Source organism: Bos mutus, chromosome 13, assembly GCF_027580195.1.
Source record: "Bos mutus isolate GX-2022 chromosome 13, NWIPB_WYAK_1.1, whole genome shotgun sequence".
NCBI lineage: Eukaryota > Metazoa > Chordata > Mammalia > Artiodactyla > Bovidae > Bos > Bos mutus.
The window spans coordinates 78,698,483-78,770,571 of NC_091629.1; the positions used below are offsets into that span (position 1 = coordinate 78,698,483).

The following is a 72,089-nucleotide window of genomic DNA, read 5'->3' on the forward strand; positions in this document are numbered from 1 at the left end:
ACCATTCAAACATACATGTATTTAGCACTTTATACTGTGACAGAGAGTAAGTAGAGCAATTGCTTGAATATATTATCCCATTGAGTCCTCACCACAGACCTACCAATAAGTCCATTAGTCAGGGTAGTCAACAACCTGTAATCTCAATTGTTTATAACCCACCATGTCCACTGACAGCTGGCTGTGGGCCCTATTCCATCAGCTGATGACAGAGTAGTCAGCAGCAAAGAGGAAACCTTGAGAGTCTCAAACCTGCAGCCAGCAAATTTCACTTCTGCTCCCAACTCATTGCTTAGAACTAATAAACTGGCACCACCCAACCTCAAGGGGGCAGGGCAGGGAGTTCAATCCCATGGTGTATCCAGAAGTACCGGGAATAGCTGGAAATAGGAAGTATTTGAAAATGAAAGTGAAGGTCACTCAGTCGTGTCCGACCCTTTGTGACCCCATGGACTATACAGTCCATGAAATTCTCCAGGCCAGAATACTGGATTGGGTAGCCACTACCTTCTGCAGTGGATCTTCCCAACCCAGGGATCAAACTGGGGTCTGTTGCATTATTGGCCGATTCTTTATCAACTGAGCTATGATGAGGGAAGCCAGAGTGTTTGGTGGATAGAATAACAATAATCGGGCCGTCCTGATGGCTCAGTGGTAAAGAATCTGCCTGCAGTGCAGAAGACACAGGAGATGACAGGGTCCAGTCCCTGGGTGGGGAAGATGCCCTGGAGAAGGAAATGGCAACCCATTGCAGTATTCTTGCCTGAAAGCATCTGATAGGCAGAGGAGCCAGGCGCTCTACAGTTCAAAGGGCTGCAAAGAGTAGGACAGGTCAGAGAACAAGCACAAAGAAGATAACAATAATCACTAGGATAGTAAGTGCATGCCCCTATTTTACACAAGGAAGCAGAAGGAAGTCAAGCAGCTTGCCAAGTCACATAGCTAGTAAGTGAAAGAGCTAAGATGCTATTATTAAAGAATCAAGCATGATGTGAACAATATTTTTATGGCAAATTCTAAGTCTGTCAATTCTATGTCACCTAGATATTAGAGAGTGAACAGGGATTAGCAGATGCTCCTTGGTTTCACTTTTGTGAACCTGAAATCCTTTGCCTGTATTTCTAGCTGCCTACCTCAAAAGCCAGAGATTAAAAATATTGCCTTTTTGGTACCAGAGCTGAGTTCCTTATGAAATTGTTATAGCCCTTGGAGTTCTCAGGATAATTTATTGAAGATAAAAAAATGTGACTTTCAGTCATTTGGAAAATGTTAACAATGTGAAGCCAAATAACCTTCAAGAAGAGGAAGTACTTTCAATCCAACTTGCCTCAATGGTGTGCATTTTTCATGAAGATGAATTATAGACATGGCTGATGCATGCACAACTGCAGGGGGCTCTCCTAACATAGTATCCTACATTGACGGTGCCTCCTGGATCTGTAAATGCATCTGTCAAAGAAAATCTTTCCTTCTAGGAGACGAGTATCATACTTTGCCTCCATTTTAGCTCCTGTCCTCAATAGTATTTCACTTCTTATGAGTAGGGTTTGGAAGAGAAATTATCATTCAAGCCTTGAGGAATTTACAAAATTTGTACTTCCGTTGAGGGTTCAGACACTGGAAGCTCTTCCTGTCATTCCCCTTTTAGCATTTGATATCTTGTGGTCTACAGCCCTTACTCATGGGTACTGAAGAATCTCTACTTCCCTATACATTCTAACACCAAGTGAATAGCAAATTTACATTGCGTCTACGCAACACCCAGAAATGGTCCTCACCTTGCTGTACTTTATTACTCTGGGGTGCTTTCAAACAGTCCACTTGTCCATTTCTCTCCTTAGGATCTGATTTAATTAACCTGGGATAGGGACAGTCTGAGAATATTTTGTAAAGCTCCTCAGATGGTTCTAACAGTAGCCTAGGCCAAGAACCTAGGCTTCCCTGGTGGCTCAAATGGTAAGGAATCTGCCTGCAATGCCGGAGACCTGGGTTCAATCCCCGGGTTGGGAAGATCACCTGGAGAAGGGAATGGCTAACCATTCCAGTATTCTTGCTCGGAGAATTCCATGGACAGAGAAGCCTGGTGGGTTACAGTCCATGGGGTTGTAAAGAATCAGACATGACTGAGCAACGAACATAACGTAACAGGTTGAAAACCACAGACCTCGGAAATAGTTAAAATGTGTCCTAAGACAAGGCCTGTCTAGTCAAGGCTATGGTTTTTGCAGTGGCTATGTATGGATGTGAAAGTTGGACTGTGAAGAAAGCTGAGCACTGAAGAATTGATGCTTTTGAACTGTGGTGTTGGAGAAGACTCTTGAGAGTTGCTTGGACTGCAAGGAGATCCAGCCAGTCCATTCTAAAGGAGATCAGTCCTGGGTGTTCACTGAAAGGAATGATGCTAAAGCTGAAACTCCAATACTTTGCCACCTCATGCAAAGAGTTGACTTATTGGAAAAGACCCTGATGCTGGGAGGGATTAGGGGCAGGAGGAGAAGGGGATGACAGAGGATGAGATGGCTGGATGGCATCACTGACTCAATGGACATGAGTTTGAGTGAACTCCAGGAGTTGGTGATGGACAGGGAGGCCTGGCGTGCTGTGATTCATGGGATTGCAAAGAGTCAGACACAACTGAGTAACTGAACTGAACTGAACCAAACTGAATACAAGGTTATTAGCAAAAAGTTCAATTGATTAGATTAGAAACATGGGAAAACTATAACACTGCTCTATAAAAAGAACCAAAAAAGATAAATTGTAATAGCTGATACGATTCCTCAACCTATGAAATTTGTCTTCTAGCCCAAAGTTCTGCCAAGATCTACAAGTATGCCATATCACCAAATCCATCTGATCACTGGTTCTCCATCTTGGACATAAGAATGCCTTGGAAAACTTCTAAAATCCAGAGAGTCCATATGCAAGCCCGGTTAAGACACAAAACTTTTGGGTGGATACCAAAAAATTCAAAAACCAAAAAAGAATTCATGTTTTAGAAAACTTTCTCCAGTTAATTCCAAAATGCAGCCAAAGTTAATAATGACTCTACCTGTTTCTTTTCAGTCAATATTGTACTGAACTTCTCAGTAACTTTTGACATCAGCTTCTTCCTCCTTCTTGGGAAACTATTATCTTGGTTTCTCTGACTCCATGCTTTCCCATTTTCCTCTTTTATTCCAACTTCTCTGACCATTTTGCCCCCTCATTCATGTGTATCACCTTCTCTTCTAGATTTCTATATTCTGCAGCTCTTCAGACTTCAGCTCTTGAGGCAGAATCATCATCCTGGTTTAGTGGCTATAATTCTACTCTGATGATTCTAAATACCAGCATTTAGCCCCAAATCCCCAAATTTATATCTCTAGCCTAGATTTTTTTCTCAGCTTGTTTATCCTCTTGGATGCTTTACAGGCATCTTTTCTGTGCTGTGCTTAGTCATTCAGTCATGTCCGACCCCATGGACTGTAGCTAACCTCTGTCCTTGGGGATTCTCCAGGCAAGAATACTGAAGTGGGTTGCCACACCCTCCTTCAGGGGATCTTCCCAACCCAGGGATCAAACCCAGGTCTCCCACACTGCAGGTGGATTCTTTACAATCTGAGCCACCAGGGAAGCCCACGAATACTGGAGTGGGTAGCCTATCCCTTCTCCAGCAGATCTTCCAGACCCAGGAATCGAACTGGGGTCTCCTGCATTGCAGGTAGATTCTTTACCAGCTGAGCTACATACACAGGAGGCCCCTACAGTCTTCTTTACACACTTTCAAAATGGGACTCTTGATCTCAGATGTGCATCCTTCTTAGATGCCTTCCTCACTCTGACTATACAATGCAGTCTCTCCAATTTGTACAAGCCAGAAATCTGGGAAGTGTTCTCCATGCTCAAACCCCATCCACAAGTCCAAGCCTTACTCACATCTCTTTTAGTCTGCCTCCAAATACACTTCAAATCCACCCTCTTCCTTATGTATCCACAACAATGAATAAATTAGTCACTTCTTGTTGCATGATGCATGGCCCTAAAACTTAACACCTTAAAACAATGATGAAGATTTTATAGCTCATATAAATTTTATGAATCTAGATTATGGGAGTGGTGTAGCTACACGATTCTGAGTAGGGGTCTCTCTTGAGTGTTCATGAACTATGGGCCAGGGCTATAGCAATCTGAAAGCTTAACCAGGGCTACAAGATCTGCTTCCCATGTGGCTCACTCACGCGTTTGGAGAGTTTGCCCTGGTTGTTGGCAGGACACTTAAGTTCCTCCCTGCAAGGAATTCTCCAGAGGGCTGCTTGAGCATCCTCACACCATGGCAGCTGCTACCCCATGAGAGTAGTCCATGAGAGAGAAAATAGGAGGCTGCACTGTCCCTTTGGCTTACCTTTGGAAGACACACAGCATCATTTTTGCATGACCTTATCGATTACACAGATCAGCCCTATTTAATGTTGGAGGGAACTACACCAGGATGTGAAAACCAGGTGGAGAGGCTCAGTGGGGCAAATATGGAGACTGGTGGACACAACAACCAACACTAAATATGCCACAATGATTTCTCACCTAGAATATTCCAACATGCTGGTTAATAACTTCACTTCTAACTCTGTTCTTATCTCAGCATTTTCCACAAAGCTGACAGAATGATCTTTTAATAAAGAGAATTGTATCATGTCATTTTTCAGCTTCAATCTTTAATGTCATGATATTGGACTTGGATAGAAATTCCAGGCAAGGTCTTCAAAAGCTAGTCCTAGCCTCCCATTCAGCTCTCTCCTCCTGGCTGCGTTCTTTGTTCAAGCCACTTCAGTCTCACCAAGCCAGGTTCTTTCCCACTAAAGGGTTTTTGCAGGTCCTACTTCTCTGTGTGTAAATTGCGTCCCTCCACTCCATCCTTCAGTCTGGAAGTTTCTGCTCATTCTTTAGGTCTCTGACTAGCTACTCACTCAGAGAGGCCCTCCCAGCCTCCCAAACTAAAACTTCACCCTGTATTTTTCCATGATAATTCATCACAATTTATAGTGAAATTTTGCATTTATTACTGTCTCACCACTATGGTGGAGAAGGAAATGGCAACCCACTCCAGTACTCTTGCCTGGAAAATTCCATGGATGGAGGAGACTGGTAGGCTACAGTCAATGGGGTCAGAAAGAGTCCGACACGACTGAGCTACTTTACTTTCTTTCTTTCTATAATTCCTTTTGGAAAAGGACATGGCAACCCACTCCAATGTTCTTGCCTGGAGAATCCCATAGACAGAGGGTCCTGGTGGGCTATGGTCTATGGGGTTGCAAAGAGTTGGACGTGACTAAGCAACTAACATACACACACACATGTGCGCATGTACACACAAACACACCACTATGGTGGAAAGATCCCAGGAAACAGCAGCTCTGCTTTGTTTAGCATTCTCCACCAAGCACCTAGGATGCTGATGGGAAGATAGAAGATCCTCAATATTTATTGAATAAAATGAATGAATGGTTGGGTAGATGGGTGGATGACTAGCAATCTTTAAGAGGATTTCACTTGAGCTCCCCAAATTTTAATGTATGTTTCTCTTAAGCTTTGCCAACACTCTCAATGCTAGAGATGAGAAAGCCAGAAACAACCAGAAAAGTTTAGTTTAAAATAGAACTATTTCTCATTGTATGACATCCCTTATATGTGGAATCTAAAAAGAAATGACACAAATGAATTTACTTACAAAAGACAGACAGACAGAGAGGGAACTTACAGTTTCCTGGGGGTGGGAGCAAAAGACTGGTGGAAAGGATAGTTAGGGGGTCTGGGATCCACATGTACACACTGCCATATTTAAAATGGCTAACCAACAAGGACCAGGTCTATAGCACAGGGAGCTCTGCTCAATGCTATGTGACAACGTGGATGGGAGGTGAGTTTGCAGGAGAATTGATACATGTGTATGTATGGCTGAGTCTCTTCACTGTTCACCTCAAACTATTGCAACATTGTTAATTGGTTATACCACAATACAAAATAAAAGTTTTTGAAAAGTGGAACTATTTCTCCTCTCTATTCTGATCATTTTTTCCCAAAAAATTTGAAAAGGGTTAAACTTTTTGGACTATTGATTTTTAGAATGAGATTTAAAGTTGTTGTTGTTGTTGTTGTTGTTGTTATTGGTATTGTTGTTTGGCTGGAGTATTTTATTTTATTTTTTTATTTTTTTTCATTTTTTAAAAATTTTATTTTATTTTTAAATTTTACATAATTGTATTAGTTTTGCCAAATATCAAAATGAATCTGCCACAGGTATACATGTGCTCCCCACCCTGAACCCTCTTCCCTCCTCCCTCCCCTACCATCCCTCTGGGTCGTCCCAGTGCACCAGCCCCAAGCATCCAGTATCGTGCATCGAACCTGGACTGGCATCTCGTTTCATACATGATATTTTACATGTTTCAATGCCATTCTCCCAAATCTTCCCACCCTCTCCCTCTCCCACAGAGTCCACAAGACTGTTCTATACATCAGTGTCTCTTTTGCTGTCTCGTACACAGGGTTATTGTTACCATCTTTCTAAATTCAATTTTAAGAACATTGTGCTCTACTCCTATAAGCAGAAAAGATGATATAGAAAACCACCAAATTAATGATTGCTTTGAATCAATAAAAATATTTTATATTTTTTGTCAGACATTTCTTACTGATTTATTTGACTGAATAGCTTAGATAATATCACCTGCTCTTGTTTTTTGTGTGTGTGCATTTCTACTCACACACATCAAATGAAAATCCAAAGGCCTCACGAAACAAAGAATTTTGTTGTCAACCAGTTTGTGTTGCTGCAATCCTGTGGGTCCATGAGCCAGAGTAAGATGTAAGGCAATGTGCTCTCATTTGCATCACAAAACACATGGTACATTTAGAGATTAGCACAGCAAGGGTAATTTTAATGCTCCAGAACACATTTATTCGCTGTTGTGTGGTCTATGCGTACAGTATTTTCATCCTGTCTGCTCTACATCCCATCTTACCTTCTAAAAAGAAAAACTCTTGCAGGGTCATTTGCGAAGAGTTTTTGAGACCATTTGCTTCTTGCTTATTTGACAATAATTCTGAAGAAGTAATGGGATTGCAATTTTTATGAATCTTGGGCCCTGAAATGAAGTTGAGACTCAACTAGGAAGCAACGGGGTAAGGGAGCCCTGCTACCAGTGAGAACTGACTAGAAGCTTCACACGAATAGCTATGTTTTGAGTGGCAAAATAGAAAGCTAATATAGCCTAGTAGGAAGAAACATTCTAAAGAACAGATGCAACAACTCAGAAGTATAACTGTCAGGGACGAATTAGCACAAGAACAAACTTCTCTCTACATGTGACTAGGCACTAAGATAGCACATGCACACTTTTTAGTCTGTACAATGACTAATTTTAAAATAATTTAAGTTTAGATGATGTTATATTTCAACACAGCAGGAAAATCCCTGAAGGGGTTGTTAAGATAATCATATGGATTTGGGGAACTGATGGTTTTCTACTTGATTCTGCTGATTTCCTCCACCATGCTAGGAATCTCCTTGACTTTAGTAATGCTACAGTTCCTGGTAATTCTCAATATCCTTTGTATTTCTTTTTTTATTAGGACTTTTAATGTAATAAGAAGAATAGATTTGACTCCAGATTAGATCTGTTTTGGACAAGGGAATGGCAAATCACTTCAGTATTCTTGCCTTGAGAACCCCATGAACAGTATGAATAGGCAAAAAGATAGGACACTGAAAGATGAACTCCCCAGGTCGGTAGGTGCCCAATATGCTACTGGAGGTCAGTGGAGAAATAACTCCAGAAAGAATGAAGAGACTGAGCCAAAGTAAGTTTTGCCAAGAGAACACACTGGTCTTGGCAAATACCCTCTTCTAACAACACAAGACTCTACATATGGACATCACCAGATGGTCAATACTGAAATCAGATTGATTATATTCTTTGCAGCCAAAGATGGAGAAGCTCTATACAGTCAGCATAAATAAGACTGAGAGCTGACTATGGCTCAGATCATGAACTTCTTATTGCCAAATTCAAACTTTAATTGTAGAAAGTAGGGAAAGTCACTAGACCAGTTCAGTTCAGTCACTCAGTCATGTCTGAATCTTTGCGACCTCATGGACTGCAGCACACCAGGCCTCACTGTCCATCACCAACTTCTGGAGTTTACTCAAACTCATGTCCATTGAGTCAGTGATGCCATCCAACCATCTCATCCCCTGTCATCCCCTTTTCCTCCTGCCATCAACCTTTCCCAGCATCAGCGTCTTTTCAAATGAATCAGCTCTTTGCATCAGGTATGACCTAAATCAGGCACAGACCATTCAGGTATGACCTAAATCAAATCCCTTAAGATTATACAGTGGAAGTGACAAATAGATTCAAGAGACTAGATCTGATAGAGTGCCTGATGAACTATGGATGGAGGATCGTGACATTGTACAGGAGACAGGAATCAAGACCGTCCCCAAGAAAAACAAATGCAAAAAAGCAAAATGGCTGTCTGAGGAGGCCTTACAAATAGCTGTGAAAAGAAGGGAAGCAAAAAGCAAAGGTGAAAAGGAAAGATATACCTATTTGAATGCAGATTTCCAAAGAATAGCAAAGAGAGATCAGAAAGCCTTCCTCAGTAATCAGTGTAAGGAAATAGAGGAAAACAATAGAATGGGAAAGACTAGAGATCTCTTCAAGAAAATTAGAGACACCAAGGGAACATTTCATGCAAAGACGCGCTCAATAAAGGACAGAAATGGTATGGACCTAATAGAAGCAGAAGATATTAAGAAGAGGTGGCAAGACTACACAGAAGAACTGTACAAATTTCATGACCAAGATAATCACGATGGTGTGATCACTCACCTAGAGCCAGACATCCTGGAATCTGAAGGCAAGTGGACCTTAGGAAGCATCAGTATGAACAAAGCTAGTGGAGGTGATGGAATTCCAGTTGAGCTATTTCAGATCCTGAAAGATGATGCTGTGAAAATGCTGCACTCAAGATGCCAGCAAATTTGGAAAACTCAGCAGTGGCCAAAGGACTGGAAAAGGTCAGTTTTCATTCCAATCCCAAAGAAAGGCAATGATAAAGAATGCTCAAACTACCGCACAATGCACTCATCTCACACGCTAGTGAAGTAATGCTCAAAATTCTCCAAGCCAGGCTTCAGCAATACGTGAATCGTGAACTTTCAGATGTTCAAGCTGGTTTTAGAAAAGGCAGAGGAACCAGAGATCAAATTGCCCACATCTGCTGGATCATGGAAAAAGCAAGAGAGTTCCAGAAAAACATCTATTTCTGCCTTATTGACTATGCCAAAGCCTTTGATTGTGTGGATCACAATAAACTGTGGAAAATTCTGAAAGAGATGGGAATACCAGACCACCTGACCTGCCTCTTGAGAAATCTGTATGCAGGTCAGGAAGCAACAGTTAGAACTGGACGTGGAAAAACAGATTGATTCCAAATCAGGAAAGGAGTACATAGAGGCTGAATATTGTCACCCTGCTTATTTAACTTCTATGCAGAGTACATCATGAGAAATGCTGCGCTGGATGAAGCGCAAGCTGAAATCAAGATTGCAGAGAGAAATATTAATAACCTCAGATATGCAGATGATACCACCCTTATGGCAGAAAGTGAAGAGGAACTGAAAAGCCTCTTGATGAAAGTGAAAGAGGAGAGTGAAAAAGTTGGCTTAAAGCTCAACATTCAGAAAACGAAGATCATGGCATCCAGTCCCATCACTTCATGGGAAATAGATGGGGAAACAGTGGAAACAGTGGTAGACTTTATTTTTTTGGACTCCAAAATCACTGCAGGTGGTAATTGTAGGCATGAAATTAAAAGACGCTTACTCCTTGGAAGAAAAGTTATGACCAACCTAGATAGCGTATTAAAAAGCAGAGACATTACTTTGCCAACAAAGGTTCATCTAGTCAAGGGTTTGGTTTTTCCAGTAGTCATGTATGGATGTGAGAGTTGGACTATAAGGAAAGCCGAGCGTAGAAGAATTGATGCTTTTGAACTGTGGAGAAGACTCTTGAGAGTCCCTTGGACTGCAAGGAGATCCAACCAGTCCATTCTAAAGCAAATCAGGCCTGAATGTTCATTGGATGAATTGATGTTAAAGCTGAAACTCCAACCTTTGGCCACCTGATGGGAAAATCTGACTGATTTGAAAAGACTCTAATGCTGGGAAAGATTGAAAGCAGGAACAGAAGGGGATATCAGTGGATGAGATGGTTGGATGGCATCACCGACTCAATGCACATGAGTTTGTGTAAACTCCCGGAGTTGGTGATGGACAGGGAGGTCTGGCGTGCTGCAGTCCATGGGGTCGCAAAGAGACATGACTGAGCAGCTGAACTGAATGGACTAGATTTGTTTGCCATTCCCTTCTCCAGGGGATTTCCCTGACCCGGGATCGAACCCAGGTCTCCCTCATTGCAAGTAGATTCTTTACCATCTGAGCCACCAGGGAAGCCCTCTGTTGCTTTAATGTTTGTATTCTGCTGCTTTTGCTACAAGAATATTTCCTATAGCCTGAAATAAACAGTATTGAACATTCTTGAGGCTCTGACCTTTAAGGGTATAGCATTTTCCCTTCCAAATAGAGATTTAAAGTTGCAGAAGAGAATAACATTTGTCTTGCTGGAGGTTTACAGGAACACTGTAACCTGACCTAGGTGAATAGCTACAAGAACAAAGGATTCCTACACCAAGAAGTTTGCAATAATCAACCACCACTCACGTTGACTTTAAAAAGGGCTTGCTGAAACCCTTTGGGAAATTGGGGCTTTTGGAGGGCATGAGCCACCTGCTCTCCTTGCATGGCCCTACAATAAAGCTTCCTCTGCTCCAAACTCCAATATTCTTGTATTGTTTGGCCTTGCTGTGCATCAGGCACAGAAATCTGCATTCATTCACAGTAACAAAAACCAATTTAATAAAAAGAGAATGTGATGACTCCTAAAGCTTAGAATTTCAGGAGGCGGACTGAGCAAGTTTGGACTGAGACAGAAGTGTCCTCTCTGCTGCGCTTGTGGCATTCTCCTCCAGCTCCTTGCTCTATCAGCTCTGCTGTCATTTGTGTGAGCTCCAACCTCAGCTGGAGTGTCCCCAAAGGTAGCAAAACTGTCCACCAGCAGCTCCAGTCTTACATCCTACTGAAATCCCAAACAAAGAGTGAATCTCTTCTCCAACTGGTCCAGTAAGAACTCTACTAGAAGTCTCAGTGGACCTAGCTTTGACCTCTTCCCCTGCCAAAACTTCTATTTAATGTTTTAATCACACTGCCTTTTTTCCATTTGTTGGATTGGGTCTTTCCTGCAAAATGCTGTTCTTTCCACTAGACTCTTCCCTTCCATCAGGGCCAATTTAATTTTTTCCTCATCCTTCAGATTTCTGCTAAAATGCTATTGCATTTCCCTGATTCTGGAGCACACACTGTAAGTTTACACGTTATGTAAGGAAAGGGTTAATCTTGCAGCTATACAGGGTAACTCTGTACTTATCTCCTGGGATAAGTCTGGTCAAGGGAAGAATGAAATATACTAGCTACAACTTTATAGTGTGTGTTTAAAGTCTGAAATTCCCCTAGAGGCAACCTGTATTGGTTTGTCTGCATGTTTTAGGGATGCACAGATTGGCAGTTTGTATCTGGTTTGGCAGGTGATCCAGCCTGGGTTTTTACGGAGCCAGTGCTATAAAATAGCCCTCAACAAATGTGCACCTGGGCTCAGAGTTATCTTGCTGGTGTATAATCTGAAGATGAAGTGTGCCCTGTTCTGAGAAACTAAGAAATGACATCAGGGAGTTATACCTATAAGTCTTAGACCCAAATATACCCTCTGTTCTACTATATCATTTACTTGTATTAGAGACTTCCTTAAGTATATCCTGTGGAATCTTTTGAATCTTGTGATAATCTTCAATTATCTAAATGTGTGATAGTCACATATGTATTTTGTGATTATTCTATTAATCATTATTTATAAAGGATGAGATGATTGGATGGCATCACCAATGCAATGGACATGAACTTGGGCAAATTGTGGGAGATGGTGAGGGACAGGGAAGCCTGGCATGCTGCAGTCTATGGGGTCATGAAGAGTTGGACATGGCTTGGCAACTGAACAACAAAAAAATCAGGGTCCAACCAGGGAAGCAAAAACCACTCTGAATTCTTCAGAAAGGAAGTTAATGCAAGGATTTGGTGTACAGATGATAAAAAAGTTTGAGGAGTCAACCAGGGCACGGTGAGGTAGCCCAGACATTAACAAAAACAAAGGAAGTTGGTATCAGGCTAAAGTGACAGAGGGAGGAGGTGTTGCCACCAGAGCAGAGGGGCCAGGGTCAGACAGTGGGAGCTGGAACCAGGGCAGGATAGTCAGTTGGCAACTGGATCCACGGGGGAGACAGACACAGCAATCACCTGGGATGCTGTCAAGGCAAAGAGTGAAAAGGAGAACTAGCCTGGCTTCTCCTCTTCTTACTACAACCAAAGCTGGTGGAGGTGATGGAATTCCAGGTGAGCTATTTAAAATCCTAAAGGATGATGCTGTTAAAGTGCTGCACTCAACATGCAAGCAAATATGGAAAACTCAGCAGTGGCCACAAGACTGGAAAAAGTCAGTTTTCATTCCAGTCCCAAAGAAAGGTAGTGCCAAAGGATGTTCAAACTACCACACAATAGTACTCATTTCGCATGCTAGCAAGGTAATGCTCAAAATCCTTCAAGTTAGGCTTCAACAGTATGTGAACCAGGAACTGATGTTCAAATTGGATTTAGAAAAGGCAGAGGATCCTGAGATCAAATTGCCAACATTTATTGGATCACAGAAAAAATGGGAATTCCAAGGAAACATCTACTTCTGCTCCACTGACTACACTAAAGCCTTTGACTGTGTGGATCACAACAAACTGTGGAAAATTATTAAAGATGTGGGAATACCAGACTACCTTACTTGCCTCCTGAGAAACCTGTATGCAGGTCAAGAAGCAACAATTAGAACTGGACATGGAATAACGGACTGGTTCAAAATTGGGAAAGGAGTATGTCAAGGCTGTATATTGTCACCCTGCTTATTTAACTTTTATGTAGAGTACATCATGCGAAATGCTGGGCTGGATGAAGTTCAAACTGGAATCAAGATTGCCGGGAGGAATTTCAACAACCTCAGATATGCAGATTACAACATCCTATGGCAGAAAGTGAAGAGGAACTAAAGAACCTGTTGATGAAAGTGAAAGAAGAGAGTAAAAAAAACCTGGCTTAAAACTCAACACACACAAAAATAAGATCATGGCATCTGGTCCCATCACTTCATGGCAAATAGATGGGGAAAAATGGAAACAGTGAGAGACTTTATCTTCTTGCACTCCAAAATCACTGCAGATGGTGACTGCACACATGAAATTAAAAGATGCTTGCTCCTTGGAAGAAAAGCTATGACAAACCTAGACAGCATATTAAAAAGCAGACACATTATTTTGCTGACAAAAGTCTACCTAGTCAAAGCTATGGTTTTTCCAGTAGTCATGTATGGATGTGAGAATTGGACCATAAAGAAGGCTAAGTGCTGAAGATCTTATGCTTTCAAACTGTGGTGCTGGAGTATATTCTTGAGAGTCCCTTGGACTGCAAGGAGATCAAGCCAGTCAATCTTAAAGGAAATCAACCTTGAATATTCATTGAAAGGACTGATGAAGCTGAAGCCCCAATACTTTGGCCACCTGATGTGAAGAACTGACTCATTGGAAAAGACCAATGCTGGGAGAGATTGAGGGCAGGAAAGAAGGGGACGACAAAGGATGAGATGGTTGGATGGCATCACCGACTCAACGGACATGAGTTTGAGCAAGCTCTGAGAGATAGTGAAGGGCAAGGAATCCTGGTGTGCTTCAGTCCATGGGGTCACAAAGAGTCAGTTACGACTCTTGTTTCAGCTGAACAACTCCTCTCCTTCCTTTCCATTCCTATCTCTTACCAGCATCTGCCATTGTCCTAATCTACCTGGAAGCCAGATTATGCTGAAAACATGGACAATCTGAATGGGTCACAGTCCAGGGAGACACCACAGAAGAGGAGCAAGGAACAACCCCAGGAGTGTCATTATCAGTGCTCAGCAGATACACTGAATGAATTAAAGCAAACTGTGTATAGAACAAGTATCACTGGTTGATTCAAAACTGGTGATGCCAGCCTGGAAAGGCCTAGATCTATAACAAAACACGTGTGTTACACAGACCAGAGGTCCCTGCCCAGAGGAGAACCTGGAGAGACACAGTCAGGTGGCCTGGCTGCTGTCATTTAGGGATGATTCTGTTGCTGATCAATCCTCCTCCTGGCTAAGCCTTTCCTTAGCTTTGCAACACACTGCTTTAGCTAGGGATGAATTACTGGTAAATCTTTATCAGTGATCTTCTGTCTATTGGCCATTTCATTTGTTCTGTGTTGACTTCAGAATTTACTTTTTATGAGGTGAGGAAATACTTATCTTACTTCCAACTCTCTTAGGAGGGAAATACACTGGAGCCTGTGTGTCCCAATAACAAAGAATATAATAATCTCCCAAATGTAAAGAACACATGGATATTTCACCTCATCTTGTAAAAAACTAAATCTATGGAAATTAAATTGTCTTTAGTGTATTAGCTCCTCTTCAAAGTCTTTTTTGCTGAAGATACAGAGGAAAGACAATTATTCTAAATTCTAAATAAAACACATACACCACATAATACTCAACTATTTATCTAGGATTAAAAAAATCTTCAGTGACTTCTAGAATGTTAACAGAATATTACGTTCTTCCTTATTGCCCAGATAAAATTCATGATATGGTAACAATTACTTAATGATCTAAGTATATTAGCATGAGCTTATTTGATTTTCACAAATGCCCCATCTACTTTCATTTGTAAATTTCCTCCAGGATCCATTGTTACATAAACACAATTTCAGAAAAAATATATACCTTAGGCAAATATATGGAAAATAATAATGCAGTACAGATGACTCTTTACTTCAAATTTATGCCTTTTTGTAGAAGCCTGAATTCTCTTTTCATACTGCTTACTTAAAAACACAGTATTGGCTCAGTGGTTCTCTTGGGGACCTTCATGCTCATAGTGAATCTGCCTAGTTGTCAATTCAATAAAAATTGCTAAGCTGACAGCACTGGGGTGGGTTCATTTGTACCAATTAGACATGACCATATCCTGAGCATGAGGTTGAATACATATTTCTGTCTTTCCTGTTTATAATTTTCAGTGACTGATAATACCAACTCAAGTGTGAAGAATGAGACACTGCCAGTGGGATATGTGAGCTTTCTCTTTTTAAGTTGCTGCTGAATTGGCTCTCACTGCTATTCTTTCTTGTTCTTCGTAATTAAGAATGATTTAGACAAGTTTTCTCCTTTATTTTTAAGGAGAAAGCACGTAGTACAAAATGAACCTCAAGGCATCACCATCTAAAACTTTGCGGACAAAAGCATGCCATTTACAGCAGATGCTACAGAGCTACCCAGATTTCCTCTAACTCCTGGAGTAACCATTGCTCAGCTACTACGGTTGGTGGTTGCTTTTAGCTCAGAGTAACCCTCTCCTCGGTAAAGAACAGAAATGGTATGAACCTAACAGAAGCAGAAGATATTAAGAAGAGATGGCAAGAATACACAGAAGAACTGTACAAAAAAGATCTTCATGACCCAGAAAATCACAATGGTGTGATCACTGACCTAGAGCCAGACATCCTGGAATGTGAAGTCAAGTGGGCCTTAGAAAGCATCACTACAAACAAAGCTAGTGGATGTAACAGAATTCCAGTTAAGCTATTCCAAATTCTGAAAGATGATGCTGTGAAAGTGCTGCACTCAATATGCCGGCAAATTTGGAAAAGTCAGCAGTGGCCACAGGACCGCAAAAGGTCAGTTTTCATTCCAATCCGAAAGAAAGGCAATGCCAAAGAATGCTCAAACTACCGCACAATTGCACTCATCTCATACACTAGTAAAGTAATGCTCAAAATTCTCCAAGCCAGGCTTTAGCAATATGTGAACGGTGAACTTCCTGATGTTCAAGCTGGTTTTAGAAAAGGCAGAGGAACCAGAGATCAAATTGCCCACATCCGCTGGATCATGGAAAAAGCAAGAGAGTTCCAGAAAAACATCTATTTCTGCTTTATTGACTATGCCAAAGCCTTTGACTGTATGGATCACAATCAACTGTGGAAAATTCTGAAAGAGATGGGAATACCAGACCTGATCTGCCTCTTGAGAAATCTGTATGCAGGTCAGGAAGCAACAGTTAGAACTGGACATGGAACAACAGACTGGTTCCAAATAGGAAAAGGAGTACGTCAAGGCTGTATATTGTCACCCTGCTTATTTAATTTCTATGCAGAGTACATCATGAGAAATGCTGAACTCGAAGAAACACAAGCTGGAATCAAGATTGTCGGGAGAAATATCAATCACCTCAGATATGCAGATGACACCACCCTTATGGCAGAAAGTGAAGAGGAACTCAAAAGCCTGTTGATGAAAGTGAAAGTGGAGAGTGAAAAGTTGGCTTGAAGCTCAACATTCAGAAAACAAAGATCATGGCATCTGGTCCCATCACTTCATGGGAAATAGATGGGGAAACAGTGGAAACAGTGTCAGACTTTATTTTGGGGGGCTCCAAAATCACTGCAGATGGTGACTGCAGCCATGAAATTAAAAGACGCTTACTCCTTGGAAGGAAAGTTATGACCAAGCTAGATAGCATATTGAAAAGCAGAGACATTACTTTGCCAACAAAGGTTCGTCTAGTCAAGGCTATGGTTTTTCCTGTGGTCATGTATGGATGTGAGAGTTGGACTGTGAAGAAGGCTGAGAGCCGAAGAATTAATGCTTTTGAACTGTGGTGTTGGAGAAGACTCTTGCGAGTCCCTTGGACTGCAAGGAGATCCAACCAGTCCATTGTGAAGGAGATGAGCCCTGGGATTTCTTTGGAAGGAATGATGCTAAAGCTGAAACTCCAGTACTTTGGCCACCTCATGCGAAGAGTTGACTCATTGGAAAAGATTCTGATGCTGGGAGGGATTGGGGGCAGAAGGGGACGACAGAGGATGAGATGGCTGGATGGCATCACTGACTCGATGGACGTCTCAGTGAACTCCGGGAGTTGGTGATAGACAGGGAGGCCTGGCATGCTGCGATTCATGGGGTCGCAAAGAGTCAGCCATGACTGAGCAACTGATCTGATCTGACCCTTTCCTCGGGAGGATTGCCCTTGGTTGATTGGAGGCAACTTGTCAGTGAGCAAGGTGAAAAATCTGAGGTTTCTAATTGCTAGCCTCCTTCCTTCTGGGCAGGGCAAACTCTGTGCTACAATTCATCCTCCAGAGCTCTCCATGGAATCAGGCTAGGGCTAGCTTTCTGTTTTTTAGGTCCTCCTTCTGTTTTATCCTGCTCCCATCATCTCTTACAAGTTTCTCGGGAACACTCCCTCAATAAGACACATGCAAGAGTCTTCAGCTCCCTGTTTCTAGGGAGCTCAGCCTAAGACACTACTTTCATTAACTAATTGTTCAGCTATATAAAAATTCGATTAGGCTCTCTAGACCGAAAAAATGAACACTGGTTCACTATCCACTAGAATGACTATGACTAAGAATTAGTAACTATTTCTATAGCAAATGTGCACTGTTCATCTTTGTCTGATTATCAAAAAATAGACAAAATGTACAGGTTTAAGTCACTTTAGTCAACAGTCTGAAAGTGAATCTTTTACTCTTCTGATTGCCTAGGTTGGAATCCACATCCCTGTGCCTCCTTTTGTTTACTTTGCAGCCAAGATTGAAAGAAGTTTAAAAACAAATCATTTATGGAGCATGAACCACGCAGAGGCACAAAACTGGAAACCTTATAGATGTTATTCCATTTGATTCTCACAACAGTTTATTAAAGGGCATATTATTATCCTTTCTTTGTAGATGATGAAATTGAGGCTCAGAGACAATTTGTAACTTGATCCAAACACATGAAACTAGTAAATGGCAGAGTGAGGATTCAAACATACTAACTACAAAACCACACTCTTAACCAGTTCAGCCAAGTGTACATTTCAAGGTCAGTAGAGAGGAGGGTGGGCTTCCCAGGTGGAGTTAGTTGTAAAGAATCCACCTGCCAATGCAGGAGACACAGGAGACACAGGTTCAAACCTTGGGTTGGGAATATCCCCTGGAGTAGAAAGTGGCAACCCATTCTAGTATTCTTGCCTGGAAGATCTCACAGACAGAGGAGCCTGACAGGCTACAGTCCACGGGCTGGCAAAGACTTGGACATGACCGAGTGACTGAGCACATAGAAGAGGGATAGAGAACAGTATTTCCCCCTCAATTTCAGCTCCTGTGTATACATTCCTGTAGCACATTCTGTTGGTGACCATCTGGAATCCTGGGTTTCTTTTCCTATGTTGTACACCCAACCCAGCTACTTCCCACTTTCCAGCCAGTCGTTCACACCGTGACCCACCAATTCAATTCGTGGGGCTGCCCTTGAGCACTGGAATCGCCTCACAAGCACTCCCTCTAGTCTGTAACTGATTGGCCTGGGAATCCAGAAGCCCGGCACCTTTCCCTGGCACTCCACAGCTCCCCAAGGGCTCCATGGAAGCTGGGGTTTCATCAGAAAGCTCCCCTGTGCTTGGCTTATTTTCCCTTCCTGGCCTGCTTCCCTCATCTGGCCCCCCAGGAACCAAACCACCTATATCTGAATTTTCTTAACAAACCACTTGTATCTGAATTCTTGGCTCAGTGTTTCTTTTTAAAAAAATTTTATTTTGTTTTTTTAGGGTATAGTTGCTTTACAATGTTGCATTAGTTTCTGCTGTACAGCAAAGTGTACAGGAGAAATGGGTGAAGTGTCAACAGTGTCTACTGGAGGCATCAGTGTTTATTTGACCCCAAGTATCTAATGCATATCATTTATGATGATGTGTGAGAAGAAAACTGCCCCCTTAGTGTATTAAAAAGGGCTTCTCTTCCCTAATATTAAATAGCTTTCATTCAGTTCCAGTAAAAGGATATCTTTAACATAATGATGTGCATCTTTAAATTCTTTGATGATGACACTATGTTTATAACCAAAAATGCCATTGTTGTAAAATATTCTTGAGGAAGATTGAGGAATTTATCCAGAATGGCATGCAATTCCATTGCAAAATAACACATGACTTCTCTAGACAGCTCAGAATATTTATAGTTGTTAAAGCAAAGACAAATATTTTGTTACAATGCTTAACTTGTGAGTTGCTTTGACTTTGATGGGAATCTACTTTCTCCAACATTTGGTCCCTGGGCCTCAAAATGTTGTTTATTCTGAGATGCAACCGCTGTGATTTACATCTTGAAGCTAGCTTCCACTGCTTGTGCTCTCTCTGTGATGTGCTTCTGAAAGGGCATCATGAAGTCATCAAAATCTACCTCATATGTCAACCTCTCCCGGCGCAGTTCCCTCATTCTGATCAGCTCTGCTGTCGTGGCTTCAGGACTCCAGATCTTAAACAAACAACCACATCCAGAGTGAATGTTAGCATGGCAGCCAGTAAACATGCCAATATCCAGACAACCTTCAATCTGGTCAATTTAAAACTATCCAATTTACTTCTGGCAAGAGGAGAAGGGATGACAGAGGATGAGATGGTTGGATGGCATCACTGACTCAATGGACATGAGTTTGAGCAAGCTCTGGGAGATGGTGAAAAACAGGGAAGGCTGGCGTGCTGCAGTCCATGGGGTCACAAAGAGACACAACTGAGTGACTGAACAACAACAACAACAAATTTACTTCTAAGTCTATTTTAACTTTTATCTCTTACATGACATTAGTGGTTACATGGCCATCACTGTTTCTGATGGTGACTATTTGAACAACTGAAATACCCTTCAGTTACCTCTCTGATGGCCCTGAGGCCAGCTGCTGTTCATTCTCAGGAGGTCAAAACCAGGAAGCAATGGAATTAATAGACAGCCTTTACATCGTGCGGGGAAGTCAAAATTATTTTCACAGTAGGGGGCAAAAGGAGCTGGTGGTCTATTATTCAGCATGGTTTGATGAGCATTAGCAAGACCACTCTTGTTCTCCAAATATGTCTTCACCTCTTTACTTGTAGATGTTTAAGGAAGCTATTTAATAGATCCAGTCTTGATCAGTATAAAACTCCCAAGTGAGATGGCGATAGTGTGTACAAAGAGGAAGGGTTGGACTTTAAGAAGTACCCAGAGAAAATATCTATAAAATTCAGTGACTACATGGCTACAAGGAATGGCACTGACCAAAGACAACTTCAACTATTCAAGGAAAATTAAGAAGTCAATACAGAAAATAAAAAGACAAGATATCAGAAGCTATACAAATTGGACTTACTTAGTTGTAAGCAGGATCTAGAAAAAGGAGAACGTCAAATAACAACTTATCAAAAACACAGCTTATCAAAAGATAAGCTTTGGACAATTGTTTGGGTGCTCTGCATAAAAAGTATTTGAAAAAAGGCATTAGGAGTTTATACCATGTTATAATCTTTCTAAAGTACTTACCCTCTGTGGGATAAATGTGATATCCACTTTCTTGGTATAACCACTGGTAATCAATGAATTGAGATAAACTACATTATCTTTACGCATCTTCTTGTCCTCCACTATGGCTGGCACAGTGTATATTGCTGAAAGTGTTTCCTGGAAATGAGCAAAAACTCAAAAAATAACTATCAATTTCAAAAACCTGTGTATACTTTCTAATACTCTGAAGTTTAAAAAATGCTACTATATAAATTATGATTTGAAATGAAATAGAATGTTATTATAACTTTGGGTGGGGAGAGATAACTCTTTTGCCTTGTTTAACTTAATTAGTATTAGTGACAGATCACAAAAGTCTTCAAGATCCATCCTTGATCTGTGGCCGTTATTAATCAGAAGGATGTATTCCTACTAAAATGATAATGGTGCATGTGTTAGGAGCTGTAACTGATCAATCTTCCTTCACCTCTAGCTATCCTTCCTCTCTTCCTCCATGCTTGGTACTCTCTACTGTCTGCCGATCATCCCTTCAACTGTCTGCTTCCTATCACCTCTCAGTTCAGTTCAGTTCAGTCGCTCAGTCGTGTCCGACTCTTTGCGACCCCATGAATCGCAGCACACCAGGCCTCCCTGTCCATCACCAACTCTTGGAGTTCACTCAGACTCACGTCCATCAAGTCAGTGATGCCATTCAGCCATCTCATCCTCTGTCGTCCCCTTCTCCTCCTGCCCCCAATCCCTCCTAGCATCAGAGTCTTTTCCAATGAATCAACTCTTCTCATGAAGGGGCCAAAGTACTGGAGTTTCAGCTTTAGCATCATTCCTTCCAAAGAACACCCAGGGCTGATCTCCTTCAGAATGGACTGGTTGGATCTCCTTGCAGTCGAAGGGACTCACAAGAGGCTTCTCCAACACCACTGTTCAAAAGCATTCAAAGGCGCTCAGCTTTCTTCACAGTCCAACTCTCACATCCATACATGACCACTGGAAAAACCATAGCCTTGACTAGATAAACCTTTGTTGGCAAAGTAATGTCTCTGCTTTTGAATATGTTATCTAGCTTGGTCATAACTTTCCTTCCAAGGAGTAAGCATCTTTTAATTTCATGGTTGCAGTCACCACCTGCAGTGATTTTGGAGCCCAAAAAAATAAAGTCTGACACTGTTTCCACTGTGTCCCCATCTATTTCCCATGAAGTGATGGGACTGGATGCCATGATCTTCGTTTTCTGAATGTTGAGCTTTAAGCCAACTTTTTCACTCTCCTCTTTCACTTTCATCAAGAGGCTTTTGAGTTCCTCTTCACTTTCTGCCATAAGGGTGGTGTCATCTGCACATCTGAGGTTATTGATATTTCTCCCGGCAATCTTGATTCCAGCTTGTGCTTCTTCCAGTCCAGCATTTCTCATGATATACTCTGCATAGAAGTTAAATAAGCAGAGTGACAATATACAGCCTTGACGTACTCCTTTTCCTATTTGGAACCAGTCTGTTGTTCCATGTCCAGTTCTAACTGTTGCTTCCTGACCTGCATACAGATTTCTCAAGAGGCAGATCAGGTCTGGTATTCCCATCTCTTTCAGAATTTTCCACAGTTGATTGTGATCCACACAGTCAAAGGCTTTGGCATAGTCAATAAAGCAGAAATAGATGTTTTTCTGGAACTCTCTTGCTTTTTCCATGATCCAGCGGATGTGGAGAATTTGATCTCTGGTTCCTCTGCCTTTTGATAATGTTAAAACTTTTCCTTCCTGAACTTCATACCCTATCCTGTGTCAGCCAAAGATCTTGAGGGATCCATCTGTTTCCCTAAAAGAAGCTTCCAGCCTAGAAATGTATTTAGAGCTTCCTGCTAAGGACAAATTCTTGATGTCTGGGAAACCCCCATAAACAACAATCTTCTGCTGATAATTTAGAGGGACCCAAACCACTCCAGATTACCTGGAACAATTTGGCATCTTTAAAGCCTTCTAGAGTCATTTTTCAGGATTATCCAAGTTACATATCCTAGGGTTCATAATTTAAAAAAAAATTCCTTGGGAGTTGGGTGGTAAGGTAGGTAGTGAAAGATTATAAAATCAAAATGAATGAAAATCATGCTTTACTTCTTTTCTCATAAATGTTACCCTACACTTCCCTTTTGGGACATCTCATCAAATCTGTATAATTCAGGTCTAAGTGTATACACTTCTAATATAAGTTCTTTTTTCAACATTCTAACAGTATTTGGTTCAACCAACTTGTTTTTTGTGTGGATTCTGTTTGCCATGACAACTTTTTAGACTTTTCAGTAATAGTAAATTTCTTGCTAGGTATTTCTTTAGAACTATTGGTACTGAAAACATGTACTACATATTATTTGCCCATGAACTGTAACAATAAGTAAATGATGCTGCAGCCGCACCAGGTACTCATGAGGGGTCAGTTGCTTTTCATACCTCTTCCTTCTTAATCTCGGGGCCTTCAGTCTTTGCTTTGGGTTGTGGCTTGCCTTTTGGTTTTTGATTTTCTGCTGGTTTGGGCAAGTTATCCAGCTTTTCTTTAATCAAACCAATTATTCTACTGTCAGCATAAGCTTTTGCAACATCCATGGCACTATGCCCTGTTTAAAACATAAATTTAGAGTTTCATTAAACAGATTAATAATAAACAATGTAGCAAAATATCAGCTCGAAGTATGTGGTACTAAGGGTGATTACTGAAGCCAGTGATACGTATAAAAGTCACAGATCGGTTCAGATATTCTCTAAAGTGGTCCCAGCTCAAAAATTTTATCATTTAAAGTGTCATTTACCAGCAAGACCATTTCTTCTTGTTAATTATTTTGAGCATGTTTGATAGGAAAGAATGGTAGATTACATTTTGAATATCTGAGTGCTAGTTCTCTTCCTACAGTGTGCACATTCCTTCATGTGTGACAATTTTATGCTTTCCTCCTTCCTGTTGCGGAAGGAGGTATATTCAAAAAGTCTGGGGAAGCTGGAAGTCACAAGTACTCTATGCAGATGGCTGGATATTATGACCCCTGTTACATCCGCAGGCAGGCCTAACAATACTACCTGTGACTCAGAGGCAGCCTGAAGCAGCCAAAGTTATTAAAGCTCCTTCAGATCAAAAAGAATCAATGAGTCCCACTCTCAAAACACCTCCACTTTTTCATGAAGAAAATTTATGACATAAAGTAGGCTTCCCATTTACTTCCTAGAAGGAGTCTTATTTCAGGAATTACTGTTTAGCTGTAGAAGGAATCTAAAGTCTACAGGGGCTTCAAACTATGCCAATTATTAGAAATTGACAGCTAAAACACTGTGATGACTCAAAATGTGATTTGCATACTGGTGTCAGTCTACATATTAATGGTATGGGCTCATAGTGAAGTAAGTATAGGAATTAAAGAGTAAATGTTTAGAAATTTTTATAGCAATTTTATAGAATTTTTGTCATTTGAATCCAAAGATTTTAAAAAGTTTGGGTTTGTATTTCATAGGGTTCTTTTTCCTCTTCATTTTTCTAGTAAATCATTTTTCACTGTGTTTTACAAAAGTCTCAGTCTACAATGAATTACCAACATAGAGAACTGATTCTTTAACACTAGTGATTTGAGAAGCACTAAGTATAAGATAAAGTTCCATAACATTTAACTCAGGTTAGTTTTTGCAACAGTAACTTAAGGGAAAACATGGTCCTGCAAGAAAAGATTTAGAAGGCTTGGGAATCTAACATAAATCCTCCTTTTCTAGCCCTAATCACCTATAATGAAACTCATACCTTTCCTATTCTCCAACTGGAATTTAGCACCGATGTCAAGTAGGTATTTTACAGTATCCAGTCTGCAGCTCTCAATGGCTCTACTTAAGGGAGTTGAGTTGTTGATTGAGAGGGCATCTACCACGGCTCCAGATTTAACAAGAAGCTCAACAATATCCTGTTGGCCAGCATGGCATGCAAAATGAAGTGGAGTCCACAGAAAATTATCTGTTGCATTAACGTTAGCCCTGTAAAATGATATAGATACAGAAGCTAAAAATACGGGTTGATTCAAGCACTGGAGGCTAAAAATTCTAAGATTTCATAGCTTTATTAAGTTGTTCAACTGTAAACCAAGAAAGATTTGGGTCAAGCTAAACTCTGTGCCATAATTTTTCTTGAACTGTGTTCTGCATCTGATAGTCAACTTTCTTTGTGTATATATACATTTTGTTTAGTTTAGAAGCTGCTTGGATCCTAGGGGCTACAATTTTTGTTAGATGTTAATATTGGGGAAAATTATAAAACTGGATCCAGTGAAGATCAAAGTTGACAGGAAATAGAAAAGCTACATTATTTCATTTTGTATCTACTTCCTCTGTATGTTATGAATTTATAAATACACCATCATTGTTAAAATTCTAAGCAATAAAATCTATCAAAAATTTTGTATCAAAAATGGTACAAATGAACTTATTTACAAAACATAAACAGACTCATCAGTTCATTTCAGTCGCTCAGTTGTGTCTAACTCTTTGTGACCCCATGAACTGCAGCACTCCAGGCCTCCCTGTCAATCACCAACTCCCAGAGTCCACCCAAATCCATGTCCATCGAGTCGGTGATGCCATCCAACCATCTCATCCTCTGTCATCCCCTTCTCCTCCTGCCCTCAGTCTTTCCCAGCATCAGGGTCTTTTCCAATGAGTCAGCTCTTCGCATCATGTGGCCAAAGTATTGGAGTTTCAGCTTCAACATCAGTCCTTCCAAAGAACACCCAGGAGTGATCTCCTTTAGGATGGACTGGTTGGGTCTTCTTGCAGTCCAATGAACTCTCAAGAGTCTTCTCCAATACCATAGTTCAAAAGCATCAATTCTTCGGTGCTCAGCTTTCTTTATAGTCCAACTCTCATATCCATACATGACTGCTGGAAAAACCATAGCCTTGACTAGACAGACTTTTATTGGCAAAGTAATGTCTCTGCTTTTTAATATGCTGTCTGGGTTGGTCATAACTTTCCTTCCAAGTAGTAAGCATCTTTTAATTTCATGGCTGCAATCACCATCTGCAGTGATTTTGAAGCCTAGAAAAATAAAGTCAGCCACTGTTTCCACTGTTACCCTATCTATTTCCCATGAAGTGATGGGACCAGATGCCATGATCTTTGTTTTCTGAATGTTGAGCTTTAAGCCAACTTTTTCATTCTCCTCTTTCACTTTCATCAAGAGGCGCTTTAGTTCTTCTTCACTTTCTGCCATAAGGGTGGTGTCATCTGCATATCTGAGGTGATTGATATTTCTCCCGGCAATCTTGATTCCAGCTTGTGCTTCTCCCAGTCCAGCATTTCTCATGATGTACTCTGCATATAAGTTAAATAAGTAGGGTGACAATATACAGCCTTGATGTACTCCTCATAGACTTCAAAAACAAACTTTGGTTACCAAAGGAGAATGGATAAATTGGAAGTTTGGGATTAATATATATATATTACTATATATAAAATAGATAATCAGTAAGGACCTACTGTTTAGCATAGGGAACACCACTCAATATTCTGTAATAATCTATATGGAAAAAGAATATGAAAAAGAATGATACATGTGTGTATATAACTGAATTTCTTTTCTGTACATCTGAAACTAGCACAACACTGTAAATCAACTATGTTCCAATACAAAATAAAGATTAAATGAAAAAATAAAAAGCAAAAAAAAGAAAATTAATTCTTTCAATTTCATTAAAAGCAATTTATCATTCAGAAACTATAAAAAGAAAATAAAATTTTAGTCCCATTTAAAATTCACTGCCCAAAACTTCAAATTATCATTAGTTGCTTTATGTTACCACTTGATAATAAACACATTTAAATCTTTCTTTGACATTAAACATTATAGTAATAATAACAATATCTTTTTGTCAAGTCTGCAACTACTGGGCTACTAAGTGCTTTACATATTTAACTCATTTAATCTTCAAGAAATTGTGTGAGCTGAGTTCCATTATAGCCCCATTATTAAAGTGAGAAAACTGAGGCACAAAAAGGTTTAGAAAGTTACACCAGGTTATTCAGGAATGGTAAAAAAGGACTTAAACCAGAGAAATTGCTTCTGATTAAAAAGTTAAATAAAATGTCATGCTTTGTTATCTTAAAGATATTTACAAATGAACCAAGGAAAAGGGAATGAAACATGCCTAGTCGTTATGTACATGCTAAGTCGCTGCAGTCATGTCTGACTCTTTGCAACCCTATGGACATTGCCTGCCAGGCTCCTCTGTCCATGGGATTCTCCAGGCAAGAGTACTGGAGTGAGTTGCCATGCCCTCCTCCAGGGGATCTTCCCAACCCAGGGATTCAACTGAGTCTCTTATGTCTCCTGTACTGACAGGCGGGTCTTTTCCACTAGCGCCACCTGGGAAGCCCACTTAGTCTTATGGCCACCATCAAATTATTTGATTTGTTGGGATGCCCTCAAAAACAAAACAAAACAAAAAAGCAGATTTAAAAATGACTCCATGTAAAATGAATACATTCTAAAGATCTGCTCTACAATACTGTGATCATAGTTGACAATATTGCACCGTACACTAAAAATTTGTTAAGAGGGTAGATCACATGCTATTTTTGACCACAGTAAATATTTTTAATTTAAAAAAATAAAAGGCACTCCACATCATCTAGGTAAAGCTCTGAGACCAAAATTGATTTGGGAGGCCGGGGATACCCGATCATAAGGCTTTTTCCACCCCTAGAGTGAAAACTTCTCAGCTTTCACTTTGGCATTGTGGTACATGCTCTTAATGTTCCCATTAGCCTGGTTCGCAGTATAAAGTCTATTTGTGGTCTAGATTTCAGGAATGAAGCCCTTTCTTGCCACTATTTAAATTCTAGAGTTAAATGTTTCTTAGTCTTCCTTTCACTTTCTTGAAATGTGAAGGCTCCCAAAAATCTAAATCGCACTCAAGCAAAAGACATACCCTTTTTCAAGAAGAAACTTGACTGCATCAATGTTTCCAGTGGCACATGCAGTCATTAGCGGTGTCTTGTAGTAATTATCCTTCATATCCACAGGTATTCCTGATTCAAAAGCCTTTTTCAGAGAAGCCAGGTCTCCCGCCTTGGTGATAAAATTAATGTTTGAAAAGACCTTCCCTGGATCATCAATATACCAAGCAGAGTCATCCTGAATGGGATGTTCTGGGGGGTGATCTCTGTTAAAGCGGTTGCAATCAGTTACATTCTTGTAGGTTTCGATCATGTAATAGGGCGGCCCACCATCACTGCGGCGTGGAAACACGTGGTCGGGGATGATACAGATGGGGAGGGGTAAAACAAACTTGCCCACTCTGGCTCTTTTGGCCATCCCTTTTTTCTTTTTCTTAGGCCCATAGGATCCCAAGACATAAGACTTACTTAAATATCTGGTCCCTTTAAAGAACTCGTTAATATTGACCCCTCCACCCCGGACTTTTTCGTGAAGTTGCGCTATAGCAGCCAGCTGCTCTGAGTTCACAAAATCTTGCCTCTCCTCCAGGGTCAGCACAAAGTCCTCCTTGGTGACTGTCCCATCGCCCCTGTCCACAAACGAGAAGGCTTCCCGAAGGAAAGTCTCATGTTCTATTGACCAATCGTGAAGTCTCAGGAACAAGTGCGGATTCGGATTTTTGACCCCTGGCCTGGCCAGTTTATTAGCGATTTGCTCCGCCCGCCGTATTTCTTTGCTGGCTGCTTTGAAGCCGCCTTCCTTAGCCAAGTTCCTGGGCGTTTTATGCTCCAGATTCTTCCATTTTAGGTCACATCCTAAAACAGGAAACATCATGATTATGAATGGTGCTGCGGCATCTGCCTGAGTTCACAAATGACATGCATCTGTTGTTGTTGTTGTTTAAATTTCCAGCAAACAGTCAAAAGTCGGTCCCCAAATTATTTGTATATAGAGGTGAGCAGTTATTATAATTACAGAATTAATATATGATTACTCTGCTCAAGGTTATGCGGCAACCTGGCTGGAGGGGAGTTTGGGGGAAAATAGATAATACATTTATATGTATGGCTGAGTCCCTTTGCAGTACATCTGAAACTATGATAACATTGTTAATAGGCTGTACTCTAATATAAAAGTGATTCCCTGTGGCTCAGTGGTAAAGAATCTGCCTGCCAGTGCAGGAGATGCAAGGGACTTGGGCTGGATCCTTGGGTCGGGAAGATCTCCTGGAGAAGGAAATGGCAACCCATTCCAGTATCCTTGCCGGGAAAATTCCATGGACAGAGGAGCCTGGTGGGCTGTAGTCTGTGGGGTCACAAGAGTTGGACAGGACTGAGCATACACACACTCAACTCATATATAAATTTAAAACTTTTAAAAAATTTAATAAATAAAAATTATTAACTTATATGCAGAGTACATCATGCAAAATGTCAGGTTAGATGAAGCACAAGCTGGAATTAAGATTACAGGGAGAAATATCAATAACCTCAGATATGCAGATGATACCACCCTTATGGCAGAAAGCAAAGAGGATCTAAAGAGCCTCTTGATGAAGGTGAAAGAGGAGAGTGAAAAAGCTGGCTTAAAACTCAATATTCAAAAAACTAAGATCATGGCATCCAGTCCCATAACTTCATGGCAAATAGATTGGGAAACAATGGAAACAGTGACAGACTTTATTTTCTTGGGCTCCAAAATCACTGCAGAAGGTGATTGCAGCCATGAAATTAAAAGATGCTTGCTCCTTGGAAGAAAAGTATGACAAATCTAGACAGCATATTAAAAAGCAGAAACATTACTTTGCTGGAAAAGTCTGTCTAGTCAAAGCTATGGTTTTTCCAGTAGTCATGTATGGATGTGAGAGTTGGACCATAAAGAATGCTGAGCACTGAAGAATTGCTGCTTTTGAACTGTGGTGTTGGAGAAGACTCTTGAGAGTCCCCTGGACCACAAGGAGATCAAACCAGTCAATCCTAAAGAAAACCAACCTTGAATATTCATTAGAAGGACTGATGAAGCCGAAGCCCCAATACTTTGACCACCTGATGCAAAGAGCCGACTCATTGGAAAAGACCCTGATGCTGGGGAAGATTGAAGGCAGGAGGAGAAGGGGATGACAGAGGATGAGATGGTTGGATGGCATCACCAAATCAAGGAACATGAGTTTGAGCAAGCTCTGGGAGATAGTGAAGGACAGGGAAGCCTGGCGTGCTGCACTCTGTGGGTCATATAGAGTCAGACACGACTGAGTGACTGACTGAACAACATTGTGAACACAAAAACTTAAGCTATAATTTTTTTCTTTCTGTGAGCTTCAGTTTGGTGAATTTTGAGGAAGATATTTTTCCAGTGAATAGTATCCATCCCCAATGGATTAAGAAATCAATCCCTGTAGATATTTGAAACAAATATCATATTAGAATACTTGCTAAAGAGGCTTCATGCCAAGTGGAAAAGAGTACAGATGGTATTTAAATTTGGAAAGAACCTGGATTCAAACAGCTTAAGCAGGACTTCAGGCATCTAAGATGCTAACTGACTCTTGTTTCTTTTGAATGATTATGACTGTCAATCTGTGTAAAATCTTAAACTATGTTTTATCTGTATTTTCCATGAAATTCATGTAATTTATATTGACCTGCTGTTTTGCAGTAAGGTCATATGAACAGCCTGTAAAAGTAATCTGCTCATCAAATCTGAAAGAATTTCAGTGTAAGAGTTGTGCAATTAGGCATTAAAATTCATTTTCCTTTTTTAGTTTCTGACTTCAAATGATGAGACCAACATTATATGTAAGCATTCTCCAAATAAATAAGCTTTTCTGAATGCATCAGGAAGTCTACTTAGTGGTATCAAGAAGGCTGTGTTGTCTGTAATAAGTGTCTTGAGACACTAAAAACCCATTATAAGTCAGACTATGAAGATATTCGTTCTAGTGTTTTGAATCTATGAGGCTCTTTTGTTGCCTTGCCAATATCACATAATCAAAAAAGATTCTCTAGCAATCAGTATCTTTAGCATCCAAAATGTAAAGGCAGCTGCATGTGAAAATATAACATCCCTCTCTAACACTTTATAATTTTATTCCTTATCAAAAAGAAAAATGATTTCAGCATTAATACTTCTGGCATTGTCAAAAATTAAAATTTCACATGAAGGCTGGTATATTTACTAGTGATAGGAAAACTCAAAAAGAGTACTTGGGACAAAAAAAATTATATAATTTTTATATTGGACAGTTTGAAGAATAGTGTGACTTATTGGGAAAAGGACCTGAGCCTTGTCTCCACAGTATAACAACTCAATAGTGTAATTCCATAGTCATCTTGAGTATGCTACTTTTACTTAGCTTTTTCACTTGCTCAGGATGTCTGGGGGTTTATCTGCCATCTCCCAGTTCACTCGTGTACTCACCCCAGCACCAAGGATCAAAGGGTTTTAAAGCTGCTTTATCTTGCCACCTTCTGCTCCTAGTTTCCTCCCAGTCAGCAATTTTGTGTGGAATAAAGACTCCCACATCCCAGCTTAAAGATATGAAGGCATTTTCCCGTCCTTTTGATTTTGTCTTCTCTTTTATCGTTAGTAAATACAGATCCATTCATGCCCTCTGTGATTTACACTCCTCTGTTGCTGAGATACGTGACTTTCGGCTGACTGCTGTCAAAAGCCCCATGAGGAGATCCCTCCATGGGGGCTTCAAGAGAGATAATCTAAACTCCCCACCACTCCCCTGGACATGGCCTCACACTGCCTACAGGGAGGTGTAAATTACTCCAGGGACAAGATCAGGAACAAAAGTGGAGAGTATTGAGGAAGTAGTAGTAGGAAGTAGTGGGAGAAGAATCCAGCCTTCATATTTAAGGATAGAAGAGGCTACACCCAGGGAGTTTACTCAGAAATGAGCATTTCGTGGCTAACGGTTTCCAGGTGCTCTGACTGCCTTAGATCAAGATTCTTAAGGTGGAAGTATAACTGATAGCACTCCCCTGTGGAACTAGGCCACCCATATAGCCCTGGTGAAGCAGTTGTACTTCCAAAGATGCTAGGGAACTCAAAACATTTTCAGACATTCGTTTCAGAAACAGTCTAGTCTTATGAGTCTGCCAGGAGGATCAATCTTTTCTGCATCACCAGGCAAGGCCTTTGGCAAGCTTTGGCCCTGTACATCTCAATTTGCTTTCTCTGACTTTATCCCAGAAGGACATAAATGGTAGAGTATATATTGAGGGATGGAGAAGGCAATGGCACTCCACTCCAGTACTCTTGCCTGGAGAATCCCATGGACAGAGGAGCCTGGTAGGCTGCAGTCCATGGGTCGCTAAGAGTCGGATACGACTGAGCGACTTCACTTTCACTTTTCACTTTCACGCATTGGAGAAGGAAATGGCAACCCACTCCAGTGTTCTTGCCTGGAGAATTCCAGGGACGGGAGAGCCTGGTGGGCTGCCGTCTATGGGGTCGTACAGAGTCAGACACGACTGAAGTGACTTAGCAGCAGCAGCATATATTGAGGGATGTTTGTCCCAATAAGAAAAGAGTCAGCATGTTAAAGTTGAAGAAGCTTGTCTCAATCTGGGTAGATCTCTAGTTTTCAGAAATACACAATGTGAAAAATGAAGTGTCAGAATAATCTGCTGGTGGTGAGAGATTTGGAAACAAGATTTGAAAACTGTCTCTTCAGAGACAGTTGATGAGGGCAAAAATTGCATGTGGTACATTTTCCATTATCTCTTTATTTTAGGGGGATGGGGAAAGAATGTGAGCTTTGTTATAAGGTAAAAAAAAAATATCAAAGTGAATCAGTTACTACACCATTAGTTATGCAGGCATGTTAGTCTTATTTATAATGTTAGTGACTTCAAAATTTCTATGCCTGCTTAGAAGACAGGAAAATGAAAGTACTTTTTCTGCTCTATTATAGAGCTGCTGAACTTTAAGTTTCTATTTCTCATAAACTGGAAAAAAATAACTCACTACCATAACATTCAGCAGCATGCAGTTCCCTCTCTAACAAAGAGTTAATAACTTTGAATGTCCGTTTAATTCAATTCAGTTCAGTTCAGTCCAGCTCAGTGGTGTCCAACTCTTTGTGACCCCATGGACTGCAGCGTGCCAGGCCTCCCTGTCCATCAACAACTCCCGGAGGTTACTCAAACTCATGTCCATTGAGTCAGTGATGCCTTCCAACCATCTCATTCTCTGTCAACACCCTTCTCCTCCCGCCTTCAATCTTTTCCAGCAGCAGGGTCTTTTCAAATGAGTCAGTTCTTCTAATCAGGTGGCCAAAGTATTGGAGTTTCAGCTTCAACATCAGTCCTTCCAATGAATATTCAAGACTGATTTCCTTAAGGCATGTAATTAACACAAAATTAGTAAAAATATTTAAACTTAATTGGCTAATATTGCTATTTAAAATTTTAAAAAATATTACTGTTTTAAGGAATTGTTGCTGTTTAGTTGCGTCATGTCTGACTCTTTTGTTACCCCATGGACTGTGGCCCGCCATCAAGGTATTTTCCCAGCAAGAATGCTGGAGTGGATTGCCATTTCTTTCTCCAGGGGATCTGCCCAGTGTAGGTATTGAACCTGTGTCTCCTGCTTGACAGGTGGGTTCTTTACCACTGAGCCACATGAGAAGCCCTTTTTAAGGAATACATTAAGCTATGCATAATATAAAGGAACGGAGAAGGCAATGGCACCCCACTCCAGTACTCTTGCCTGGAAAATCCCATGGATGGAGGAGCCTGGTAGGTTGCAGTCCATGGGGTCACTAAGAGTCGGACACGACTGAGCGACTTCACTTTCACTTTTCACTTTCATGCATTGGAGAAGGAAATGGCAACCCACTCCAATGTTCTTGCCTGGAGAATCCCAGGGACAGTGGAGCCTGGTGGCTGCCGTCACACAGAGTCGGACACGACTGAAGTGACTTAGCAGCAGCAATATAAAGGAAGCCCCAGTGGCTCAGTGGTAAAGAATCTGCCTGCAATGCAGGAGGCACAGGAGACCCGAGTTCAATCCCTGAGTTGGGGAGATCCCCTGAAAGAGGAAATGGCAATCTATTCCAGTATCACATGGACAGAGGAGCCTGGCAGGCTACAGTCCATAGCGTCTCAGAGTCAGACATGACTGAGCGACTGAGCACACACAACATACATAACATAGTTTATATTCTCAAATTAACAGTTATTTAAAATATACAGAAAAATCTAAAGTAATAAATATTACTTTATTTATTCAAATATTTATTCAAAATATTAGTTTGAAATATTATATTTCAAATGTTCCATTAAAGTTTTAATTTTATTTAATGCTTTTTTAATTTTACTTAATGCTTCTCCCACAAATATTTCCCCCATAATTTAAAATTACCCAAAATGTTATCTTTGCACTTGACGTGATAGTATATTTTCAAAAATAAAATAATTAAGAATTCGGACTAAAGACATGGTTTCTAGTGTTTGTCCTTTTTTAGATTGATGCTGCTGCTGCTGCTAAGTTGCTTCAGTTGTGTCCGACTCTGTCTGACCCCACAGACAGCAGCCCACCAGGCTCCTCTGTCCCTGGGATTCTCCAGGCAAGAATACTGGGGTGGGTTGCCATTTCCTTCTCCAATGCATGCATGCATGCTAAGTCGCTTTAGTCATGTCCAACTCTGTGCGACCCCATGACAGTAGCCCACCAGGCAACTCTGTCCACGGGATTCTCCAGGCAAGAATACTGGAGTGGGCTGCCATTTGCTTCTCCATTTTAGATTGATATTTACATTTTAAAAAATAAGCATCTTAGTAATTGGTTGACTCATAAATAATTCTCTTTAGATTTTTAATAATAATCTAAAAATACTTGAGAAATGGATTTGTATTACTTTCTAGGTCAGATTTATGTTTTAACAGAGGGTAAACAAGAAAAAAATTTAATTTTCTTTCTACATATATATGTGAGATAAGCAACTGATGTTGACATGCTGAAATTCTCTGCTTGTCTACAATGTGGGAAAATCATAAGTTCTTTAGACATGAAATTGGTAGACCATTTACCTCTCTGAGCTATATATTTACAGCAATCTGCGAAACCACCCATGGCAGCATAATGAAGTGGTGTGTTGCCATTCATTGCAATCAATCCCATGTCTCCGTTGTATGCAAAAAGAAGCTTCAATATCTGCAAAATAAATAGTGGATACTGTAGAGGAATAAGAATGTACGTTTACCGGCTGAAAATTCAGGCCTAGACCTGCTATCCAGAGTGTCAGTTTGAATTAAATTGAAAGGAATTAAATAGAAAACAAATTTTAAAAATTCAGTTCCTTACTTCACTAGCCATAGTTTAAGGACTCAAAAACCGCATATGGTACTGTAATTGTACCATATCGTACAGCCAGATGCAGAACATTTCCATCACTGTCAGAAGTTCTGGAGCAGGGATCCTCAGCCTGCAGGATCTAATGCCTGATGATCTGAGGTGGAGTTGATGTAACAATAATAGAAATAAAGTGCACAATAAATGTAAAATGCTTGAATTACCTTGAAACCACAGCCACCCCCTGCTCCTCCCACAAGTCCGTGGAAAATCTGTCTTCCATGAAAGCGGTCCCTGGTGCCCAAAAGGTTGGGGACCATCTATCTGGAGTATAGAAAACTCTATACTCAGCTGGGCACTACCATTTTGGTAAATTTAGGCAACTTTAGAATGCATCTGCTGCTGCTGCTGCTGCTGCTAAGTCTCTTCAGTCGTGTCCGACTCTGTGCGACCCCATAGACGGCAGCCCACCAGGCTCCCCCGTCCCTGAGATTCTCCAGGCAAGAACACGCAGACTGTGGCAAATCAGGGGAGCAAATTCTTTACCAGACAGATGTAATTTCTACTGTCATTTATACTTTTATTGCAGGTAAGAGACCCAGTGACAAAAGTAAAGATAATGTTAGAACTCAGAAAAGAAATTTTAGATATAATTCAGAATTTTTAAAAATAGGATAGCATTGACTTCTAGTTTGTTTCTGCATTATCACTATATGTATGAGATATCTTTTGTTGATATATCCAGATAATCAGAATACTTAACAGTTAAAAACTTAGGTGAGTCATTAGATGTACTTGAACATCAAAGAGATGAGATTAGGCCTTGTTCTCCCCCAAATTAGATCATACTGTATTGTAAAAATTCTCATATGTAATGGAGTCATAAAACAGAGTAGTAGTATGTGGCAAAACTTTTCAGTTGTTATAACTGAAAGAAAAAAGTGAAAGTGTTAGTCCCTCAGTTGTGTCTGACTCTTTGCAACCCCATGGGCTGTAGCCTGCCAGGCTCCTCTGTCCATGGAATTCTCTAGGCAAGAATATTAGAATAGGTTGCCATTTCCTTCTACAGGGGATCTTCCTGACCCAGGGCTCAAACCCAGGTCTCCCACATTGCAGGCAGATTCTTTAGGGTCTGAGCCACTAGGGAAGCCCAGTTAAGAATATAGAAAAACATTATTAGTAATATTAAGAGTAAATTAGCAAACAGATCAAACTGAATAAAGAGCTAAAATAAGCCTTGAAGGATAATATCTGGTATGAAATACAATTCTGGAATTATTTTGGAAAATCAAAATGCAGAAAAAAATCTTATCAGTGTAACTTACACTATATTTTAAGATGCTGAGGAAAAGGAGAATATTTTTAGCAACAAATTTTAAAGAATATAGTAGATTATTACATCAAAAAAGCCTCCTTTGGCGGCAAAGTGTGCAGCATGATGTCTGTCATTGTCAAATGCATTCACGTCCCCTCCTCTTTCCAATATCCCTCGAACTAGTTCTGTCACTCCCTCTCTTGATGCTTCCATTAAAGCCGTGCGACCTGTGGACTGGACACGAAACAGACCAGATGCTGTTTATCCCTGTTATACTACATGACACATTCAGTATAGACATGGTCTAAATCCATTTGGCCTTAGAGTCACACTGACATTTTCAGTTTTGTACAGTTTTATTGGTTTCATGTAACAAACAGGAAACATGAAGTCAGTAAAATGGGTCAATGTATAAAATGTGGAATTCTATAATCAGAGTCAAGGTCACACTAGATTTTCCTATGAGAACATCATGCTAAAAAGTGCAGTTTCTTGCCAAGAAAGTAGAGCAAAAAGGGAGAAAAGAGGGTAAAACATATGCTAAAATTAGGCTACAGGTGTTTTCTAATGAGAAGACAATCTATTTTTATTGTTGGGAAATGACAATTAAAAGAAAACTCAATAAAATTAGCCAAGTGAGGAGAGGGAGCAAAATAATTAAGGGAAACAGCAGAGCTACCTATTTTCTTCAGATGATAAATTTTTATTAGGCATCAGGAATATCTTTTCTATTTCTTGTAATGATCTTTTAATATTGTACATAATAAATACCAATTTTTCAAACATAATTAGGAAAACAGGCCATAGAATCATGGCCATGCCATATAAAGATAAAGAAAGTCTATGATTTTAAAGCATTTTGAACAGAAATGGAAAGTCTGTAAGCTAACACGATAATTTTACCACATTCAAGTGAAAAAATACAATAACAGGATTCTGTAATTGAAAAAAAGGAATATTTATAATCAGAGAAATAGTCTTACTGTGTTGATAGCATTTGGATTGGCTCCTTTTTCCAAAAACGTCAGGCACACATCCTTAACATCATGTGCTTCTTCACAAGCTCTAAGGAATATTGGCTTTCCTTCACAGGTACAATTGTTGACATCCGCACCATGTTCCAAGGCAATCAGTGCACACCGATAATGCCGCTTAGTAGGTAAAATGCAGTAAAACAAAATACCTGCAGAAAAATAGAATCCCCAAAGAACAGTTAACTAGTAGTCTCTCTACATTTGAAGCAGATAGGAAGGAACAAATAATAATTTTAAAATTCATAATTAGCTAGTTGAAGGTGAGATAGAGCAAAGGCATTTATGCCTTGGTTTTCTGTCTGAAATCAATGGAAACACCAAGACAGAGAAACCAAAAAGGAACCCCAACCTCTGATAAGAGCTAGAAAACAGTCATAACCAAAATGTGACAGGATCTTGTTTGAGAAGAATCTGAGTGCTGGAATGTGAGCCCCTGTTGACCTTGGATATTTGGCATCCTACAATCTATACACCAGCATCCTCCTTAGAATATGCAGGAGTGTGTGTGCCCGAGGGTTACTGGTGGATCCCTGGACCCCCTTTGAAACTGCAGAGTGGTAAGGGAGGTAGTACTGAATGATGAATTGTGTACACTAGCCACGTTTACAGGGAGCAGGCTGCCTGTGCAGTTGCAGTGAGAAGAAAATGTAGATGGCAATTTGTTCACTGCAAAGAGAAAAATGCTAACTCCTCGTATCTGGTATCCGTGACATACAGACCCTCAACATAATCCATGTCAAAAATGTACTACAGACCAGGAGTACTGTTTATAAACCCCGGTCAGAGTTTTCTTAAGAAACCCAAGTAAACAGCAGACAAACTCCAAACTGACTTTGTAATGACTTCAACTCTAAAAACAGACTTCATTCCAATAGGAACAGTAACCAACAAAAAACCAGCATACAACCTATGAAAAAAGTTACTGAAAGAAAAGGAAAGGAAGCTGACAAACACTAGGCAAAAATTATATTATCAAACAACTATACCACATGAAAATCATTGACTGATCCATTACTGATAACAAAAATTTAAATATAACTTTTTCTGAAACAAAAATGTAAAGGTAGACCAAACCAAAAAGATAAATAGAAGGAAAAGGTGAATTTGAGCAAGTATATATTATAAAAGAAATGGTAGAGAAAAATAAAACCACTAAAGAAATGAAAGTCACATGGAAGCAGGAGAAAGGAGAGCAGACACTGCCAAAACCATAGTCAGGGACACGGAGGAAAACGTTGAAAGAACTTGAAAAAGATCCAAGAGTTTAAATGGTCTAGAAAGGCAAATAATACTTAACATGTATGTAATTGGTGTTCAATAAAAGACTAAATGGGACAGAAAAATGGAAAGATATAATAAAAGAAAACCCTCTTGAAGCAAAAACCTAGATCTAGCAGCAATATACTGGATCTCAGGAAAAACTGATTAGGAACAATACATAATACGTGCCTAGACAAAACTAGATAAACAAAGTGTCCTGTAAGCAGCCAGTTAAAAATTCAAGCCCTCTCTAGAGAGAAAATGTCAAGTTTGGCTGCAAGACTTTGGCACAGCAACATTCAGTGCTAGAAAATAAGCAAAGGAGTTTTACAATGTCACTCGGGAAAGAAAACAGGGAATTTTTAACACTCAGTTAAGCAATTGTTTATATAGAAAAGAGATGAACATATAAACTTAAAGATTCAAGAAATCAAAGTATATAAGCCCAAAGGAGTGAGCTAAACTACTCAATGACAAAAATGAGTCTAACAGGAGATCAACAAGGAATATGTGACTAAAAGACCCATGATAGATGCTGAATCCCTTCAATCATTGAATCAAAGCTCAATCACTTTGGGAATTCTAGATACAGAAAATAAAATTGTAGTTCACAATGAGGGAGGTGGGAGGGGGGTTCAGGATGGGAACACGTGTACAGCTGTGGCGGATGCATGTTGATGTATGGCAAAACCAATACAATATTGTAAAGTAAAAATAATAATAATAATAAAATTAAAAAAAAGAAATAATAGGGAAATTTAACAAAACTTGTAGGGAAGAGAGGAAAGAAGAGAGTTTAAGCATTCAATTTTCTTTATCTTTTATTGCAGGAGTTTTGAGATATTATTAAAAACAGACAAAAGGTATGAAAAGAATCATTGAAAGAACTAAAATGATTATAATTTACTAAAATTAGATACTGGAAAGGAGGTGACGGGAAGAATTCTTGTACCAATCTCATCTTTCATAGGAAAATATCAATGAACACTGTTTAGCATGCTGATTTGATAAACAGAGGTTTATGTACATGTAAAGCTGTCAAGTTAGCCATTAAAAGAACTAGAAACAGACCATTAATTTTAGAAAATATGAGAAGGAAGATATACACACATATAACAAAACAAAGATCATATGGACCATAGAGAAAATTATTTTTGCATGTATTTATCTGTATTTATATAAATTAAATATATTATGCTTTTATAGAATAAAATAAATGACAGTTCTATAGAGCATTTGGAAGGAATGATGCTAAAGCTGAAACTCCAGTACTTTGGCCACCTCATGCGAAGAGTTGACTCATTGGAAAAGACTCTGATGCTGGGAGGGATTGGGGGCAGGAGGAGAAGGGGACGACAGAGGATGAGATGGCTGGATGGCATCACCGACTCGATGGACGTGAGTTTGGGTGAACTCCGGGAGTTGGTGATGGACAGGGAGGCCTGGCGTGCTGCGATTCATGGGCTTGCAAAGAGTCGTACATGACTGAGCGACTGAACTGAACTGAACTACCATTAAAATAAAAATACAATTTATGTGAAAATCAAAACTGAAATATATTTCATATAAACACGCATCTGAAATAGTTACTCAAACAGTTAAAAACAGAAAGATGGTCAAGGATATGTTGAAAATCAAAGACAGAGAAGCCATAGCAGGCAAGAGTGAACTGACACAACAACAATGCAGCAAGTCCAGGTTTTGTTGTTGTCATTGTTGTTTTGGTTCACTTTTGCCTGTTATGACTTCTCTGTCTTTGATTTTGCATTTTCAACATGTCCCTGACCATCTTTCTATTTTTAATTGTTTGAGTAACTCTCATTTTTCAATCTTCATTTCATGTATTTTTATTTTAATGGTAGAGTTTATCCAGTTTACATTTATCTAGATGCTCCATAGAACTGCCATTTGTTTTATACTATGACAGCATCACTTGCTCCGTTCCCCCACCTCCCCAGTCCACAGAAAAATGGTCTTCCACAAAACCAGTCCCTCGTGCCAAAAATATTGGGGACCACTGTTGTATAGGGCTTTGAAAGGCTTCTGGGTTTTTTTAGAATGAAAACATTAAAAAATACATTTGACTCATGAGTGCATTGAATAATTGAATAGTTGTTCCTTTTCTTTGTCCTCTTCTCTTGTTATAAGCAAGTCACTTATCAAATACCATGTCCACAGAGAGTTATGAAAGCAGATTCTGTTCCTGTCAGAAAACATTAATTAATGGTATAAAATAGGATTCATTTTCTAATGTGGAACTGATGTTAATGGCTTTGTACTTGAAGAAATTCTTTGGAACAACTGATTAAATCTACCAGTTTATGTTAAGCCTGGTGGTAATTTTCTTAGTAATTTTCATGAGGCTGCATCATGAAAGATGATGCACAACCTTGAATTGTTTGGATAAGAAGCTTCCAGATCGTGGTCTTAAGACGGGGTTTGGGAGGGAAAGAGTGAGACAGTGCTGGCTCGCCTGAATAATCACAGACATGTCATATTTCTATGATTAAGTCATATTTCCAAATATAGTTTTAAAACAACTGATAGAAAGTTTGGAGCTTATGTCAGAATCCACCTTAGTTCCTCAAGTTCTCAAATGCAACTACTTTCTACATAGACTGCTCTTGAGAGCAAAACCCTAGCTCAAGTATTACTTGAGGTTCTAACATGTCAAATTCTAAATGGATTTTATATTTTACAATAAGTGATTATGATTATGGAAATATCAGTGTGTCATGTTGAAAGTTCTCCACATTAAAAACAAAAAGATTAATTCTAATATTTTTTCTCAATGAGAAAGTTCTCAGAACTGGTTTTCCTAAGAAACATCTACACTGTTTTCAAATTATGGGAAGATATGAGAGTGAAAATCTAGCCTCTCAATACTACATGCCATGAGTAACTCCCTTCTAAAGTCTGAAAGCAAACAATGCATTATATTGACTTCTAAAGTTAAGAAAAAATGCAAATCGAATTGCATTTACTAGATAGAATGCTAAGAGTTTTTACCTTTTCCTTCATTATCAACAACAGTCATATCGGCTTTTGCTTTGGCTAATATTTCCATGGACAATTCGTGGCCCAGTTCTGCAGCCCTCATAGTCGGAGTACAGCCCATTTTGTCTTGCACATCAGGGTGAGCACCAAGGCTCAGGAGAAAGCTGACCATGTCGATGTCATTGGAAACTGAGGCTAAGTGCAGAGCACTGTTTCCATTGACTGGGTCTGTGAAATTGATGAGTTCAGGATATCCGAGCCTGGTCAACTTCTCTATCTGCTTCTTGTCTTTGTTCCGAACACACTGAAGAACTTTGTAGATCTGCAGGTTCTCAAGTCTCTTATCTGCTAAAGCCATATCTGACCAGCTTCTTGCAAATGCCTTTGTGGGCCAAACCAAAAACTATAGCAGCAAAAATCAAAGCAAAACATAGAACTCAGAGTTACTTTTTTCATCTTGATTTTGACTACACAGTATTCTAAGGCTTCCCTAAGAAGAGATGCTATTTCCTATGAAACATTATTACCATAATTTATTGTAACTAATTTCATGAAAGCAGAAATTACACATAAGCACAAAAATACTCAGCTAGCATAATGTTAAAATATTTCAAAACAAATCTTCCATCATAAAGTAAACTGGGTATGCAGTTTTCTTATTATCTCATTTAATCATCCCTCTTTGATACAGCCTTACCGTTTACCCATGAAGAAGGTGAGGTCAACTAAACTGCCAAGCTTCCCACTAAAATGCTCTGTATCAGCACATCTCTCACAGTGTAGAGAACACACAGATTTCAGCACTTTAAAAATGCTGTAAAGATTGTGTAGAAATGTGAGCTGCTCATTATAAACAGGAATCTCTTGAGCTCTGGGAAATACCAAAGATGTGATGGATGATTCCTATTTTATCTTATGTGGGAATGAGGCAGGTAAATGATTGAGACGCAACTGTAAATTTTCATAAATAATCCCACTAAGTTGCAATGAGCCTTCTAATGCATAATTTTATCTCTTATTGCTTATTCAATTCCAAAATACGTTATTTTGGGTCAAGTAGTAGACCACGTTGTTGTTGTTCTGTTGCTTGTGTCCGAATCTTTGTGACCCCACAGACTGTAGCACGCCAGACTTCCCAATCCTTCACCATCTCCTAGAGCTTGGTCAAACTCATATCCATTGAGTCGGTGATGCCATCCAACCAACTCGTCCTCTGTCATCGCCTTCTCCACCTGTCTTCTATCTTTCCCAGCATCAGGATCTTTTCCAATGAGTTGATTCTTCACATCAGGTGCTAAAGTACTGGAGCTTCAGTTTCAGCATCAGTCCTTCCAGTGAATATTCAGGACTGATCTCCTTTGCTGCTGCTGAGTCACTTCAATCGTGTCTGACTCTGTGAGACCCCATAGACGGCAGCCCACCAGGCTCCTCCGTCCATGGGATTCTCCAGGCAAGAACAATTAGGATGGACTTGTTGGATCTCCTTGCAGTCCAAGGGACTTGCAAGAGTCTTCTCCAACACCACAGTTCAAAAGCATCAATTCTTTGGTGCTCAGCTTTCTTCACGGTCCAACTCTCACATCCATACATGACTACTGGAAAATCCATAGCTTTGACTAGACGGACCTTGTTGGCAAAGTAATGTCTCTGCTTTTTAATACACCATGTAGGTGTGTCATAGCTTTTCTTCCGAGGAGCAAGCATCATAATTTCACGGCTGCGGTCACCATCTGCAGTGATTTTGGAACTCAAGAAAATAAAATCCGTCACTGTTTCCATTGTTTCCCCATCTATTTGCCATGAAGTGATGGGACCAGATACCATGATCTTAGTTTTTTTAATGTTGCGTTTTAAGCCAGGTTCTTCACTCACCTCTTTCACCTTCATCAAGAGATTCTTTAGTTCCTCTTCACTTTCTGCCATAATGGTGATGTCATCTGCATATCTGAATTTATTGATATTTTTCCCTGCAATCTTGATTCCAGCTTGTGCTTCATCCAGCCCAGTATTTCATATGATATACTTTGCATATAAGTTAAATAAGCAGGGCGACAATATGTACTCCTTTCCCCATTTTGAACCAGTCTGTCATTCCATGTCCCATTCTAACTGTTGCTTCTTGACATGCAAACAGGTTTTGCAGGAAGGAGGTAAGGTGGTCTGGTATTTCCATCTCTTTCAGAATTTTCCAGTTGTGATCCACACAGTCAAAGGCTTTAATGTAGTCAACGAAGCAGAAGTAGATGTTTTTCTTCAATTCTCTTGCTTTATCTACGATCCATTGGATGTTGGCAATTTGATCTCTGGTTCCTCTGCCTTTTCTAAATCCAGCTTGTACATCTGAAATTTCTTGGTTCACGTGTGGTTGAAGCCTAGTTTAGAGGACTCTGAACATGACTTTACCAAGCCTGTGAAATGAGTGCAATTGTTAGGTATGAAATTAAAAAACTCTTGCTCCTTGGAAGAAAAGCTATGACCAACCTAGACAGCATATTATAAAGAAGAGACATTATTACTTTGCCACCAAAGGTCTATACAGTCAAAGCTATGGTTTTTCCAGTAGTCATGTATGGATATGAGAGTTGGACCATAAATAAGGCTGAGCACTGAAGAACTGATGCTTTCAAACTAGAGTATTGAAGAAGACTCTTGAGAATCCCTTGGACAGCAAGGAGATCAAACCAGTCAATCCTAAAGAAAATCAACTCTGAATATTCATTGAGAGAACTGATGCTGAAGCTGAAGCTCCAATACTCTGGCCACCTGATGTGAAGAGCCAACTCAGTGGACAAGACCCTAATGCTGGGAAAGACAAAAGGCAGGTGGAGTAGGGGATGACAGAGGATGAGATGATTAGATGGCATCACCAACTCAATGGACATGAGTTTAAACAAACTCTGGGAGGTAGTGAAGGACAGGGAAGCCTGGTGAGCTGCAGTCTGTGGGGTTGCAAAGAGTCAGACATGACTGAGGGACTTCTACTTCACTTCACGTCCTGCCCCTGGAACCTCTTGTTCCCTCTGCCTACAGTGTTCTTTGCTCAGAATTTCTGTTGGCTGGCATTCTCACCACTCAAATTGCAGCCACAATGTTACATCATCCTTTTGGTTTATTTTCTTCACAATATTAAGTAAAACATTTCTATATATAACATCTAGAGACCTGAAAATATAGATATATTCCATTTACGTACTGTTTGTCTCTCCCACTAGTAGCCAGTATTCATGGCATAGAAGCTTTATATTTTGATTATCATTGTCTCTCCATCACCCAGAACCTGACTTCTATGAGGCAGCCAATAAATATTTGCTCAATAAATGATGACTGAAGGTTAAAAACTTGAGTGGAAGAAACAAAGAAAACGCCTAAGTTTCTGGTTTGAGCAACCTGCCTCTGAGATGGAGTACTCAGGATGGGATCCAGATTGGTTACGGAGTATAGACGGCTAGCCTTTGAACATGCTGAATTAGACTTCACAAGGGGATGGGAAACCTTATTCAGGCAGAGATCTGAGTCTGGTGCATGGAAATGATGAGGTTTTTGGCAGTTGCAGTCAGTCCACGACTGGGTGAGGGCAAGGAGGAAGGTGTTCCAATAAGTGACCACCACAGTCAGATTTGTGCTGGGGCCCTTCCTTTCTTCCTCCTCTTCTGCCTGCTGTTTATACTTTGTGCTTCCTCTTTTGCTGTGGAAAACATCAGCTATCACATGGCGTGTGGCTTTAATGTTCTGCTTGCTGTAGCCCCTCTGTTCCCTTCTAATCTGTTTACAATGTGTGATGGACTAGGAATTGATGAGGCAGTTTGTTAGCACCATGTGTATAAATAGGCTCCCATTAAGTCCCAAGCTGCTTGAGAACTCATCCTCTTGGCCTTTGTTGCTTGGCTTGGTGACATTTATTTTCACTGGCATTTATGGCTTGTTGCATTATTATTAGCCTTTTCTGGTTAGGTGCACGGTTGTCTTACCTCATACATACATCACATACAGAATAGGATAAGATGCTCCTCTAAAGCTTATTGCTTACACTGAGTTGATGCAACCTCATTTGTGAGGATAGAGACATGCTTCAGGGTTGTCTCTGAGTGCAATGCCCCTACAAATAACTAGCAGCATATGGCCTTGTCCAATTAAGATACAAGGATGACTTAAGCAGCCCATAGGTCAGTTTTATGGCTTGCATCTCTTGGCGAAACCTTGGAGATGCTGAGGAGAGAGCAAAGGCCTTGTGTAGTGCTCTTTGCTACCAACTGATAAGACTGACCCCCTTGGGGGAAACAGAAATCCTGCCCTCTTAGTCCTGGGTTGCTCGTAGATTGTATAGCATCTCTGATCCTCAGGAGGGTCACAACATACACACACATCTCAGTACGTCTGTGTGGCCCTGGAGCATCTTGGCAAACCCCTATCTAAACATCCCTGTGGACAATCTCAAAAGGAAGTGGGAATAATGGAATTCCTCAAATTGAAGTTCATGTTTGGAGTCTGGATATTCTGAAATCATATGGAAATCTACAGGGTGTGTGTGTCCAGGTAAATTTTTCCCTTGTAGGGAGAGATCCACAGAGCTCACGAACTTCTCAAAGGAGCCTATGAGGCAAGAGTGATTGGTTACAAAGAGGAGAGGTACAGTGAAAAGGGTGTACGATGGGAAACCAGATCTGTTGCTCCCCCGCCCCCACCTTGTGTTTCCTCCTCCTCTGCAACATTATCTACACAAAGGAGTTGAATAAACCTTGACAAGTCACCTACCTAGTTTGTGCCTTGGTCTCTTCATCTGTGAAATGGGGATAAGAATACTGCACACTTCACGGACTGTGTGAAGCAGAAATGAGGTCAGCTTTGTAAAGAATTTAGCCAAGTCTCTCCACACAGGCTGGCCATGAATAAATCAAACATCTGTGTTTCAGCTCATCCATAAGCCAAGGTTTACATTTCGGGTGTTCTTTACTGTTCCCTACAATTTTAAGTCTCAGAACAATCTAGAAGGGAGGGAGGGTATGATGTAATTTCAAAAGAAAGTCCAGGTGACAGGAACGAAGGTGCCGAGCTCACCTCTTAGTCGCCTCGAGGATCAGGAGCCAAAGATGTCATCGCCCCGACGCGCCTCCTCTCGAGGGGGCGGGTTTTGGCGCGGGTCCCAGACGCGACCTGGGCTCCCCCAGCCCGGCTTGGGCGGCCAGTCGTGAATGGTGTCCCTTTGGGTAGAGCAGGCTAGCAGGCTCGCGGGCCAGCGGGGAAGCGAGTGTGTGTGTCCTTGGGCTCCGGACCCGCCGAGGGCGAGCGCGCGGCCCGGTCTCCGCAGGGGGCGGGGGAGGGGCCAGCGGCCCCGGCCGATTGTGAGGTCCGGCCGAGCGAGAGAGGCCTGCTGCCACGGCAACCGGCCAGGTGCGCGGGGCGGGGCGGCCGGGGCTCGTCTCCGCCCACTGCCCGCCGCCCCGCCCACGGGGTGGCCTGGTCCTGAAGGGGGGCCCCGACAAGGATGCGAGGTGTCAGCTCACAGAGCGGATGGCGGGGGCCCTGGGGCCCTTGCTGCCGTCTCCAGGAGGCCTCCCTTCCTCAGCCTCTTCTCCCACCTCCTGCTCTCATTCAAAAAGTAATTTAATCAGAAAGGTAAAGCTCATATAGCATGTTAGCCGCTCAGTCGTGTCCGACACTTTGCGATCCCATGGACTGTGGCCCGCTAGGCTCCTCTGTCCATGGAAATCTCCAGGCAAGAATACTGAAGTGGACTGCCATTCCCTTCTCAGGAATGGAAGTCAGGTTTGGAACCCAGGTCTCCACTGCAAGCAGATTCTTTACTGTCTGAGCTACAGGGAAGCCCCAAAGCTCATATAGCATTGATTAATTAAATTAGTTAATTAAACAGTAAAGTTAAATGAAAATACAAGGAATTATACAATAAAATGAAAAGGAAATCTGCCTGTCAGAGGAGACAACTGCTGTAGATTTTACAAATTTTCTTTCTCATGGATCCTAGAAATGTTCTTTTCATACTCTAAGAAATACACACACACACACACACACACACTTTAAAAGATTTATATACAAATGGGACAAAATATATCATGGAGATAATTTTATTTCAGGGCCTACAAAGTTGCCCTAATATCCCTACCCACCCCCAACCTTCTGACACATTCACACTATTTTGGAGGCAAAGTCTGAAAGTTTTATTTGTTTGTGTGAGTATAAAATATGTATGCTTTTTAAAATAGTATGTAATAGCTTCTGATGAAAAGCAATATTTCCTTACCCCATCTATCTTCTAGTTTACACTTTATTTAAAAATATGATTGAGGACTATTCCATGAACACAAAACAGCAAGCAATTAATATATAACACATGAAAAGTATGAAGAAAGAAACCATACCATGGCTAAGGAGAAAGCAGTCTGCCTTGATAGCCTGGGTTTTTTCCTGCTATACTGCATCTGCCCTTTTCTGACCTCAGAGGTAACCACTATTGTGAATTTTGTATTGATCACCCCTGGCTTTTTAAAAATGTGTTGCTTTATATGAAGACTTCCCTAAATAATATGTATTTAATATTGCATGTTTTAGGAATGTATAAAAATGGTATAGAATAGTGTATTATTGTTTTGATGATTTTTTTCAACATCTTATTTTTGAAATGTATATTTTTTGATAGGTTTAATTGTAGCTCCTTTATCTTAACAGCTGTAAACTCTTCCGTTGTATCACCATTCCATTCCCCTTGTAAATCTGTTCTACTACTGTTATGTATTTAGGCTGTCTCCAGTATTTATTATTAAAAGCAATGATGTTATAATCATGTTTGTACATGTCTTTAGATTCTCAAGTTCAAGAGTGTCTTTAAGGTATATACCTAAGAGTGAAATTCCTGGGTCATAGGTCATTTATAAAGTCAAGATAATGTCAACTTGTTTTCCATGTGTGTATAACAATTTAGATTCCAGTTACAAGTATGTGTCTTAGCCAGACTTTGCTTTTATTACACTTTTAACTTTTTGCCAGTCTATTTCATGATTTTATTTTGTATGCTCTGATTACTAATTGTTAGTCTAAAAGCTTGATTGTGTGTATCTATTTATTGGAAAGCTACACTATTCACCCTCAAGCAGGCACCACACAACTCAGATTATTTTAATAGAATCAGGGCACCATTTCTTTTATTACTGTTTCTCAGTATAGGGAAAGCCTCACATTTGGGTTTGGCTTGTTAATCTAGTGGGGTTTGGCAGTGAAGAGGAAGTCAGTCACTTGTCTCAGTTTGTAAAACCAGAATATTATGAGCTAGCCTTACAAGCCATAAAGGAAATAGGCTTAACATGAATGATCTCGGGAATTCCCTGGCAGTCCAGTGGTTAAGACTCGTGTTTTCATTGCCAAGGGTGAAGGTTTGATCCTGGCAGGGCACGAACCACAAGATGTGGCCAAATATAAAAAGCAAACAAACAAAACAAAAAAACAATTAATGAGCTCATCTTGGCTCTGGTGGACAAATGTGACTGATTCTTGGGGAATACTTCAGTAGATGAACAATTCAAACTCTCTATTACAGGTCATCAGGGGATTTTTATCACAGTAGTATTCCTCATTCTGGAGACAAAGTTGATGTTGATGTTCAGCTCTGGAGAAGGTTCCTAAAGTTATTTGAGGATTTGGTAGGTTTGGGAAGAGACACACCTTGAAGTCCAAGGGAACAGACTAATCATTTGTAAACTATGCTTGGATTTATCAGAACTCTTAGCAAATATTCTGAGTAGAAGTTGGGCAAATGTTTGTTAGTCGATCAAGACCTTGGAGATAAACAAAGCAGTCTGATTCACTCTTATAAGATGGTTTCAGGGAACATTTTCCCCTGAAAGGGTAATCCCTGGGTTCAATAAAAATTCTCTTTGATTTTATGAGCAGGTAGCTGAAAAGTAGCTTGGCAATGGATAATCATGTTTGATTGTAACCTTTTTGTAGCTTAGGGAGGTTAGTTTGGCTGAGCAGTATATTGGTAAATACCAACTTCCTCTAATGAGGCATCAGGCATACAAGGGTAAAATTTTAGAAATCTCACATGTTAGCAAATAGGCAACATTTCCCCCTCTTTCACCAGAGATCTTAAAAACACAGAAAAGTTCTTAACTTGAACTTTATTTTTTTGTACTTAGCCATTTGGCAGCAGAGTTGTCAGAACTTGGGTAACACAAAGAAAAAAACGAGAGGAAAGGGCCTTAATAGAATATAAACTAATGAAAACTTGACAGAAAAGTTTATGGCATTCTTACTGTTGGGTAGGAAAAGCCTTTCCTCTACCCTTCTATGGAGAAGGCAATGGCAACCCACTCCAGTACTCTTGCCTGGAAAATCCCATGGATGGAGGAGCCTGGTAGGCTGCAGTCCATGGGGTCGCTAAGAGTCAGACATGACTGAACGATTTCACTTTGACTTTTCACTTTCATGCATTGGAAAAGGAAATGGCAACCCACTCCAGTGTTCTTGCCTGGAGAATCCCAGGGACAGGGGAGCCTGGTGGGCTGCCGTCTCTGGGGTCCCACAGAGTCGGACATGACTGAAGCGACTTAGCAGCAGCAGCTACACTTCTAGGTCCTTCTGAGTAGTCTGAGAATTAAACTGACATGAGACAGATTAACAGGAGAAAAACAAAAGTTTAGTAACATGTATACAGGAGAGACAGTAGGTGTTGCAATAGGGCATCAGAGGGCAAACACACTGAAACCATACTCACAGAAAACTAGTCAATCTAATCACACTAGGACCACAGCCTTGTCTAACTCAATGAAACTAAGCCATGCCATGTGGGGCCACCCAAGATGGGCAGGTCATGGTGGAGAGATCTGACAGAATGTGGTCCACTGGAGAAGGGAATGGCAAACCACTTCAGTATTCTTGCCTTGAGAACCCCATGAACAGTATGAAAAGGCAAAATTATAGGATACTGAAAGAGAAACTCCCCAGGTCAGTAGGTGCCCAATATGCTACTGGAGATCAGTGGAGAAATAACTCCAGAAAGAATGAAGGGATGGAACCAAAGCAAAAAGAATACCCAGCTGTGGATGTAACTGGTGATAGAAGCAAAGTCCGATGCTGTAAAGAGCAATATTGCATAGGAACCTGGAATGTCAGGTCCATGAACCAAGGCAAATTGGAATTGGTCAAACAAGAGATGGCAAGAGTGAATGTCGACATTCTAGGAATCAGCGAACTGAAATGGACTGGAATGGGTGAATTTAACTCAGATGACCATTATATCTACTACTGCGGGCAGGAATCCCTCAGAAGAAATGGAGTAGCCATCATGGTCAACAAAAGAGTCCGAAATGCAGTACTTGGATGCAATCTCATAAACGACAGAATGATCTCTGTTCGTTTCCAAGGCAAACCATTCAATATCACAGTAATCCAAGTCTATGCCCCAACCAGTAACGCTGAAGAAGCTGAAGTTGAATGGTTCTATGAAGACCTACAAGACCTTCTAGAACTAACACCCAAAAAAGATGTCCTTTTCATTATAGGGGACTGGAATGCAAAAGTAGGAAGTCAAGAAACACATGGAGTAACAGGCAAATTTGGCCTTGGAATACAGAATGAAGCAGGGCAAAGACTAATAGAGTTTTGCCAAGAAAATGCACTGGTCATAACAAATACCCTCTTCCAACAATACAAGAGAAGACTCTATACATGGACATCACCAGATGGTCAACACCGAAATCAGATTGATTATATTCTTTGCAGCCAAAGATGGAGAAGCTCTGCACAGTTAGCAAAAACAAGACCAGGAGCTTACTGTGGCTCAGACCATGAACTCCTTATTGCCAAATTCAGACTTAAATTGAAGAAAGTAGGGAAAACCCCTAGACCATTCAGCTATGACCTAAATCAAATCCCTTATGATTATACAGTGGAAGTGAGAAATAGATTTAAGGGCCTAGATCTGATAGAGTGCCTGATGAACTATGGACAGAGGTTTGTGACATTGTACAGGAGACAGGGATCAAGACCATCCCCATGGAAAAGAAATGCAAAAAAGCAAAATGGCTGTCTGGGGAGGCCTTACAAATAGCTGTGAAAAGAAGAGAAGCGAAAAGCAAAGGAGAAAAGGAAAGATACAAACATCTGAATGCAGGGTTCTAAAGAATAGCAAGAAGAGATAAGAAAGCCTTCCTCAGAGATCAATGCAAAGAAATAGAGGAAAACAACAGAATGGGAAAGACTAGAGATCTCTTCAAGAAAATTAGAGATATCAAAGGAATATTTCATGCAAAGATGGGCTCGATAAAGGACAGAAATGGTATGGACCTAACAGAAGCAGAAGATATTAAGAAGAGATGGCAAGAATACACAGAAGAACTGTACAAAAAAGATCTTCATGACCCAGATAATCACAATGGTGTGATCACTCACCTAGAGCCAGATATCCTGGAATGTGAAGTCAAGTGGGCCTTAGAAAGCATCATTATGAACAAAGCTAGTGGAAGTGATAGAATTCCAGTTGAGCTATTCCAAATCCTGAAAGAGGATGCTCTGAAAGTGCTGCACTCAATATGCTGGCAAATTTGGAAAACTCAGCAGTGGCCACAGGACTGGAAAAGGTCAGTTTTCATTCTAATTCCAAAGAAAGGCAATGTCAAAGAATGCTCAAACTACCACACAATTGCACTCATCTCACACGCTAGTAAAGTAATGCTCAAAATTCTCCAAGCCAGGCTTCAGCAATATGTGAACTGTGAACTTCCTGATGTTCAAGCTGGTTTTAGAAAAGGCAGAAGAACCAGAGATCAAATTGCCAACATCTGCTGGATCATCGAAAAAGCAAGAGAGTTCCAGAAAAACATCTATTTCTGCTTTATTGACTATGCCAAAGCCTTTGACTGTGTGGATCACAATAAACTGTGGAAAATTCTGAAAGAGATGGGAATACCAGAACACCTGATCTGCCTCTTGAGAAATCTGTATGCAGGTCAGGAAGCAACAGTTAGAACTGGACATGGAACAACAGACTGGTTCCAAATGGGAAAAGGAGTACGTCAAGGCTATATATTGTCACCCTGCTTATTTAACTTATATGCAGAGTACATCATGAAAAACGCTGGACTGGAAGAAGCACAAGCTGGAATCAAGATTGCCGGGAGAAATATCAATAACCTCAGATATGCAAATGACACCACCCTTATGGCAGAAAGTGAAGAGGAACTAAACAGCCTCTTGATGAAAGTGAAAGTGGAGAGTGAAAAAGTTGGCTTAAAGCTCAACATTCAGAAAACGAAGATTATGGCATCCAGTCCCATCACTTCATGGGAAATAGATGGGGAAACAGTGTCAGATTTATTTTTCTGGGCTCCAAAATCACTGCAGATGGTGATTGCAGCCATGAAATTAAAAGACGCTTACTCCTTGGAAGGAAAGTTATGACCAACCTAGATAGCATATTCAAAAGCAGAGATATTACTTTGCCAACAAAGGTTCGTCTAGTCAAGGCTATGGTTTTTCCTGTGGTCATGTATGGATGTGAGATTTGGACTGTGAAGAAGGCTGAGAGCCGAAGAATTGATGCTTTTGAACTGTGGTGTTGGAGAAGACTCTTGCGAGTCCCTTGGACTGCAAGGAGATCCAACCAGTCCATTCTGAAGGAGATCAGCCCCGGGACTTTCTTTGGAAGGAATGATGCTGAAGCTGAAACTCCAGTATTTTGGCCACCTCATGTGAAGAGTTGACTCATTGGAAAAGACTCTGATGCTGGGAGAGATTGGGGGCAAGAGGAGAAGGGGACGACAGAGGATGAGATGGCTGGATGGCATCACTGACTCGATGGACGTAAGTCTGAGTGAACTCCGGGAGTTGGTGATGGACAGGGAGGCCTGGCGTGCTGTGATTCATGGGCTCGCAAAGAGTCGGACACGACTGAGCAACTGATCTGATCTGATCTGATACAGGAGAGAGACCCAGGAAAACCAAGGTAACTTGCCAACTTGGCAGGAGCCCTCACCTTAAATGCCGTCTTCAGCCAAAGAGAAAAGAGATTGTTGGGGATAGGGGTTTGGGCTTCAAAAGGGAGAGAAACAATTCAAGTGGAGATGAAAGAGCAAATATTTGGTAAACAAAATGTTTGTTTGAAGAAACAAGATAAAGAACAGGCCCTTCTTCAAATTATTCAGTCTGTGAAAAGAGTGAAAGTATTAGTTGCTCAGTCCTGTCCGACTCCTTTCGACCCCATGGACTGTACGCCATGCTCCTCTGTCCATGGAATTCTCCAGGCAAGAATACTGGAGTGGGTTGCCATTCCCTTCTCTAGGGAATCTTCCCAACCCGAGTCTCCTGCATTGCAGGCACATTCTTTAGCGTTTGAGCCAGAATGGGGAAGTCAAAAGAGGCCTTGATTGCTTTTATCTCAAAATAATCTACCTTACAGAAAGATACTTGGGGTGGCAAATTTTGCTACCCTATGCCTGAAGTCATGCTGCATAGAGTTAACAGAAGGTTATAAACTAACAGAAATTCTTGAGCTTGTCTTACAGAACAAGAGATAATCTAAGGAACAGCTTGTTAAAACCCCCTTGCTTGTAAACTGCCTTCATTAATTAAGCTCGCTTTAGTTATTTTCCTTCTTTTTTTCTCTTTGATTGCATTCCTTTCCAGGTTCACACAGCCCACTTGCTTATAGAAACTTGGATCTGGCCCAGTGCTAGGCAGCTAGTTGGGGTCATCAATCCTAAAACAGTCCCTGGGCAGGTGTCTGATGGTGGCCCATTGACCTCAGATGATGGGAAATCACCCTCACATGCCTAGTGGCTACATTTTAAGTACACAGAAACATGTAACCCAAATACACAGGCTCAGAACATCAATTACCTCACCTTTCCCCTTTCTTCCAAAAATCATACCCTGTGCCCTACTTCTTCCATAAATATCCCCAACCCCTTGCCTTCAAGGGGATGGATCTGAGACTAGTTCTCCTCTCTCTTCACATGGCTGCCTCATGAATAAGCTTCAGTTACAAACCTCTGTGTCTCAGCCTTTGGCTTGCTGAGAATCAAGCACATAGATCTGGTTTGGTAACACACCTCCATTCCCAACACAAACTGGGAGACAGATGGGTACATTGGCTAAATTCTCTGTCCATAATCTAACTCGTGCTTCACTCTTTATCTGATATTAAATAAAACTTTGTCATTAAATTACAACTATGTAATTTAGTACTTCTTACATAGTCCCAGGCTTTCTGCAAAATGCTTGATAAATAAAAGTGATTCTACTGAATTATCTCACACATCTTTTTTTTTTTTTTAATTTTATTTTTTTTTAAACTTTACAATATTGTATTGGTTTTGCCAAATATCGAAATGAATCCACCACAGGTATACATGTGTTCCCCATCCTGAACCCTCCTTCCTCCTCCCTCCCCATACCATTCCTCTGGGTCGTCCCAGTGCACCAGCCCCAAGCATCCAGTATCGTGCATCGAACCTGGACTGGCGACTTGTTCCATATATGATATTATACGTATTTCAATGCCATTCTCCCAAATCATCCCACCCTCTCTCTCTCCCACAGAGTCCAAAAGACTGTTCTATACATCAGTGTCTCTTTTGCTGTCTCGTACACAAAGGTTCGTCTAGTCAAGGCTATGGTTTTTCCTGTGGTCATGTATGGATGTGAGAGTTGGACTGTGAAGAAGGCTGAGCACCGAAGAATTGATGCTTTTGAGCTGTGGTGTTGGAGAAGATGCTTGAGAGTCCCTTGGACTGCAAGGAGATCCAACCACTCCATTCTGAAGGAGATCAGCCCTGGGATTTCTTTGGAAGGAATGATGCTAGAGCTGAAACTCCAGTACTTCGGCCACCTCATGCGAAGAGTTGACTGATTGGAAAAGACTCTGATGCTGGGAGGGATTGGGGGCAGGAGGAGAAGGGGACGACAGAGGATGAGATGGCTGGATGGCATCACTGACTCGATGGATGTATCTCACACATCTTTATTAAAGCAGACCATAGAGTAGTTGTTCCATAGATGCAATTATATCAATTAAATTAAATGTGAAAAATATTGAAATATGAATTAGTAATCTGTATGGCATGTCAGAGGGTGATAGAACATTTAATTGGAAATAAAATTTATTGAATCATTGTGGATCTTTTCATAAGATGAAAACAAAGTAGAGTTTGTTGTTATTCTTATATTTTCACAAATATTTACAACTTTCATCTTTTATCACATCCATGTGTTAATATTTTTCTCCTCTAAAAATACTAAACCTCTCAGGGTACCTCTGTGTTGTGGGGAAGGTTATTTACTATTTTACACTGCAGATTTAAAATTTTTGTGTTATACAAGTAAATGATGGATTGATAACAGGTATTTAGTTGTTTCTTTCCAAAAGGGAAATGAAAACATGTCAAATAGCTTTGAAATGGAAAATAAATTAGTTGACAATGTAGAATTGTGTTTAATGCTTCTGAAAACAAGTCCCCCTAAACCTGAGCTCCTCTGCTGAGTTTATGATTAACCTCTGTCCAAAACTGTATTTACTTTCCTGCTGTGCCCCTGTTCCCCTTGGGATTGAGGAGAATCAAAGAAAAGAGGGGGTTGAAACTGAGCAGGACCCTGCAGGGCCCCCCTACAAAAGTCCCCATTTCTTGTTTGTTGAAAGCAATAACAACAAATTCCTCTAAGCTTTGAGTTCCAAACAACAGTCTCAAGCAGTGAAGGAACACACAAACAAAAGAAAAGCAGTTAAGCAAGAAAAGTAGTGAGAGCTTAAGCAATAGCTTAAACGACAATTTGACCACAAAACAGAGTTCTAGTTCCTCTTGGGGAGATAGACATAATACCATGCCTTATCTTTGAATTGTTCTGCAGAAACTAAGACCCCTCCCTTCCCACCAACGTGGAGGATGGTGGCTTCCTGCTGACCACAGCACATAGACCCCAGGCAGTTTGGCATCAGAAAGCTGATTAAGATTCCTGAACATCACCTTGTTACCTCACCACCAACCAGTCAGAAGAAAGTCCATGAACGGCCATGTGGTACATGTGTGTGTGCTCCATGAACTGCCCTGCCTGTGTGCTCAGTCATGTCTGACTCTTTGCAACCCTATGGACTGTAGCCCACCAGGCTCCTCTGTCAGTGGAACTTTCCAGGCATTTACTGGAGTGGGTTGCCATTTCCTTCTCCAGGGGATCTTCTCAACCCAGGGACTGAACCTGCGTCTCGTCTCTTGCATTGCAGAATTCTTTACCACTGTGCCACCTAGGAAGCCTTTTCCCTTGCTTCAGTTCAGTTCAGTTCAGTTGCTCACTTGTGTCCAAATCTTTGCAACCCCATGGACTGCAGCATGCCAGGCTTCCCTGTCCATCACCAACTCCCAGAGTTTGCTCAAACTCATGTCCATCGAATCGGTGATGTCATCCAACCATCTCATCCTCTGTCATCCCATTCTCCTCCCGCCTTCAATCTTTCCAGCATCAGGGTCATTTCAAATAAGTCAGTTCTTCACATCAGGTGGCCAGAGTACTGGAGTTTCAGCTTCAGCATCAATCCTTCCAATGAATATTCAGGACTGATTTCCTTTAGGATGGACTGGTTGGATCTCCTTGCAGTCCAAGGGACTCTCTTTCCTTGCTTGGTACCCTGCAAATAAACACTATATTTTTCTTCACTACAACCTGGTGTCAGTAGATTGGCCTTGCTTTGTGGTGGCAAGTGGACCTGACCCAAGTTTGGTCTGTCAATGCTTCCTTTAAGGATTTAGCTTGATCCATGTACATTATAGCAATTATCAAACAATCCCTGAGTTGAAATATTGAGCAACTATCCTTTAGAATATGAGCAGTTTGTGGATAAATGTATTTATATCAGAATCTGCACTTTTCTCTGACATAAAGCCTAAGATCATATGCGGAAATGATCGTGAATCTGAAGTAAACACCTCAAAAATTCTCTTGATCCACAGTGTAGAAAGAAGAGCAAAAGGATGTTCCCTACCCCTTGATTGTATTAGGGGTAAGATATAATCCACTGCAGTTGCCCACCAACAGTGCACTCTGAGAGGAATTCAGGATGAAATATGACAAGACACTCTGTGCTTTGGATAAGCAGTCCTCTTAGATAGTTTGATGTATATTTGAGGAAGAATCGTAATGAACCTAGATTCTTGCATCTTCCCATACATAGGCAAACACTAAAATCATTAACTCCACATATCTGTTCTTTGTGATTAGCAATAATCTTTCACCAAGATGTATGCTTGACTGCATGGGCTCCCTAGCCACAAATCATATATAAACTTGCTTTCTCCCTGTCTCTTTGGAGCAGTTTCTTTGGGACTGAGTCATTGTCTCCTAGGTTATAGTCCTCAGTAGGATCCTTAATAAAACTTAAACTCACAACTTTTATGTTGTGCGTTTTAATTTGACATCAGCATATTTTCATTATTCATAGGCTACTAGTATGCTAAATTCTTAAAGAGTTAGGAATATCTGACCACCTTACCTGTCTTCTGAGATGCTTATATGCAGGTCAAGAAGCAACAGTTAGAACTGGACATGGAACAACAGACAGATTCTAACTCGGGAAAGGAATACATCAAGGCTGCATATTGTCACCCTGCTTATTTAACTTATATGCAGAGTACATCATGCAAATGCCAGGCTAAATGAATCACATGCTGGAATCAATGCCAGGAGAAATAGCAACCTCACATATGCAGATGAAACCACTTTAAGAGCAGAAAAAAAAGAGGAACTGAAAAGTCTCCTGATGGAGGAGAGGAGAGTGAAAAAGCTGGCTTAAAACTCAGCATTCAAAAACGAAGATAATGACATCTGGTCCCATCACTTCATGGCAAATAAATGGGGGAAATAATGGAAACAGTTACAGGTTTTAATTTCTTGGGCTCCAAACTCAGTGCATATGGTGACTGCAGCCACAAAATTAAGATGCTTGCTCCTTGGAAGAAAAGCTATGACAACCTAGACAACATGTTAAAAAGCAAAGACATCAAAAATAAAGGCAATGGTATAATTAAGGTAGAAATGAAGTAACGTATGTAGAAAAAATCTTTCCATATTAATTTTTGAGAAAAGTCATAGTAAAACAAAAGGATTATCTTATGGTACTAGGGTGGGAATATTAAGTTATTTAACTCCTTATTTGTGTTTATTAATGATTACTTAACATATAATCTAAATGACATATATATTAAGCTTTTCACATATACTTTATGTACATATATGTGCATGTGTGTCCATATACATGTATATATACCTATGAAAACAAAATTGTATTTCAGAATCTGTTAGTGCCTTTGTTCTAAAATTTTACTTGGAAGAAAATACAGCTCATATTGTATCCTTGTAACAATAATAGACGTGTTGATATAAATAATAAAAAATTTTAACAGACATTAAAAAAAAAGAGAGAGAAAAAAAAAAAGCAAAGACATCACTTTGTTGACAAATGTCCACATAGTCAAAGCTATGGTTTTTCCACTAGTCATGTATTGATGTGAGAGTTGGACCATAAAGAAGACTGAGCAGTGAAGAATTGATACTTTCAAACTGTCGTGTTGGAGAAACACTTGAGAGTCCCTTGGACAGCAAGGAGATCAAACCAGTCAATCTTAAAGGAAATCAACCCTGAATGTTCATTGGAAGGACTGATGCTGAAGCTCCAATACTTTGGCCACCTGATGTGAAAAGTCGACTCATTGGAAAAGACCCTGCTGCTGGGAAAGATTGAGGACAGGAGGAGAAGGGGGTGACAGAGGATGAGGTGGCTGGATGGCATCAAAGACTCGATGGACACAAGTTTGAGCAAACTTTGGGAGATAGTGAAGGACAGAGAAGCCTGGCATCCTGCAGTTCATGGTATGGCAAAGAGTTGGACATGACTTAGCGACTGAAAAACAGCTGGTATTACTTAGATCCTACTGTTGGAAGGAAAGAAAATTTTCCTCACCCCTCTAAGTTCTTCTGGATGATCTAAGAATTAAATTGATATGATATAGATTAACAGTAGAATATAAATTTAATTTAATACATATGGGAACTACACTTACATGAGAGGGTCAGAGAACCTCACATATATCAGAGGATCAAAAATAGAAGTGTAAAATGAGTTCTATATGCCATCCTGAGCTAAGGAATGGGATAGGGGCTTGGGGCTTCTGAGGACAGAAGGGTCTTTCACAGGATGATAAGAAAAAGAACAGATGTTTGGTAATCAAATTGCCCTGCTATATAGATGAGGCCACTTAGATAGAATATGTCTGTAGTAATAACTCTTTCCTGGGAAGGAGTCTCGGCTTAAATTCATCTAGGTAGTTAAAGGAAGAGCAGCAGTTTCTCTTAAACCCTCAGGATCTTGATTCCTTTTGGCTCAAAATAATCCTCATCCAAAAGCACATATTTTAGGGGAAGTTCATTCTGAACCTCTACACCATGTATTTGGTTATTTTTAAATTCACTGTATTGATCGTTTAGAATATATTAAATTTCTTGCATAAGTATATTTTTATCATTTGTCATATTCCTATTAATTTTTGCTTAATGTATTTAGCTGCCATACTGCTTGTTCATATAAATTTATGACATATCTGATGCCTAACTTCTGCTTTTTATTGTTAAATAATGTCTCTTCTTTTCTTGGATGGTGTTCATAACTTTTCCTTCTTCCTAGCTCAATATTCAATTCTTTTTTGTTTGCTATACCTCAATCTCTTATTTTTAAACTTTTATTGTATTTGGTTTATTCTGCTATGATATCTTTTTCTTTATTTTTTGGGTTTATTTAAATTCCTCCATGCTAACTTATGAAATCTTATAGGCTTTTCTATGCAATTAATAACCACCTTCCATTTTCAGTCACTAATAGTCTTTTTTTTTATTTTATAAAAATAGTATAACTTTCCCCCATCTGTCTCCATATGTTCTGTTCGCTTATGCTTCCCTTAATCTAAAAACAATTTCACTTCCCCATTTCACTTTTCCACCCTAGATGAGAGCTTGGGAATGATCTTATTATATCCCTCCAGTCTTCTTAGAGAGATTCCTTCAAGCCCAATTGCAACTCTTGAGTTGGCCAAGATAATTTAGACTTTTAAATCCCAGACAGTTGTATTATTGACAGTATGAATCTTCTATGTCAACACGTATGACATAGTCCCAAGAAATCAATCTTTTCTCACTGAAAGGCCAATTTCATGTTGTGCTTATGAGCTTGGGCACCAGAGTGATTATCTGGGCTTGTGTCTCAGCCTCCTTGCCTGCTAACCATGTGTGATATTGTGATTTATAATAATATCTTTGGTCTTCATCCCCATTTCTGGCACAGAGCTCCTGAAACCATTGGAATTCCTAAATGATGAGAGAAACAAAGATGTATTTTTGTTATATTAATGAGGTGACTTTTGAGCCCCACCTAAGGATGGGGACTGGTTTTCAGGAGAACCAACCTTGTGATTAGCAGGTTGGATCTTCTAGTCCCAACTCCCCACCTCCAGAGAGGGAAGAAATGTTGGAGGATGAATCAATCACTAATGGCCAATTAGTTAATCAGTCACAACTATGTAATAAAGCCTCCGTAAACCCCCCAAAAGGATGAGATTTAGAGAGTTTCCAGGTAGAACCAGAAAGTTTCCATGCGCCACTGTGCAGATTTTCAGACTCCACAAAAACAATAACTCATTTGTCAGGACTCAGGACTTTGCCCTATGGATCTCTTTATCTGGCTGTTGATTAATATCATTTAATACTGTTTGTAATAAGCCAACAATGTAGTGAGCAGACAGGCTTCCTGAGTCTTTTGAGCCATTCAAGCAAATTAACCAAATCCAAAGAAGGGATCATGGGAACCTCCAATGTACAGCAGTTTTGTCAGAAATCTTGGTGACAACCTTGACTTCCTATTGGCATCTGAAGTGAAGGGCAGTCTTGTGGGAATGAGCCCTCTACCCTGATGCTAACATGGGTAGATAGTATCAGAATTGAGTTGAATTGTAGAACACCCACTGGATTCTCTTGCTTTTTCTATGATCCAGTGATGTTGGCAATTTGATCTGGTTCCTCTGCCTTTTCTAAATCCAGCTTGAACATCTGGAAGTTCTCAGTTCACATACTGTTGAAGCCTCACTTGGAGGATTTTGAGTATTACTTAGCTAGCTTGTGAGATGAGTGCAACTGTGTGGTAGTTTGAAGATTCTTTGGCATTGCCTTTCTTTGGGATTGGAATGAAAACGGAGCTTTTTCAGTCCTGTGGCCACTGTTGAGTTTTCCAAATTTGCTGGCATATTGAGTGCAGCACTTTCATAGCATCACCTTTTAGGATTAGAAATAGCTTAGCTAGAATTCTTCCATCACCTCCCCCAGCTTTATTCATAGTGATGCTTCCTAAGGCCCACTTGACTTCACACTCCAGGATGTCTGACTCTAGATGAGTGATCACACCATCGTGGTTATCTGGGTCATGAAGATCTTTTTTGTATAGTTCTTCTGTGTATTCTTGCCACCTCTTCTTAATATCTTCTGCTTCTGTTAGGTTTGGAAAGGAGTACATCAAGGCTGAAAATTGTCACGCTGCTTATTTAACTTATATGTGGAGTACATCATGAGAAATGCTGGGCTGGATGAAGCACAAACTGGAATCAAGATTGCCAGGAGAAATATCAATAACCTCAGATATGCAGAAGATACCACCTTTATGGCAGAAAGCAAAGAAGAACTAAAGAACCAAGATGAAAGTGAAAGAGCAGAGTGAAAAAGTTGGCTTAAAACTCAACATTCAGAAAACTAAGATCATGGCATCTGATCCCATCATTTCATGACAAATAGATGGGGAAACAATGGAAACAGAGAGAAACTTTAATATTTTGGGCTCCAAAATCACTGCAGATGTTGACTGCAGCCATAAAATTAAAAGATGCTTGCTCCTTGGAAAAAAAGTTATGACAAATCTAGACAGCATATTAAAAAGCAGAGACATTACTTTACCGATAAAGGTCCATCTAGTCAAAGCTATGGTTTTTCCAGTAGTCATGTATGGATGTGAGAGTTGGACTGTAAAGAAAGCTGAGCACTGTAGAATTGATGCTTTTGAACTGTGGTGTTGGAGAAGACTCTTGGGAGTCCCTTGTACTGCAAGGAGATCAAACTAGTCAATCCTAAAGGAAATCAGTCCTGTATATTCATTGGAAGGACTGATGCTGAAGTTGAAGCTCCAATACTTTGGCCACCTGATGTGAACAACTGACTCATTGGAAAAGACCCTGATGCTGGGAAAGATTGAGGGCAGGAGAAGAAGGGGACAACAGAGGATGAGATGGTTGAATGGCATCACTGACTCAATGGGCATTAGTTTGAGCAAGCTCTGGGAGTTGGTGATGGACAGGGAAGTGTGGTGTGCTGCAGTCCATGGAGTCACAAAGAGTCACACATGACTGAGTGACTGACCGAGAACTGCTTGGTGGTAGCAAAGTAACCCATCCCACCCCAACACACACACACACACATGCACACACACACACATTGGAGTCGGACCTTTACCATGTAAGGTTAGTCAACTTAAATTTCTTTTCTGTGCCTCAGTGAAAAGAATAAAAATGTGGTGGTTTAAAGTGTCTACTTGTTCTTTGATCCTCACTTCAAAAGAAGTGGAGCTGAATTTCCCTCCCCTTTCACAGATCCAGGATTTGATCTTTCTTATAATGACTAGAATATAGTGACTGACAGTGTGTGACATCTAAGATAAGGTCATAAAAGACATTGTGGTTTCTGATACTCTCCTCTTCAGAACATTCCAATTACTGTAGACAAAGTCAGCTGCTCTGTTACAAGGACACTTGGGAAGCCCAGGGTGGGGCCTGTGTGGCAAAGACCTGGGGCCTCCAGCCAGCAGCCCTGTGAGTAAATGATCTAGGAAGTGGATCCTTCAGCTCCAATTAAAACTCAGATGCCTGAAGCCCTGCCTGCAGCTTCCAGGCTTTTTCCTCTGTTAAGATCATCCCCCAGCCATATGCCTCATGGCCAGTTTTAATGGAGACCTTGCCATAAAATGCTTGATCTGTTCCTATCCCACCCCCAATCATGCCACAAGAGGTGTAAATAGGAGATTGTGGAGAGAGAAATACACTAACAGAGGCAGAATTTGGGGAAATCAGAATTTGGTGCCTGAACACTTCCTACATCCAAGGGATCGGTCAAGATGGATAGAGGCCTGAACATAAGACTTCTGAAATTTGCGTGTGTGCTGGACCATATGAATGATATCTGCTTCTCATAATCAGGACATTTCTAAAGACAAGAGACCCCTTGCCGTATCCCGAGCCAATGGGACATGGCAGGACCACAGGGTAAGCAGAATCACCCACCCTCTCTTCATTCCCCAAGCTCTCAAAGGACAGCGAATAAGACCCCACAAGTTTCTCCACTTCCAAAGGAGAGAGATGTCTCAGTGTAGCCAATGGGCAGAAGTTATGAGCCAGCCTGGAGCAGTGGGACACACCACTTAAAGGGAGTGTGCATGATTTATGGGCTCCAAAGGGAAACACAGCTGAGATTTGGCTAAAAGGGCAGGGGGAGTGACTAGAAAAACATGTCCACCAGCTATGTTGAAACCATCACATCAGTAATTACTAAAAAACCAGATTCTTACTACATGCCAAGCAGCTGGTGATCCCAGCAGAAGACAAGCATGATCCAGGTTTGTCCACCAAAAGACCATCAGTCACCATCACTTATCCAAGAAGCTTCTCTTTCCTGCCTTCCCTTCCTTCCCACCAGCACACACTAGTAATGGACAACGTGCTAATACCGATTACTTGGATTTCATTACCTACTCGTGACTGCTATCACAACAGAATTAGAAAATCCCAGATTAGATTATAGAATAGAAAAACATTCAATTTTTCTATCACCAAGCAAGAATGCGGGATTTGCAAAGAATTTGACTGTTTATGGAAAGGGTGAACACACGCCAGGGGTTTGACTGGACAATCAGGTTTATGCCTTGTGTTAGGTTTCACTGTTAGGAGATGCTGCAGCATCTTCTGGTCATGAGGGAGCAACCTTCTGCACAAAAGCCAGCCAGCTAAGATTAGCAGAAAGAATTATAAGAACCTGAAGCTTTAATGCACCTGAATTAACTTGAACTTGCCCTACTTCTGACTTCAGACTGAGATAGTAGTTTCCTATATTTTTAAGCCACGTGTGAGCACTGTGACCCATGCACAGTTCAAAGGACTCTAGTGGAACAACATTTTGGAGTTTTTGTTTGTGATTCCTTCAGGGCTTAGAGTCTACCTCTAGGGATCCTTCAGTTCAGGTCAGTCGCTCAGTCGTGTCCGACTCTTTGAGACCCCATGAATTACAGTAAGCCAGGCCTCCCTGTCCATCACCAACTCCTGGAGTTCACTCAGACTCACATTCATCAAGTCTATGATGCCATCCAGCCATCTCATCTTCTGTCATCTCCTTTTCCTCCTGCCCCCAATCCCTCCCAGCATCAGAGTCTTTTCCAGTGAGTCAACTCTTTGCATGAGGTGGCCAAAGTACTGGAGTTTCAGCTTTAGCATCATTCCTTTCAAAGAACACCCAGGACTGATCTCCGTTAGAATGAACTGGTTGGATCTCCTTGCAGTCCAAGGGACTCTCAAGAGTCTTCTCCAACACCACAGTTCGAAAGCATCAATTCTTCGGCACTCAGCTTTCTTCACAGTCCAACTCTCACATCCATACATCACCACAGGAAAAACCGTAGCCTTGACTAGATGAACCTTTGTTGGCAAAGTAATGTCTCTGCCTTTGAATATGCTATCTAGGTTTGTCATAACTTTCCTTCCAAGGAGTAAGCGTCTTTTAATTTCATGGCTGCAATCACCATCTGCAGTGATTTTGGAGCCCCCAAAAATAAAGTCTGACACTGCTTCCACTGTTTCCCCATCTATTTCCCATGAAGTGATGAACCCAGTGGAAACAGTGTCAGACTTTATTTTTTTGGGCTCCAAAATCAATGCAGATGGTGATTGCAGCCATGAAATTAAAAGACACTTGCTCCTTGGAAGAAAAGTTATGACCAACCTAGATAGCATATTGAAAGGCAGGGACATTACTTTGCCAACAAAGGTTCATCTAGTCAAGGCTACGGTTTTTCCAGTGGTCATATATGGATGCGAGAGTTGGACTGTAAAAAGCTGAGCGCGGAAGAATTGATGCTTTTGAACTGTGGTGTTGGAGAAGACTCTTGACAGTCCCTTGGACTGCAAGGAGATCCAACCAGTCCATTCTAAAGGAGATCAGCCCTGGGTGTTCTTTGGAAGGAATGATGCTAAAGTTGAAACTCCAGTACTTTGGCCACCTCATGCAAAGAGTTGACTCACTAGAAAAGACTCTGACGCTGGGAGGGATTGGGGGCAGGAGGAAAAGGGGACGACAGAGGATGAGATGGCTGGATGGCATCACCGACTCTAGGGACGTGAGTCTGAGTGAACTCCAGGAGTTGGTGATGGACAGGGAGGCCTGGCGTCCTGCGATTCATGGGGTCGAAAAGAGTTGGAGACGACTGAGCGACTGAACTGAACTGAACTGAAGGTGACAAAAATAACCTGATGCTGCATCCTGACAGCAACATTTGTAGTTTTTATCAAATAAATCTTGATGTCTATCTTGCTGTGTAATGTAAATATGGTCTGAATATCCAGCCAGAAATTACAGCTGGTTTGCAATATATAATTGTTATGTGGCTTATATTTGTAGTTATTCTTAACTCTCTTTTACTGTTCCATATATACACGCAAAGTAAATTTACATTGTTTTGTTGATTAGACAAAACATAGCAGAAATCAACTGTTAGGAAAATTAAAATGAAGGAAGTCTTTTTCAGGCTTCAGAGACCAGAAAGCAGAGCAGGCCTCTGGCCTTGGTTTTGACCTGCTTGGAGCCCTGACTACATGCCTGCTCATGAGTGCACCAATTATTACCAGTAAGCTGAACGGCACTGTAGGAAGTGAGTCTTGAAATTTTCTTGAGCCCCTGGAGATTTGTCCAATCCCTGTGGTCTGGAAAATCTAACCACTCAGGAGATAAAACAAACAGCATTGTGAAAAGATTAACATGAAACCAGCCTGGGATTATAAGTGGGAGCCCCCAAATTGCAATTTGAAACCTCAGTGTGGGGTGGATGCACTGCCTGAGACCCTGTCACAGCTGAGACTTCAGATCGCTGTTACATGGGACTTCCCAGCGCCGTCTGAATCTCGTTGTTAGTTGGCCCAGTTCTGTGATGTATGTGCTGTTAATTTCCTCTACTGTTTCTCTTTTCTTTTAATGATTGTATATGGAAAGTAAGTTAGATAATTCTCTATTAAATATCGAAATTGTTTATGTATCACGAGTGGTTTCTTTTGTTAACAAATCCTTCAAAACTGAAACAAAAATTAAAACTTTCAGCAAAACATCAGTTCACTGTACCTTTATTTCATTATGGGAAAATCCAAACCTTTCTCTCCTGTTTAATATGTCCCTAGGTAAGCAGTTGAAATAAACTAGTACAATTCTAAGTTGATTTGTGCAATAGATAGATCAGAGTACAGAGATGAGCCTCCAAAAAATACAGGCACGACTTTTCTACAAATTAGGTCCTCATTAAAAACAAACTTAAATGATTAACCTCAAGCCAATTAATTATTTTTATGAATTGCATCCTGAGGCAATGTTTCTTTTCACTGCTGCAATAATTAAAATATAATATATATTCAAATAGGTAATTGAATTAGTTAAAAGAACATGCTCAGTTCAGTGAAGACTTTTGAATAAATAGAATTCAAGTATTATATTTTCATGATTCATAACACTTTCTGTATCTTAGTTTTAAAGACTACCATGTCTGGTACTATAAGAAAATCTAATTTAGAATTTATTTTGCACTATTCACAGGCTCATATACATGGATTACAGCCTGTGTACGGATTACAGCCTGAGAATTTGGTAACTACACTTGAGATGAGAAATTCTGTAGACACAGTCTGATTGGTTTTGCACACTTTCATATTTTCTAGCTGTCCAGCTTTGCCAGTAAGATCCATAATTTTTTTTTTTTCTTTCTTATAACCAAGCAGTAAAATGACTAATGCATTGGGAATGTTGTTTTCCTGTGCTAAGTTCTTAAAATAACTCATGTTCAGTACAAGGAAGACATTTAATAAGATGGTTTGGAAAAGAAACTTACTTTTTTTTTGTCTTGCTATTCTCAACATGTTAGTAATTTTAAAGTGCCTTTTAGGAATGAATATGGATAAAGTAGGTGGAAATTGAATCCAAATTCATTTAACTTTCATTGGTATTACAGAAATTCATTCTTCATTCATTTTTTTCTAAGGGCTCTTGAATACTTGAACTATTTTAAACAATTTTCTATTCAAAAGGATTTAAAATTTTTATTCCATTAAAAATCATTATTAAGCACATATCTATTATATGCCAGGCACAGTTCTAGATGCTATAATTGTTTCTGCTAGTGGTTCACAGGTGCCCTTTCTCCTGAGACTTCCCTGAGCTATGGAGTCCATGTACCAGAAGATACCTAGGAGGTTACAGCCCACCCACTCACCCATCAAATGGGTGCATGCATGCACAACTCTGTGGCACTCTTCACACTCCAGAGCTGTCCCTGTGCTCAGGCTGAAGCTAGATTTTAGCTACATTTCCAGATGCTTAGCTTCCTTCTTGGGCACTCTGCCCCTTTCCTTGGTCTCTTACGGGTCACCTCTGAGAGCACTCCCTCAATAAATTACCTGAATAAGAATTCCTGGCTCACACTCTGTTTCTAGGAAACCTGAAATAAGACATAAGGCATCAAAGTGCTGAATACTAAGTACTTGCTGAGTACTCTTCGGCCAGTGATACCATAGACAGATATGTATTATTATTATTATTTATATATTCAGATGACTGACTTCATTTATCAGGTAACTAATGTGTATCATGAGTGTATTATCTATCCCATAGGTACACTGAGAAAAGCCAGCAGTACAATCTCTTCAGTGATTGATGATATCAAAGGAAGAAATAATTTTTATAGTTTTCTGAAAATAGATTTTGTCAAAGGCAGAATTGTTAGCAAAAATCTTGAGATGCTTACTATATAGTAAACTGTTAGTAAGTTGGCCTGGGTAAGAAAGCTAACTTGAATTAATAGGCAGGAAAGACAAGTATTATTAAACGCTTCCTGTTTGAAGGCTTCTTATCAAAATATTCACTTTATCTTTGGAAAGCATACTGTTAATTCTTCATGTTAATACAGTAATTTACACATTGATTCTTATTAAATTATTAGAGTGAATTGGAGGAAATAAAAACAAACATTAAACATACAGGAAAGGGTTAATTTGGGGAAGGCATGTGTAAATCAGTATTTTAAAATAACATCAAATGACTCTCAGTGTAACTTCTTTGAACGACATTTTGTTTGATTTGTTTCATTAACTACTGTTTGCTAAAAGCACATTGCAAGTGGAGAGAATATATTATGATTATAAATGTTGTGTTGAATTTTATCTACAGCTGCATCTATCTATAAAAATGTCAGACCACAGACCCTTCATTCTGAATCATACTTTATATTATTCATAAATTACTGACTGTAATACACTGTTCATAAAATTAAATGGTATGTTCAGACATGAGAGAAATTCAGAGTTATCTAGTGTAGCTGCTCAAAGAGTGAGATACTAGAGGAATCTACTACAGTTTCTTCACTTTTCACTTGAGGAAATTGCAAGTTTGAAAAGCTAAGTGATTTCCTGAAAGTCATAGCGGTGATTAGTGTCATATCCAGGAGGAAATTGCAGGTTTGAAAAGCTAAGTGATTTCCTGAAAGTCATAGCGGTGATTAGTGTCATATCCAGGACCAGAGGGCTTCCCTGGTGGCACTAGTGGTGAAGAACCCACCCGACAATGCAGGCGGCTTAAGAGCTGTGGGTTCAGTCCCTGGGTTGGGAAGATCCCCTGGAGGAGGGCGTGGTAATCCACTCCAGTTTTCTTGCCTGGAGAATCCCATGGACAGAGAAGCCTGGTGGGCTGCTTTCCATAGGGTCGCAGAGTCAGGTACAACTGAGTGACTTAGCACGCAAGCATGCTATAACCAGAACACAGAACAGCGTGTAGCAAACATACTCATTATAAGGTATAACTGCTGTAATTGTTGCTATTATTGAAAAAAGAATGGAAAATACATTAAATGAAATGGAGGATTGATAATTATCAATATAATTATTTCAAGTGGTTCACTTATCCACATAACTCAAGCAAGTCAACATTGTAGTTTCCTTCTAAATTAAATGGATATTTAATACTGTTTTTCATAGCATAGAAATTAAAGCAGAAAACTCTGTATTATCTAGTTACTTCCTCTTATTTAAAACATTTAATTCACTTAGTTAAGTAGTATCTTTGGACCTGCCTCTGTTTCCCCTAAACAATGCTGCTTTATGTCACTTCTTATAGGAGAGCTAGCAGCTTTAGGAGACAGAATGGCAGTGTAGGGTGGCACATTATTTGGGTTGAGTTTGTTAAACAGAGTAGCAGTTCACAAACTGTCAAATACATAAGAATCATCTGGAGGGCTTGCTAAAAATGTAGATTTTTAAAGTGCAAGGCCAGGAAATGAAATTAACAATTCAGTTTACAATAGAATCAAAAATTAATACATTTGGGAAAATTTTAACAAAGAAAGCACAAAACTTGCAACTGAAAAGTACAAAATATTGTTGGCAGAAATTAAAAACCTAAATAAATGCTAAGAAAGCCCATGTTCGTGGTTGAAATATTTAATACTGTTAATATGGCAGTGCTGCCCAAACTGATTTACAGATTCAACATGATCCTTATCAAAATCGCAACTCTCTTTTTCTCAGAAATTGACAAACTCATCCAAAAATTCATTTAGAAATGCAAGGGACACAGAATAGCCAAAATAATCTTGAACAAGAACAGAGTTGGAGAACAATTTTAAAACTTACTACAAAGCTACAAACAAAAGGGTATGGTGTGTGTGAGTGTGCTCAGTCACTCAGTCATGTTTGACTCTCTGTGACCCTTTGGACTGTAGCCCACCAGGCTCCTTATAAAGATAGACAAATAGATCAATGGAATAAAAAATGAAAGTCCAGAAATAAACCAATACATCTATGGCCAAATGATTTTTTTTAACAAGGTTACCAAAACACATCAAGGGAGACAGAATAGTCTTTTAGTAAATGATACTGGTACAGCTTGATATCTATATACAAAAGAATGCATTCTGCCTCACATCTTATACATAAAGTTAATTCAAAATGGATCAAAGACCTAAATATAAGAGGTAAAACTATAAAACTTTTAGCAAAAGCTTTAGCTGTCACGGGAGCCCAGGAAACACCCTATGAGTGTCAACCCTCAGAAATGTGCCGCCTAGAACAAGGGAAGGAGAGAAAATGAAGGGAGGGAAAATAGACTCAAGACTGGCACGAGACCTTAAGGGAAGTGTAAATTTGTAATTTATCGTCATGAATGCCAAGGAATAACAAAAATAACAGAGTGAGGAAGTCCTGCCTGAAAAGGTATTACCTTTCATGCATCCTAACTGCCTGCACATTAGAATCACTGAGATGATTTCTAAAATCCTCTGCCAGGCTGCATCTCAGACTGATTACATCAGAATCTCTGAGAATGAGATACAAACATTAGTGTTTTTTTAAACTACTCAGGAGATTCCAACACACAGACAAGCTTAAGAACCACAACTTTAGGAAAAAGGATTGGGCAGACGATGTTATGTAGCTTTCTATTAGAAATTATGATAACAGAGGGCATCATTTTTCTATTAGCCTTATATTATTACAGTAGCAAATAATTATAGCAAGAGAAGAAAGGAAGGAAATAGGGCAGATAAGGAAATTTTATAAATGGGGTTATTTTAATGGTGAATATACTATTTTAGACAGACATCTAAAAGGAGAAGAAAATATTGAGCTGCCTATCTTGACCAAAGTGGGTAATTCAAAGGGAGAATCTGATTAAGGGGAAAGAAAGTATCAACATTAGCTAAGGGAAATGAGAGAAGTTAAGGTAATAAATCCAAGACAAATGAGAAAAATCAGCTGTTCACTGCAGAGAGCCACAAAGCAAGAAATGAGGCAGAACTGCAGAAAGGATTGCATTCTTTCAACCATAAAAGTGAGAGCATTCAAGAATGTAAAAGGAAAAACATAAGTAGGGCCCAGTCACCACTCATAGTGCACAGTGCTGTTTTTGTTGCCCAGGCAACAGGAACCTGGTCCTCATGTTAATGAGAGGAAAGCACATAGTAAGGGAAAAGCCAGGCAAACACTGTACTAAATAATCAGAGTGGAGTCACACCTGGGGCAGGGGGCTTCCTGTGGGGAAAGCTAGGTAAGAACTGGGGTGGGATTAAAGTGAGAGGTTGTGAAGGGGATGGATTTATGTGTGAAAGCAGGAAATTGAAGCTTCTCTAGTGTCTATGGAGCTAAGTCGGTGGTTATGTCTCTCGGTGGTGATGTCTCCGTGTTGTCTCTTGACGTACCTTACAGTTCCCCTGGGAATGGAGAAACAAGTCAGCTGAGACTTGGCTGCCTCTCCTCTCAGGAAGGGGAAACACTGAATTA

At 40.3% G+C, this 72,089-nt stretch overlaps 1 protein-coding gene across 6 annotated transcripts; it reads right to left on the reverse strand.

The window, feature by feature from the left end:
* Positions 1–6,483: 6,483 nt before the first annotated feature.
* ANKEF1 (ankyrin repeat and EF-hand domain containing 1) lies at positions 6,484–46,837 on the reverse strand. 6 transcript variants are annotated; one of them, XM_070381987.1, is made up of 11 exons: positions 46,498–46,837; positions 43,315–43,850; positions 41,455–41,845; positions 37,135–37,334; positions 36,236–36,385; positions 34,575–34,698; positions 27,524–28,346; positions 24,349–24,575; positions 23,019–23,182; positions 20,600–20,737; positions 6,484–19,561 (listed from the first exon to the last, which is right to left on the reverse strand). In XM_070381987.1, the coding sequence occupies exons 2-11, from the start codon at positions 43,363–43,365 to the stop codon at positions 19,403–19,405; spliced, it is 2,427 nt and encodes an 808-aa protein (XP_070238088.1). In that variant the 5' UTR covers positions 43,366–43,850; positions 46,498–46,837; the 3' UTR covers positions 6,484–19,402. The 6 variants fall into 6 exon arrangements, with proteins under 6 accessions (XP_070238088.1, XP_070238087.1, XP_070238089.1 ...); XM_070381986.1 differs by lacking the exon at positions 46,498–46,837 and adding an exon at positions 46,195–46,483; XM_070381988.1 differs by lacking the exon at positions 43,315–43,850.
* Between the last annotated feature and the right edge of the window lie 25,252 nt (positions 46,838–72,089).

Excerpts from the sequence above, each read along its gene's own strand:
- ANKEF1 (XM_070381987.1), bottom strand. The coding sequence starts at position 43,365 with ATGGCAGAAAGTGAAGAGGAACTAAAGAATCTCTTGATGAAGGTGAAA. Across the intron at positions 28,347-34,574 it reads TAAATATATAGCTCAGAGAG|GATGTGACCTAAAATGGAAG; the intron begins GTAAATGGTCTA and ends TTCCTGTTTTAG. Across the intron at positions 19,562-20,599 it reads TCACATTTATCCCACAGAGG|ATCTGGAGTCCTGAAGCCAC; the intron begins GTAAGTACTTTA and ends TGTTTGTTTAAG.